We start from the raw sequence: 72,089 nt of genomic DNA, 5'->3' as shown, positions 1-72,089 counted from the left end.
GAAATTCGTATGTCAATGCATACACAATGCTGTAAAAAAGTGTCTAACTCTTCGGGAGCATCTGTGTGAGCTAACTCATCTTTCAACATACTAGACAATCCCCTCTTAAGAATGGGTAACTGGGTGTAACTGTATCAAATTGTATCCACCACCAGCCATCTAAACTCAGTAGCGTATTCGATGACAGAACGCTTACCATGACCTAATGATAACAATGCGGTTTCAGCTGTAGTGCATCGATTAGTATCATCAAAAATCATAGACATAGCAGCAAGAAAGTCATCAAGGTTATTCAAACGAGGGTCACGAGTCTCCATAAGCGGATTTGCCTACGCGAGAGCTCGGGAACTAAGTGACATGATTATGCATAAAACCATAGATCGATTAGTAAGGAAGTGCTCTGCATGCACATCAAAATAGCAAAGGCATTGATTCACAAACCCACAAAACTTGGAGCGGTCTCCACTAAACCTAAATGGTGGTAACTTGGGAGGGCTGGTTGGCTCTGGCTGTACCGGGGGTGAAAGCACCTGTGCAACCATCAGATTAGCCACCTGATTACTTAAATCCTGAAGTGCCTGCCCAAAATGGGCCTCCCAGTTACCAACCTTGTCTTGCAGAGCCTCTATATCCCCCTGTAATGAGTGAATCATAGAGAACAACTGATCCAACTTTGTCTCGGTCGACATTATCCTAGCTGATTCCTTTATGGCCTGAGTATCCTGTAAAAACTATAAGGTACTATGGAATCTAATTGCGTGAGATAATATGAGACTGAGACCAAAGTTGATGCAAATAAGTATATTTAACAAGGGTAACACAACTAACAGAGTTCTTCCTGCAATGGTAACGAAAACACAGCACAATATAGAGTGAAGCAAGTAAAGTAAAACTAGCAGAGCACTTCTTGCAATAGTAACGAAAACAAAGCACAATATAGAATGATGCAGAATAACTGAAGAGCGGGGCGCGACCACTAATATGAACCAGTCCAACAGTAATATGTTGCAGGTGTGCACAAGGCTCTAATTGTAGGAGTCCAGCAGGAAGTATGAAAATAAGCACACTACATTTAGTGAGGCAGTCCTGCAATGTTATGAATGAGCACACGCACAACACTACAGTGTAGAAGTCCAGCAATCATAAGGATGGAATTGCACACTGCACTTAAACATAGAAGTCCAGTGTGATACAGGAGCGGAATAAACAGGAGAAGGTCACTATATATACCTTTAGAGCTGAAAGTCCTGCACAAGTCCAGCAACGCAGCCCAAACAAACACAGACCTAGAGGAACTGGAGATGCCAGGATTCCTTACTAGCCACAGCAGTTCCAGAGATGAATAGCTCCACACTAGAAGTCCAGAAAGTAGTTATGCACAGACAGCATCAAGGAGATGCACAGAGAACTGTAGGTGGCAGAATGTGGAAAGGCAGAGCACCGAGTAATGAGAAGCAGCAGCAGGTAGTCCACGAGCAGACAGGCAGGAGCTCTGGAGCCAACATCAGCAAAATACTCAGGCACAGAGGACTTAAATAATCAGGACAGGAAGTTCTATGACAGGGCAAAATACGAGACTCCATCTTGGATCAGGGCAAACAGGCACAAAGGAAAGTCTGGAATCCTAGTGTGGTGCCCTGCGTCTTAATCACCACAAAAGGGTTAAATATGTACTTTTCTGTATGTGTTTTGTGAGCAATGGGAGCTATGCTTTCTCTGCTAGACACACACACAATTTTCCTCCTTCCCTGACATGTCTGAAGCTGAGAGCTTTGCAGACATCCCCTAACTGTAAAGCGCTGCGGAATTTGTTAGCGCTATATAAAGATTATTATTATTATTATTATCTGGGAGGGGGAGAGGCTGAGCTCTTGTTCTCAGTGTGAAGAAGGAGGAAGTATGCCTGGATGCCATGATGACATGTGGCTGGTCCAGGAGTGAGAGCTAAAAGGCAGGGAACTAGCCCCTAGATCATCCATGCTTTCAGAGCTGGGTGGTAAGCTGAGAGACTGCATGGGATTACACAACCAGCAGAAAAGTGTTTTCCCTCAGAAAAGGCAATACTGGGAAGTTCTAAATTCCAGAAAACCTTGTTCCCAAAAGAGATTAGAATAGCGGGAGGTCACACTGAGTCACACTAGAGAGCAGAGCAGAGAGCATTCTCCAGAGCAGACTGTAATCTGGTGAGAGTTGTAATATCTCCTCTGAACTGCACCTGAACTACAGTAAATGATAAAGTGACTTTTCTTGTCTCCTGCCTTATTACTCCATGCCTTCTACTTGCATCACAATCTTTGGGGGTCCTGCCCTGGTTGGAGAGGGTTTTATATCTGCACTGCCATCACCATCTACACCTCCAGGGATCATCTGCAGTGCCGGCTATACTACAGTCGAACACTCCAACTGGCATCACGAATCACTATACAAACTTTATGCCCATTCAGTTCTACCCCTTTTACATGACCGCCTGGGGCCACGGACTGGGTCACCGCCACTGTGACATCTCCTAGTGAAGTTAACGGGCTCGGTACTGAGTATCCCACGGCCCCTCGGGTGTGTCAATTTTTGGCGTCACCAACAGAATTTGAACAGGATTCCGTGCGTGCCTAAAGTCCTACAGGAGCAACGACATGCAGCAACTTATATGGTGAGTCGCACCCCTGCAAAGGTTAACTAAGGGGGGAAGATGTTTAATCCCAGCGACTCAGGGTGCAGCAGCTGCAGCTCCCATATTGCCTCTCACCATGCCTTGTATACTGGGTGTGACATGGCTGCCACAGTACAATGGCGAATCTCACACCTTAAGTGACATCAAAGGGAAGCTGCGCAGCATGTTTGAAATTTACCCTATGTCAGAGGACCTAGAAAGTCAGTATACTGATAAGTCAGCTCAGTGGCGCTGCTCAGAGAGAAGTTAAATCTTGGCCAGCTACTGATAAAAAGACTGTAAAAGACATTTTTGCTCAGCTAAAGTATACGTTTGACACCCGTACTGCTTCAGAAATAAAGATGCGATTTTTCAGCTGCAGACAGAAACCACAGGACACTGTCAGAGACTATGCCCTTAACCTGCAGAAGGCGCTGCAAGCCATTAAACAAATTGATCCAGACAGTGTAAGGCTGTAGCGCAGAAAAGAAACAGCCAACAGCACACGAATTAAATAGGATGCACGTGCAAAGGGTCCCAGGACCCAAAGGGACCAACGTATAGCCAAAAATCAAAAGGGGAATAGCATCCACTCCAGGTGAAGAGGTAAATATCTTTTTATTCTGCCAAAAATAGATACGACGTTTCGACCAAAAGGTCTTTATCAAGTACAACAAATGACAACATGGGCGGCCATATATGGTGTGGGCGAAGCAATCACCATTTTGGAAACGCCCCCACATCAAAATACATACACAACAATTTAAACAATACATCAAGTGTATAAAATAAATAATACAATATAAAAGACTCAATATGCAGTTGTATGGATCCAAGTAATCCTATAAATGGAGGAAAGAAGGCAAGGATAAACAGAGAGACCAGAGCGATCACCCAATCAGCTCCCAGCATCATTGTTACCATGATAACAACGATCAAATCGCTATGATCCTAACATGGCCCACCTGTATCAACCAATCATGGTGCTCCAAACCCATAGCGCCAAAATTGTGACCAACCATTGCAATCCTTATAAAGTACATAACAGAGACGCTGTCATAGATACCTGTGCATAGAATAGCCAATAACTGGCTGTAGCGCCGCGCCGTCGCAGGAGTGACCCAGACAAGGCGAGGTCTCGCGATAAGTCAGCGTCAGGAGTGTCGCACAAAGGTGATCTCACAGACGAGACGTCATCATCGAGAGCCCGCCCAACCAAGTTCGCCCGCAGCCGCGCATGCGCCTAAACAACCGCCGTATCAAAGTGCCATATCCACAGCACTAATATAGTGATCCAGTTAAAGATGCCACCCAGGCAGAGGCGTCACATGACCGATCACATGTAAAATCACATGGACAATCATGTAAACAATCCACCGCCACCGGAGCATACAAAAACCAAAACACAATGACCAAAAAATTATAAATTTAAAAAAAATATCAAATTACCCAAGGTATCTAGGAAAGCCAATCATAGATAAATTTTGTAACAAACTTTATTCATATAGATGCAACACAGTCACATAGGCAAATTCAGCAATGGCGCATGAGAGAATAGAGGTCACAGGGACCGGACATCAGGCCCTCATAAATCCAATTCAATGCCTTCAGGACTGTTCAGTCCCTATGTCCTCCAATCGCTACCACGGCTCCCCTGCAATAAAAAATACAAAAATTAAAAAAGGAATTAAAAAATTCCTTCATAGAAAAAACTTGATAAAAAGAAGATGTCAATATTCTAGGCGAGTCGGTGAATATTTATCGGGTACATATATGCAAATTATAATCCACATTCAGGCCCCTCGGTTGTAGAGTGTCTACAGTGGATATCCATCTTAATTCTTTTTTCTTTAAAAGTTTAACCCTATCACCACCACGTCTCAACAATGGAACCCCATCAATCACTCTGAATCTTAATTGGTTGACTGAATGTTTGCATTCAACAAAATGCTTCAGTACCGGAAAATCAACAAGTTTAGTCCTAATAGTGCTTTTGTGTTTACTGATCCTCGCCCTGATCTCCATGGATGTCTCATCAACGTACATAAGCCCACAAGGGCAAGTAATTAAATAGATTACGAAACTGGAGGAACATGTGTACCTCTCTCTAATATAGAACTTTTTACCTGATCTTGGGTGACTAAAACTATCACCTTTAATCATGTTCCCACAACTCACACATCCCAGACACGGGAAATTGCCAAACTTTGGTGGACAGAATGTCAACTGTAATGACTCTTTTTTAACAGATCCTATATCCGCCTTTACTAGCTTGTCTTTCAAATTACGGCCTCGTCTGTAAGACAAAATCGGTTTGCTAATGAACTCACTAACATGTGATAGACCTTTCTGCAAGAGACTCCAGTGTCTATTCAAAATCACCCCTAATCTACCACTCATTGGGCAAAAGGTGGATACAAATGGGATCCATTTATGAGTCCCCACATTCCGTTTATGTCCAATTTCATCAGGGGCCAAGATCAATGCTTTTTTTCTTTATAACGTTCAACCTCTTTGATCGGATAGCCCCTTCTAACAAATTTGTCACACATTTCCTCCAATCTAGTGTCAACCAAGTTCTCATCTTTCACAATTCTCCTATCCCATAGCATCTGACTCCACGGTAATGCCTTAACCATTCTCTTTGGGTGATTACCGTTAGCTAACATCTATATGGCGGTATTTGAGGACCAGCATGTGTATTGTTCCACCTACTGGCGCCATGTCCGGGCCTGGTGGCGCTACATCGATGACATTTTTTGCATATGGGAGGGTAGCTGTGATGATTTGTTGAAGTTTCAGGAGGAACTTAATGGTGCTATTCCTGAATTGAAAGTTACCTTGACATACTCCAGCGATCGAGTTCAATTTCTTGATACTATGGTGTATAAACAAGACGATGTTTTATGTACGGATCTTTATATCAAGGAGACGGACAGGAACAGTCTTCTTTTGTATAACAGTAATCACCCAAGGAGAATGGTTAAGCCATTACCGTGGAGTCAGATGCTATGGGTTAGGAGAATTGTGAAAGATGAGAACTTGGTTGACTCTAGATTGGAGGAAATGTGTGACAAATTTGTTAGAAGGGGCTATCCGATCAAAGAGGTTGAACGTTATAAAGAAAAAGCATTGATCTTGGCCCCTGATGAAATTGGACATAAACGGAATATGGGGACTCACAAACGGATCCCATTTGTATCCACCTTTTGCCCAATGAGTGGTAGATTAGGGGGGATTTTGAATAGACACTGGAGTCTCTTGCAGAAAGGTCTACCACATGTTAGTGAGTTCATTAGCAAACCGATTTTGTCTTACAGACGAGGCCGTAATTTGAAAGACAAAATAGTAAAGGCGGATATAGGATCTGTTAAAAAAGAGTCATTACAGTTGACATTCTGTCCACCAAAGTTTGGCAATTTCCCATGTCTGGGATGTGCGCGTTGTGGGAACATGATTAAACGTGATAGTTTTAGTCACCCAAGATCAGGTAAAAAGTTCTATATTAGAGAGAGGTACACATGTTCCTGCAGTTTCGTAATCTATTTAATTACTTGCCCTTGTGGGCTTATGTATGTTGGTGAGACATCCATGGAGATCAGGGCGAGGATCAGTAAACACAAAAGTACTATTAGGACTAAACTTGTTGATTTACTGCTACTGAAGCATTTTGTTGATTGCAAACATTCAGTCAACGAATTAAGATTCAGAGTGATTGATGGGGTTCCATTGTTGAGACGTGGTGGTCAGCGTCGGACTGGCCCACCGGAGAACCGGTGGATTCTCCGGTGGGCCCTGGCATCTGGTGGGCCCTGGCACCTGCTGGCATACAGGGCCAGCAGTTGCCTAGGGCCCCCGCTGCTCCAGGGGCCCCCAGCCAGTGGTGTGTCGCACACCATGCAGCTGCTATGGGGCCCCCTGCCAGCGGAGCAGCAGCGGGTGTCAGGAGGCAGGAGCCCCTGTCCCCGCTGCTAAAGAGAAATGAATATTCACTGCGAAGCAGTGAATATCATTTCAGGTCTCCACCCCCCAGAGGCCCCGCCCCCAGCCCAGTAAGCCGCTCTGCAGACTACAGCGGTAAATCAGGGCCGGCGCCGCCCTCAGTCCTCTCTGCTCCTGGCTCACAGCCAGTGCGCGATGACGTCACTACATCGCGCACCCGCTGTGTGTCTGGCAGAGAGGGCAGCTCCTGACACTGAAGCCGGGATCAGTGTGGGAGCGAGGAGGAGAGGTGAGTATTGTGGTTTTTTTTTTGGTTTTTTTTATATATCTCTATCTATCTATCTATCTCTATATATATCTCTCTCTCTATCTCTCTTATATCTATCTATCTTTCTATCTCTATCTATTATCTATATCTATCTATCTCTATCTATCTCTATCTATTATCTATATCTATCTATTTCTATATCTATCTTTATATCTATCTTTCTATCTCTATATCTATCTCTATATCTATCTATCTATCTCTATATCTTTCTATATATATCTCTATATCTATCTATTATGTCTATCTATCTCTATATCTATCTATCTTACTCTATCTATCTCTATATCTATTATCTCTATATTTATTATCTATCTAGCTACCATCTATATCTATCTATCTTTATCTATATATATATCTCTATCTAATATCTATATCTATCTATCTCTATACCTATCTATCTATTTATCTATCCGTTATCTATCTCTATATCTTTTCTCTGTATCTATCTATCTCTATATCTCTCGCTCTATCTCTATATCTATCTCTATATCTATATCTATATATCTATCTCTATATCTATTTCTCTCTATATCTATCTCTATATCTCTCTCTATAGCTATCTATCTATATATCTCTATCTATCTCTATATCTATCTCTCTGTATATCTATCTATCGCTCTATCTATCTTTCTATCTCTATATCTATATATATCTATCTATCTCTATCTATTTATCTCTATATCTTTTCTCTGTAGCTATCTCTCTCTATATCTATATCTATCTCTATATATATCTATTATCTCTATATCTATATCTATTTCTCTCTATATCTCTCTCTATATCTATCTATCTATTTATCTCTATATCTATCTGTATATCTATCTATCTATCTTTCTATCTCTATATCTATCTTTCTCTATCTATCTATCTCTATCTATTATCTATATCTATCTCTATCTATCTATCGCTCTCTCTATCTTTCTATCTCTACATCTATCTTTCTATCTATCTCTATATCTATCTATCTATATCTATCTATTATGTCTATCTATCTAGCTATCTCTATTATCTATATCTACCTATCTCTATATCTTTCTATCTTACTCTATCTTTATATCTATCTGTTATCTCTATATTTATTATCTATCTTTATCTATCTATCTCTATCTATTATCTATATCTATATCTATCTCTCTATCTATCGATCTCTGTATCTATCTCTCTCTATATCTATCTCTCTATCTACCGCTCTCTCTATCTCTATCTATCTTTATATATCTCTATATCTATCTATTATCTCTATATCTATCTATCTCTATATCTATATCTGTTTCTCTCAATATCTATCTCTATATCTCTCTCTATAGCTATCTATATATTATCTCTATATCTATCTATATATTATCTCTATATCTATCTATCTCTATATCTACCTATCTCTATATCTACCTATCTATCTGTTATCTCTATATCCATATCTATCTCTATATCTATCTATCTCTATATCTATCTTTCTATCTAACACTATATCTATCTCTATATCTCATTATCTATCTCTATCTCTCTCTTTATCTATCTATTGATCTATCCATCTATCTCTATATCTATCTCTATATCTATCTATTACATCTATCTATTATCTCTATTATCTATATCTATCTATCCATCTATCTATCTATCTCTATATCTCTCTCTATATCTATCTATCTTTCTAACTCTATCTGTCTATCTCTATACATATCTCTATATCTAGCTATTATCTCTATATCTATCTCTATATCTATCTTTCTATATCTATCTGTCTCTATATCTATCTATCTCTATCTATTATCTCTCTATCTCTATATATATCTCTATATCTATTTTTATTTATAGCCATCTATCTATATATATTTATCTCTATATCTATCTATATATGTCTATATTATTATTTATTATTATTATTATTATTATTATTATTATTATTATATCTGTATATCTCTATATATTATCTATCTCTATCTATATATCTATCTCTCTATATCTTTCTATCTATAGCTATGTATCTCTATATCTATCTATCTATCTATCCATTATCTATTTTCTATCTATCTCTATATCTATCTACCTATCGATCTATCTATCTATATTTCTTTCTATATCTATCTTTATATCTATCTCTATCTATCTCTATCTATCTCTATGAATCTTTCTATCTATATCTATCCATTATCTACTTTCTATCCATTATCTACTATCTCTATATCTATCTATTTCTACATATATCTATCTAACTCTATATCTATATATCTATATAGCATTATACCCTATGAGGGGGTGCATTATTCCCTATGAGGGGGGCAGTATTATACCCTATGAGGAGGCAGCATTATACGCTATGAGGAGGGCAGCATTATTCCCTATGATGGGGGTAGTATTATACCCTATGAGGAGGCAGCATTATACCTTATGAGGAGGGCAGCATTATTCCCTATGAGGGGGGCAGTATTATACCCTATGAGGAGGCAGCATTATACCCTATGAGGGGGTGCATTATTCCCTATGAGGGGGGCAGTATTATACCCTATGAGGGGGCAGCATTATACCCTATGAGGAGGCAGCATTATTCCCTATGAGGGGGGCAGTATTATACCCTACGAGGAGGGCAGCATTATTCCCTATGACGGGGTGCATTATTCCCTATGAGGGGGTGCATTATACCCTATGAAAGGGTGCATTATTCCCTATGAGGGGGGCAGTATTATACCCTATGAGGGGGCAGCATTATACCCTATGAGGAGGCAGCATTATTCCCTATGAGGGGGGCAGTATTATACCCTATGAGGAGGCAGCATTATACCCTACGAGGAGGGCAGCATTATTCCCTATGACGGGGTGCATTATTCCCTATGAGGGGGGCAGTATTATACCCTATGAGGGGGGCAGTATTATACCCTATGAGGGGGGCAGTATTATACCCTATGAGGGGGGCAGTATTATACCCTATGAGGGGGGCAGCATTATACCCTATGAGGGGGGCAGTATTATACCCTATGAGGGGGTGCATTATAACCTATGAGGGGGTGCATTAAACCCTATGAGGGGGTGCATTATTCCCTATGAGGGGGGCAGTATTATACCCTATGAGGGGGTGCATTATACCCTATGAGGGGGTGCATTATACCCTATGAGGGGGTGCATTATACCCTATGAGGGGGGCAGTATTATATTCTATGAGGGGTCTACATTATATTCTATGAGGGGGCTGCTTTATATTCTATGAGGGGGCAACCCCAACTCCTGCTACATAATTAAGACATGTACAACCTTATATTATACCCGGATATTAGCGTGTTTTACCGCACAATTGGTGGTCTGGTATTTAACTCTATGCAGCTACATAGTGGGCCCCAAGAATGATTTTCTCTGGTGGGCCCAAGGTGTTCCAGTCCGACGCTGGTGGTGGTGATAGGGTTAAACTTAAAAGAATTAAGATGGATATCCACTTTAGACACTCTACAACCGAGGGGCCTGAATGTGGATTATAATTTGCATATATGTACCCGATAAATATTCACCGACTCTCCTAGAATATTGACATCTTCTTTTTATCAAGTTTTTTCTATGAAGGAATTTTTTAATTCCTTTTTTAATTTTTGGATTTTTTATTGCAGTGGGAGCCATGGTAGCGATTGGAGGACATAGGGACTGAACAGTCCTGAAGGCATTGAATTGGATTTATGAGGGCCTGATGTCCGGTCCCTGTGCCCTCTATTCTCTCATGCGCCATTGCTGAATTTGCTTATGTGACTGTGTTGCATCTATATGAATAAAGTTTGTTACAAAATTTATCTATGATTGGCTTTCCTAGATACCTTGGGTAATTTGATATTTTTTTTAAATTTATAATTTTTTGGTCATTGTGTTTTGGTTTTTGTATGCTCCGGTGGCGGTGGATTGTTTACATGATTGTCCATGTGATTTTATATGTGATCGGTCATGTGACGCCTCTTCCTGGGTGGCATCTTTAACTGGATCACTATATTAGTGCTGTGGATATGGCACTTTGATACGGCGGTTGTTTAGGCGCATGCGCGGCTGCGGGCGAACTTGGTTGGGCGGGCTCTCGATGATGACGTCTCGTCTGTGAGATCACCTTTGTGCGACACTCCTGACGCTGACTTAGGATCATAGCGATTTGATCGTTGTTATCATGGTAACAATGATGCTGGGAGCTGATTGGGTGATCGCTCTGGTCTCTCTGTTTATCCTTGCCTTCTTTCCTCCATTTATAGGATTACTTGGATCCATACAACTGCATATTGAGTCTTTTATATTGTATTATTTATTTTATACACTTGATGTATTGTTTAAATTGTTGTGTATGTATTTTAATGTGGGGGCGTTTCCAAAATGGTGATTGCTTCGCCCACACCATATATGGCCGCCCATGTTGTCATTTGTTGTACTTGATAAAGACCTTTTGGTCGAAACGTTGTATCTATTTTTGGCAGAATAAAAAGATATTTACCTCTTCACCTGGAGTGGATGCTGTTCCCCTTTTGATTTTTAGTGTAAGGCTGGAGTCCCACATAGCGACTCACCAGCGATCCTGACAACGATATCAATGTGTCAGGATCGCTGGTGAATCGCTATGTGATCGCTGGTGAGCTGTCAAACAGACAGCTGCATAAGTGATCAGCACAGCGATGCCGAGCACCCGGCGTCGCTGTGCACGTTAGTTACCAGCGCGCTGATGCAAGGAGCTGGTAACTATCGTACACATCGGGTAACTAAGGGACGTGCGTCCCTAGATAACCAATGTGTACATTAGTTACCAGCTCCCTGCATCAGCGCGCTGGTAACTAACGTACACATTGGGTATCTAAGGGACGCACGTCCCTTGGATACCCGATGTGTACATTAGTTACCAGCTGATCGCTGGTCTCCCGCCTGTCACACGCAGCGATGTGGAGTGGCCAGCGGGAGACCAGCGACCAAAAAAAGTCCTGGCCTTTCCTGCAGCGATCAGCGATACCAGTGTGGGGGCCCGTCGCTGATCGCTGTCACACACAGCGATCTCGCTGGTGAGATCGCCGTTGTGTCACAAAAATTGTGACTCAGCAGCAATCTCGCTAGCGGGATTGCTATGTGTGACGGGGCCTTAAGAGATGAGAATAAAATGCTGAAAGAACAGTTTACTGAAGGTCTTCTGTCTGATTCTAGTAAGGCACAACTGCACATGATGTCATTGCAGAACCCTGACATGGACTTTGTTCAGTTTAAGGACAGATCCATCTGTATCTTAAGAGAATCTACCTATGTCTGCACTGAGCCAGAAAAATATCCAGCAGTTTCATACCACCAGGGGGCAGTATCCTCACCTAAGGTGCCTGCAGTGCAGCACATGCAGACTCCAGTTGATGATTCTTTTGCAGATTTACGGCTGCAAGTACAGGAACTGACTAAAAATATGGCTGGTCAATGTAAAAATGTTCAGACTCTCCAGACTTGTCCCCCCACAGAGAGGATCCAACTAGCATCCAGCCTGGATGATCTCCCATGGCGATGGCCAAAGAGGATGCCACAACATCAGCGACGACTGACTTGCACCGGCAGGAGAACAACGGACCGATTTGACTCTTCTGGAAGACCCATCTGCAGACGGTGCAATAAGGTGGATCACATCGAAAGAGAATGCCCTTTAAATGGGCAACCCCTGGCGCCAAGGACCACCCCCCAGGAGTAAGACAATCTGGTCCAACTAACTGGAGAAACAGGTATGTTGGAGGACGTCCACTTATACCTGTGGTAGTGGATGGTATCCCCTTCACCGCCCTCGTGGACACTGGATCACAGGTAACCACAATGCTGTCTTTAATAGCAAGTAATGGTCAACTTCTGACACAGGTGGGGTACAAAGAGGTTGTCATTAAAGTGGGGAAGGTGGAGCTCAAAGCTCAAGGTATTGTGGTGGTAGAGGTGGAAAGAGGAGAGTGTCCACCTATCATAACATTGGGCACAAATGTGATTGAAAATTGTTTAAGTGAGGTCATCACCATTCTGAAAGACATAGCTGAGTTGGCTCCGTACAATGAACAGCTTGACCTCAATAAAGATATCAAGGCCCTTGTGCAGAAACAGCATGTGGTATTAACTGGTGGAGAGATTGGTAGTGTAAGGGTGAGTGATCCCTACTCCATTATGCTTCCCCTAGGAGTGAGACCCTCATCTGGTGCAGAGCAGCTATAGGCATCAGAGGACGGGACTACGAAGCTCTCCTTGAACCAGTCTATTCAGATAGCAGACTTACTGTGCTGATGGCCAGGGGAATTGTTGATGTTAAAAGGGGCAGGGTTCCGGTACGTGTTCTGAACTGTGGAGAGGAGGAAGCTTGCTTGCCCTGTTATGCAACCATAGCCAAACTGTTCACAGTCAGTGACAATGATATTCAGGCTGTAGAACCCTTGACTCCGTCAGAAGCAACGGATGGCAATGGCTCTTCTGTTCAGATGGAGGAATGGTTCCAAAAGATACATGTTGGCACCAACTCCACTACTGTACATCAGAAAAAGGGAGTGCAGTGGGTGGTGCAAGAATACGAGAGGGTTTTCATTGAGCATCCTTTGGATTTTGGGCAGGTGAAAGGGTTTCAACATAACATCCCCACAGGAGACCACCCACCTATCAAAGAAAGGTATCGTCCTGTACCTCCAGCTCATTATCAGTGTGCAAAACGTATGCTAAAAGAAATGAAAAATTCAGGGGTAATCATGGATAGCTACAGTCCTTTGGCAGCTCCCCTCGTGTTAGTCAAAAAGAAAGATGGTACAATGCGCATGGGTGTAGATTACAGACAACTTAACAAAATTACTCACAAAGATGCATATCCCTTACAGCGCATAGAGGAGTCTCTAGCAGCATTAAAATCAGCTAGATACTTCTCCACTTTGGACTTAACCAGCAGGTACTGGCAGGTTCCTATTGCTGAGGCAGACAAAGAAAAAACTGCGTTCACTACCCCAATGGGGCTATGTGAGTTTAATTACATGATATTCGGAATGAGTAGTGCTCCTGGAACCTTTCAGAGAATTATGGAATGTTGCCTGGGGCACATGAACTTTGAGACTGTGCTGTTGTACTTGGATGAAGTGATTGTATATTCCAGGACCTATGAGGAACATCTGCAACACCTGGCAGAGGTCTTGGAGGCGTTGTCCAACTTCGGCTTAAAGGTAAAACCATCTAAGTGTCATCTCCTAAAGCCCAAAGTGCAGTATTTAGGCCATGTCGTGAGTTCAGAAGGAGTAGCACCCGGCCCAGACAAAGTGACTGTCATCAGGGACTGGCGTAGTACCCACCAACATCCAAGAGGTCAGACAATTCCTAGGCCTAGTGGGGTACTACAGATGCTTTATCAAAGACTTTACTAAATTGGCAGCCCCTCTTCAAGATCTTCTAGTTGGCCAATCCAAAAAGGCCAGAGGCAAAAGTCCCCTGATTGAGTGGAATGCTAGGATGGATGAGTCATTCAACAGCTTTAAACAAGCACTTACTGGAGAACAGTTCTTAGCATATCCAGACTATGATCAACCATTTATCCTGCACACCGATGCCAGCAATGTTGGGTTAGGAGATGTCGTATCTCAAGTGCAACAGGGTAAGGAGAAAGTCATTTCTTATGCAAGTCGGAAGCGTCGCCCTACTGAGAGGAACCCTACCAACTATAGCTCCTTCAAGCTAGAATTCTTGGATATCGTTTGGGCAGTGACCGAGAGGTTCAAGCACTATTTGGCCTCTAAATTTACCATCTATACAGACAACAATCCGTTAACCCATCTGGAGATTTGTTCTAGCGGTGCCTTGGAACAAAGATGGATGGCTCGGTTGTTCAATTATCAATTCATCATTAAATACAGAGCTGGCACTAGAAGACTTGGAAGAAATAGAGATGCCAGCATTCCACCACTACCGTGCCTCCCAAGACTCTAACCACGTGACCGGAAGAAGTGTTGCCGTTCATGAAGTTTCCCTTAATCCACTACCTCACCATGGTTGGGCAGAGACGCAGAACAGTGACCTGGCTATATGTATGGTCAAAGAACTCCTAGGAGAAGCAGATTCATCTCCAGCTCCTGATGCGCCTGCAGAGGTCCAACAGTTGTGGAAAGAGAGAAAGAAGCTATTCCTTTATGAAGCAAATTGATCCGAAGAGCTATTAACCCCTGTACGCATGAACTGGTATGGCAGATCATGGTCCCTAAAAAGGACGTGCGCCATGGTCTTGGAAGCTTACCACAATCAAGCGGGACACTTTGGTTGGAAAAAGCTGGAAGAAGTCATCCGCGACCGCTTCCTCGGGACAGGTATGAGACGGTCTATTGAACAGTGGTGTAGGGAATGCGGCCCATGCAATCTCAGAAGAAAGAATTCTGCCAATCAAAGGGCCCCCTTGAAGCCCATCATCATAGTTAGTAAAGCCGAAAAAATACATTAGTCCATCCAGTTCAGCCTATAAAATTCTGTCAGAATAAAGCCCCAGATCTACGTCCTTCTAAAGAACCTAACAATAACTGTAAGATACAATATTGTTACGCTCCAGGAAGACATCCAGGCCTCTCTTGAACCCTTCGACTGTGTTCGCCATCACCACCTCCTCAGGCAGGGAATTCCAGATTCTCACTGCCCTAACTATAAAGAATCCTCTTCTATGTTGGTGGAAAAACCTTTTCTCCTCCAGACTCAGAGAATGCCCCCTTCTGACCGGCACCTTCCTTGGTATAAACAGATCCAAGGAGAGATATTTGCATTGTCCCCTTATATACTTATACATGGTTATTAGATCGCCCCTCAGTCGTCTTTTTTCTTGACTAAATAATCCTAATTTTGCTAATCTCTCTGGGTATTGTAGTTCCCCCATCTCCTATATTAATTTTGTTGCCCTCTTTTGTACCCGCTCTAGTTCCATTACATCCTTCCTGAGCACCGGTGCCCAAGACTGTACACAGTACTCCATGTGCGGTCAAACCAGAGATTTGTACAGAGGCAGTATAATGCTCTCATCATGTGTATCCAGACCTCTTTTAATGCACCCCATAATCCTGTTTGCCTTGGCAGCCGCTGCCTGGCACTGGCTGCTCCAGGTAAGTTTATCATTAACTAGGATCCCCAAGTCCTTCTCCATGTCAGATTTACCCAGTGGTTTACCGTTCAGTGTGTAATGGTAATATTGATTCCTTCTTCCCATGTGTATAACCTTACATTTATCATTGTTACAAACCAGACAGGCCTAAATGCATCTGCACTAATACAAGGTGCAGCGGACCCAAGTAAAATGGCAACTGCACAGGTGCATAAATACCAAATGAAACAGCCAGCCTACAATCAGGGATTGGCCGTGTGGTACATCAGTGCAGAAGAAATAATCCGCATGTGGCAGTGTTCACACAGGGAATGCAGGGCTTCTGGTTCACAACCTCTTAGTAACACCATATAGGGGGGCTGCCCAGTGCCAACTAGAATGCATCCCGTGTGAACAGAGGCCACAAGTTTGCAGAACCATTTGGGCCCAACTGCACCCTGAAAGAAATATAAAAAGTGCACAAAAAACATATCAATATATGTAAGGTATTGGTTGATATTAAGGCCTTAATACGGAAGCTGGCAAACTGCGTCAAAGTTCCTTACACTTGCCAGTGCTACTCTAACATGAAAACCTCAAAAAGAGGAAAAAATCCTCCCAAAAAAATTCAGATACATGAATTGGTGCATAAATACCAGATGAAACAGCCAGCCTACCATCAAGGATTGGCCGTTTCTTCTGCACTGGTGTACCACACGGCCAATCCCTGATTGTAGGCTGGTTGTTTCATTTGGTATTTATGCACCTGTGCAGTTGCCATTTTACTTGAGTCCACTGCACCTTTTATTAGTGCAGATGCATTTAGGCCTGTCTGGTTTGTATCTGAAGTTTTTTTGGAGGATTTTTCCTCTTTTTGAGGTTTCATGTTAGAGTAGGACTGGCAAGTGTAAGGAACTTTGACGCAGTTTGCCAGCTTCCGTATTAAGGCCTTAATATCAACCAATACCTTACATATATTGATATGTTTTTTGTGCACTTTTTATATTTCTTTCAGGGTGCAGTTGGGCCCAAATAGTTCTGCAAGCTTGTGGCCTCTGTTCACACGAGATGCATTCTAGTTGGCAATGGGCAGCCCCCTATATGTTGTTGCTAAGAGGTTGTGAACCAGGAGCCCTGCATTCCCTGTGAGAACACTGCCACATGCAGATTATTTCTTTTGCACTGGAGTACCACACGGTCAATCCCTGATGGTAGGCTGGCTGTTTCATTTGGTATTTATGCACCTATGCAGTTGCCATTTTACTTGGGTCCACTGCACCTTGTATGAGTGCAGGTGCATTTAGGCCTGTCTGGTTTGTATCTGAATTTTTTTTGGAGGATTTTTTCCTCTTTTTGAGGTTTTCATGTTAGAGTAGGACTGGCAAGTGCAAGGAACTTTGACGCAGTTTGCCAGCTTCCGTATTAAGGCCTTAATATCAACCAATACCTTACATATATTGATATGTTTTTTGTGCACTTTTTCTATTTCTTTCAGGGTGCAGTTGGGCCCAAATAGTTCTGCAAACTTGTGGCCTCTGTTCACACGAGATGCATTCTAGTTGGCACTGGGCAGCCCCCCTATATGGTGTTTCTAAGAGGTTGTGAACCAGAAGCCCTGCATTCCCTGTGTGAACACTGCCACATGCGGATTATTTCTTCTGCACTGGTGTACCACACGGCCAATCCGATTGTAGGCTGGCTGTTTCATTTGGTATTTATGCACCTGTGCAGTTGCCATTTTACTTGGGTCCGCTGCACCTTGTATTAGTGCAGATGCATTTAGGCCTGTCTGGTTTGTATCTGAATTTTTTTTTTGAGGATTTATTCCTCTTTTTGAGGTTTTCATTTATCATTGTTAAACTGCATTTGCCACCTTTCAGCCCAAGTTCCCAACTTATCCAGATCCATCTGTAGCAGAATACTATCTTCTCTTGTTTTGACTGCTTTACATAGTTTTGTATCATCTGCAAATATCATTACTTTACTGTGCAAACCTTCTACCAGATCGTTAATAAATATGTTGAAGAAAATAGGTCCCAACACCAACCCCTGCGGTACCCCACTTGTCAGAGCGACCCAGTTAGAGAATATACCATTTATAACCACCCTCTGCTTTCTATCACTAAGCCAGTTACTTACCCATTTACACACATTTTCCCCCAGACCCAGCATTCTCATTTTGTGTACCAACCTCTTGTGTGGCACGGTATCAAACGCCTTGGAAAAATCAAGATATACCACATCCAATGACTCACCTTGGTCCAGTCTATAGCTTACCTCTTCATAAAAACGTATTAGATTGGTTTGACAGGAGCGATTCCTCATAAACCCATGCTGATATGGCATTAAACAGTTATTCTATTGAGATAATCCAGAATAACATCCCTCAGAAACCCTTCAAATATTTTACCAACAATAGAGGTTAGACTTACTGGTCTATAATTTTCAGGTTCACTTTTAGAGCCCTTTTTGAATATTGGTACCACATTTGCTATGCGCCAATCCTGTGGAACAGACCCCGTCGCTATAGAGTCTCTAAATATAAGAAATAATGGTTTGTCTATTACATTACTTAGTTCTCTTAGTACTCGTGGGTGTATGCCATCCCGACCCATAGATTTATCTATTTTAATCTTATTTAGTTGGATTTGCACCTCTTCTTTGTTAAATTGGTGACCCTTAATATAGGGTTTTCTTTGTCTCTCGGCATTTCATCACTAAACAACCTTTGGAACTGGTGGCCCTGGACCACGTGCAGCTAACCCCAAGCCAATCAGGGTACACCTATGCCTTAACAATAGTGGATAACTATTCTCGTTTCCTAGTGGTCGTTCCGGTGAAAGACCAAACAGTAAGAACAGCTGCAAAGGCATTCCAAGAATAATTTTGCAGACCCCATGGCTACCTGATCAAGTGCTGACAGACAGAGGTCCAGCCTTAGAATCAGAAGTCTTTCAAGAATTTTGCTCCCTCTATGGATGTAAAAAGATCAGAACTACACCATACCATCCACAAGGCAATGGTCTTTGCGGAAATCTAAATCATCTGGTGATCAATTTATTGCAGAGTCTACCACTGGAAGAAAGGAACCAATGGCCTGAGAAATTGCCTGATTTGATTGAAATGTACAACCATATACCAACCACTGCAACAGGATATGCCCCAGCATACTTGATGCGTGCACGTCCAGGTAAACTCCCCATCGACCTGGAAATGGGAGTCTTAACTCCTGAAACCATATCCAGCCAAATGGACACTGATTGGAATACTGAAATACAACTGCAGTATCAGAAAGTTCAACAATGTGTGGAGGAAAGTCTTGAGCAAGCTAGGCAAAAACAGGAAGGGAACTTTAATAGACATGCTGTAGCAACCCCCCTACCAACAGGTGAACAAGTGCTGAAGAAAAAGAGAAGAAACCACAAGTTATATGACCAATGGGAGGCTCAGCCTTACACTATTCAACCATCTAGCTCTGACAACAGCAAAGTGTGTACCATCTCCAAAGACGGCAGAAAAATATGTACCACCGTGTCCAGAGACAATCTGAAAGTATGTTCAGCACAATTGCGTGAAAGAGTTGAGAATAAGGAAGACTCTCAGCAAACAGAAAAGACTGATATCAAGATTCACACTGTTCTAGGTGAATTCCCTAGTTTTTGGCTGCAAGATAGCAATGCAATGGTCGTTCCAGTGATGGTGTTCCCACAAAGGTCTTTACCAGAGACACCAAATTGTTCTGGGAGCGATGAGTCCCTAATGCCAATCACTAATGCTGAGCATGAGGAAGAATCAGGAAACTTGCCCACAGTCAGCAGTGAACCTGTTGTACCCATGTTAGGTTCAAAGATTCGTAGGAAGCTGCCTAGTATTCCTATCATGCGCAAATCCCTGCGTAGCTCACAGGGCCAAACCCCTTTTTGCTATAGAAATGATTTATAGAAATGATTTGTGAAAATATTAAGATTAATAATTAAGTTTTGAGTTGTACTAACATTGACCTTTGCCTTAGGTAATGTTATAACAAAAAATGTTAAAGAAATTGTGCCCACATCGACTAATGTGAGATTTCACTAGTTATTATGCCTTTTTCTACTACAAGAATCCTTGTAAAGACTCATCAAATTGAGAAGAAAAACTTAATCATGCCTTGGCAGGAAGACATCTAAAACAGCCAGTTCAGTGAATTTCTATTATGGTCTGTGTGCTCTGCAGCTGCTCTCAGGGATGATCCAAACAATCAGAACTGGTTTTGGGCTGTAATCCACAAATCAACTCAGCTAATGTGACTGTTTACTTACACTCAAGTTAACTGTTATGTCATTTGTTATATGCTTATGTGTTGTGAGTTCATTTTCCCCTTCACAATTGAGGTCTGATGAACTCCCTCTTCTGGTGAAGGAAGGTAGTGAGGCTGATTACCAAGCACCTGGGCAGGATGATGATGACTGGGTGACGGGAATTGCTGACTGGATATAAGGCAGCCGACGCCCTTCTGCCTTGCTGGTGATCTCTCTGAGGGATTCTAGGAGACCAGTCTGTTTCCTGCTCCTCAAAAGCTAAGTTTTCTGCTCTGCTTTTTGCATTTGTGTTTTGGTTTTGTTTTGCCTTGTTTTTCTGGATTTCTGCCATTCCCTGCTGGGGTGAGCTGAATTCCTTTTTGCTCTGTCTTCAGAAAATACCTGAGTACTGATATAGTCTTTTTGAAGCTTAGCGTCTTCAGGGCTTTTTTCCCTATCAGCCTGTTGGCCCTTGTTTTGATAGGGTTTTGGCGGATGGCAGACCGCAGCTTTTCTATCCTGTCCTATTTAGTTAGCTTGGGCCGCATCATTTGCTCAGCCTATCTTTCTATCTGAGTGAGTGTTTTTTCATCTTGCTTCACCATCCTTATATGTTGGGGCTGCCTATTGCTTTGGGGTCTGCTCTGGGGCAGTTTAGATTTCCCCTTCTGTCTTTAGGCTATTTAGTTCTCCGGCTGTGATCGAGGGGTCTAGGGCACCGTAGGAACCCCCCACGGCTACTGCTAGTTGTTGATAGGTTCAGGGGTCTGCAATCCGTTAGCTGCCAACTTCTCTGGTTTTCTAGACTTAGCTAGTATTTCTGCTTTTGCCTCCTACGGTGACTCATTCATAACAGAATCACCAGCCATACCGCAGATCCTAGGGTACTCAATAGCAGGCAAGAATTGTAAAAAAAAAAAAAAAAAGTGTGTATATTTTTTCCTCTATATCTCTGAGGCCGTAGGGGGAATTTTTTTTCTCTCAATGGAGATAAAGCAATTGTCTGATCGTGTGGAGCAGCTCGCTGCGGAAGTGCGGGGAATTTCCGCCTACCTTGCTCATTCACATGCTGCTGAACCAAAGATCCCTACTCCTGATGTGTTTTTTGGGAATCGGTCTAGATTTTTGAATTTCAAAAATAATTGTAAATTATTTTTTGCCTTGAAGCCTAACTCGTCAGGGAGCTCCGCGCAGCAGGTTAAAATTGTCATCTCTTTGCTGCGTGGCAATCCCCAGGATTGGGCGTTTTCTTTGAAACCAGATGATCCTATTCTGAGTAATGTGAACGCATTTTTTCAAGCCTTGGGGTTGTTGTATGACGAACCTAATGCTATTGATCAGGCTGAAAAGACCCTGTTGGCATTGAGCCAGGGTCGAGATCCTGCAGAATTGTACTGTCAAAAATTCCGAAAGTGGGCGGTCCTTACTACCTGGAATGATAATGCCTTGGCAGCTCTCTTTCGGAAGGGTTTGTCAGAAGCCGTAAAAGATACTATGGTGGGATTTCCTGTTCCCTCTGGTCTTGACGATTCTATGTCATTAGCCATTCAGGTTGATCGGCGTTTACGTGAATGCAGGACTGCACGAGAGGTGTTGCCACCTGTTGAACAAATGTCTGAACCTATGCAATGTGATAGAGTTTTGTCCAAGGAGCAACATCAGGAGTTCAGAAGGCGTAATAAGCTGTGGTTTTTTTGTGGAGATGCCTCGCATATTATTTCTGTCTGTCCTAAACGAGAGAAACGTTTTGCACACACGTTTTCTGTGGGTGGTGTTCAACCTAAGTTTCTTCTGGCAATTACTCTGATCTGCTCCCTGTCCACATTTTCCGCCAAGACTTTTGTGGATTCGGGAGCAGCCCTGAACCTAATGGACTTGGATTTTGCTAAACGTTGTGGATTTCCGATGACACCTCTGCGGACGCCTATCCCTTTGAGGGGGATTGATGCCACTCCTTTGGCGAAAAATAAACCTCAGTTTAGGACCCAGGTGGTAATGCGGCTCACCCCAGACCATCAAGAAAATTGCAGATTTTTGGTGTTGCATAATTTGCATGATACCATTGTTCTGGGGTTTCCCTGGTTGCAAATTCATAATCCAGTTTTGGATTGGAAATCTGTGTCTGTGGTGAGTTGGGGTTGTCAGTGTGACCTTAGTGAGGCTCCAGTTTTTTCCACCTCTCCTCAGTCGCATGATGTTCCTGACTATGTGGCGGACTTTTATGATGTATTTAGTGAGAATGAGATCTGCGTCTTTGCCTCGTCATAGGAGTTATGACTGTGCAATTGAACTGAGCCCGGGGTGTAAATTTCCCAAGGGTCAGCTCTTCAATTTATCTGTACCCGAGCACGAGGCTATGCGATCCTATATTAAGGAGGCGTTGGAGAAGGGTCAGATTAGACCATCCTCTTCACCCTTAGGTGCTGTTTTTTTTTTCGTTGCCATAAAGGATGGTTCATTAAGGCCTTGTATTGATTATCGTGCCCTCAACAAAATTACTATTAAATATCAGTATCCGTTACCCCTGATTTCGGATCTATTCTCCAGCATTAAAGGTGCTTGCTGGTTTACCAAGCTTGACCTCAGGGGGGCGTATAATCTTATCCGCATTAAGCATGGGGATTAATGGAAGACGACATTTAATACTCCGGAGGGACATTTTGAGTACCTGGTGATGCCCTTTGGGCTCACTAATGCCCCTTCTGTCTTCCAGTGCTTCATGAATGACATTTTCCGAGACTTTGTGGATAAATTTTTGATTATCTATCTGGATGATATTTTGATCATCTCCAAGGATTGGGATTCTCATGTGGAACATGTTCGGACTGTGTTCCGGATCTTGAGGGAGAATTCCCTTTATGTCAAAGGATCGAAATGCCTTTTTGGGGTACAGAGGATTTCTTTTTTGGGATTTATTTTGTCTCCGTCAACTATTGAAATGGACCCGGCCAAGGTACAGGCCATTTATGATTGGGTTCAGCCCACTTCTTTGAAGGCCCTCCAGAAGTTTTTGGGTTTTGCTAATTTTTATCGGAAATTTATAGCAAAATTTTCTAGTATTGCCAAGCCATTGACTGATTTGACTAAGAAGGGTGCTGATGTGTTAAATTGGTCTCCGGAGGCTGTTTCTTCCTTTCAGGAGCTGAAGCGAAAATTCACCTCCGCCCCGGTTTTGCGGCAACCTGATGTCTCACTTCCGTTCCAGGTAGCGGTGGATGCTTCTGAGATTGGTGCAGGAGCTGTTTTGTCCCAAAAGGATCCTGTAGCATCTAAAACGAATCCCTGTGCTTTCTTCTCCCAAAAGTTCTCTCCATCTGAACATAACTATGATGTGGGGAATCGGGAACTGTTGGCCATGAAATGGGCATTTGAGGAGTGGAGACATTGGTTGGAGGGAGCTAAGCATCAAGTCGTGGTCCTCACTGACCACAAGAATTTGATTTACCTAGAGTCGGCTAAGCGCTTGAACCCTAGACAGGCTAGGTGGGCCTTGTTTTTTACACATTTTGATTTTGTGGTTTCTTTTCTTCCTGGAACTAAGAATGTCAAGGCAGACGCCCTCTCTAGGAGCTTCTTTGCTGATTCTCCTGTGGTGACCAAGCCTGCTACCGTCTTAGGCGAAAGAGTAGTTCTTTCTGCCATCTCGCCCGATTTGAGACGTGCTCTGGAAGAGTTCCAGGAGGACAAACCTGAACATTGTCCCAGTGGAAAGTTGTATGTTCCTGACCAGTGGAAGAAGAGAGTGATGTCTGAAGTTCATTGCTCTGCTTTGGCTGGTCATCCAGGTATTTTTGGTACTAGAGATCTGGTGAGTCGGTCTTTTTGGTGGCCCTCCTTGTCTCGTGATGTCAGGAATTTTGTGCAGTCCTGTGGGACGTGCTCCCGGTCTAAATCGTGTTCTCGCTCTAGTGGGTTGTTGATGCCTTTGCCGGTCCCCAGGAGGCCATGGACCCATATTTCAATGGATTTCATCTCTGATATGCCGGTCTCTCAAAGAATGACTGTTATTTGGGTGATTTGTGATAGGTTCTCTAAGATGGTTCATCTTGTACCACTCCCTAAGTTGCCGTCTTCCTCTGAGTTGGTGCCCCTGTTTTTGCAACAGGTGGTTCGCTTGCATGGGATTCCTGAGAACATTGTATCTGACAGAGGAGTTCAGTTTGTGTCTAGATTTTGGAGAACTTTCTGTTCCAAGCTGGGAATTCAGTTGTCCTTCTCCTCTGCTTTTCACCCTCAGACCAATGGGCAGACAGAGAGAACAAACCAGACCTTGGAGTCATTTTTGAGATGTTTTATTTTTGCTGATCAGGATGATTGGGTTTCATTTTTGCCCTTGGCCGAATTTGCTTTAAATAATAGAGCTAGTTCTGCCACTTTGATGTCACCTTTTTTTTGCAACTTTGGGTTTCATCCTCGATTTTCTTCAGGGCAGGTGGAGCCCTCTGCCTGCCCAGGTGTTGACACTGTGGTGGAGAGAATGTACCAGATCTGGGACCAAGTGGTGGATAAGTTCTCTCTCTCCCAGGAAAAGGCCCAGCAGTTTTCCAACCGACATAGGACCATTGGTCCCCAGTTTAAGGTTGGTGATATGGTGTGGTTATCATCAAAAAATATTGCTATGAAGGTGGCTTCTCCTAAGTTTAAGCCTAGATTTATTGGACCTTACAAGATTTTGGAGATTATTAATCCGGTCTCTTTTCGTTTGGCTCTTCCTGTCACATTTAAAATCCATAATGTGTTCCATAAATCTTTGTTGAAAAGGTTTGTTGAACCTGTTGTTCCGGGGGTGGCACCTCCAGACCCTGTATTGGTTGAAGGTAACATGGAATATGAAGTAGAGAAAGTACTGGATTCCCGTCTGGCTAGACGGAGACTCCAGTATTTGGTTAAGTGGAAGGGTTATGGTCAGGAGGATAATTCCTGGGTCTCTGCCTCTGATATTCATGCCAAAAGATTGGTGCCTGCCTTTCATCGGGCTCACCCGGATCGCCCTGGTGGCATGGATGAGGGTTCGGTGACCCCTCCTCAAGGGGGAGGTACTGTTGTGAGCTCATTTTCCCCTTCACTACTGAGGCCCGAGGAACTCCCTCTTCTGGTGAAGAAAGGTAGTGAGCCTGATTATCAAACACCTGAGCCTGATGATGATGACTGGCTGAGTGGAGTTACTGACTGGATATAAGGCTGCCGACGCCCTTCTGCCCTGCGGGTGATTTCTCTGTGGGATCCTTGGAGACCAGTCTGAATTCCTGCTCTTCTAAAGCTAAGTTTTCTGCTCGGCTTTTTGCATTTGTGCTTTGACTTTGTTTTGCTTTGCTTTTCTGGATTTCTGCCATTCCCTTCTGGGGTGAGCTGAATTCCTTTAGCTCTGTCTTCTGAAAATACCTGAGTGCTGATTTAGTTTTTGAAGCCTAGCTGCTTCAGGGTCTTTTTCCATATCAGCTTGTTGGCTTATGTCTTTGATAGGGTTTTGGCAGATTGCAGACAGCAACCTTCCTTTCCTGTTCTGCTTAGTTAGCTTGGGCCCCATCATTTGCTCAGCCTATCTTTCTATCTGTGTGAGTGTTTTTTCATCTTGCTTCACCGTCATTATATGTTGGGGGCTGCCTTTTACTTTGGGGTCTGCTCTGGGGCAGTTTAGATTTCCTTTTCTGTCTTTAGGCTATTTAGCTCTCCGGCTCTGATCGACGGGTCTAGGGCACCGTAGGAACCCCCCACGGCTACTGCTAGTTGTGTTGATAGGTTCAGGGGTCTGCAATCTGATAGTTGCCAACTTCTCTGGTTTTCTGGACGTAGCTTCTATTTTTGTGTCTGCCTCCTACGGTGACTCAATCATAACACACCTGGGCAGGATGATGATGACTGGGTGACGGGAATTGCTGACTGGATATAAGGCAGCCGATGCCCTTCTGCCTTGCTGGTGATCTCTCTGAGGGATTCTAGGAGACCAGTCTGTTTCCTGCTCCTCAAAAGCTAAGTTTTCTGCTCTGCTTTTTGCATTTGTGTTTTGGATTTTGTTTTGCCTTGTTTTTCTGGATTTCTGCCATTCCCTGCTGGTGTGAGCTGAATTCCTTTTTGCTCTGTCTTCAGAAAATACCTGAGTACTGATATAGTCTTTTTGAAGCCTAGCGTCTTCAGGGCTTTTTTACCTATCAGCCTGTTGGCCCTTGTTTTGATAGGGTTTTGGTGGATGGCAGACAGCAGCTTTTCTATCCTGTCCTATTTAGTTAGCTTGGACCCCATCATTTGCTCAGCCTATCTTTCTATCTGTGTGAGTGTTTTTTCATCTTGCTTCACCGTCATTATATGTTGGGGGCTGCCTATTGCTTTGGGGTCTGCTCTGGGGCAGTTTAGATTTCCCTTTCTGTCTTTAGCCTATTTAGTTCTCCGGCTGTGATCAAGGGGTTTAGGGCACCATAGGAACCCCCCATGGCTACTGCTGGTTGTTGTTGATAGGTTCAGGGGTCTGCAATCCGTTAGCTGCCAACTTCTCTGGTTTTCTGGACTTAGCTAGTATTTCTGTTTTTGCCTCCTACATGTCTCATTCGTAACACTTATGTTCTTTGTGCAGCCCGAGGATGTGCTACCTTTAACTAGGGGGGGATGTGGCACCCTGCATCTTAGTTGCCACAAAAGGGTTAAATATGTACTGTTCTGTATTTGTTTTGTGAGCAATGGGGGTTATGCTTTCTCTGCTAGACACACACATAATTTGCCTCCCTCCCTGACATGTCTGAAGCTCAGAGCTTTGCAGACATGCCCTAACAGGGAGGGGGAGAGGCCGAGCAGTTGTTCTTAGTGTGAAGAAGGAGGAAGTACGCCTGGACGCCATGATGACATGTGGCTGATCCAGGAATGAGAGCTAAAAAGCAGGGAACCAGCCCATGGATCATCCATGCTTTCAGAGCTGGGTGTTAAGCTGAGAGTGCATGGGATAACACAACCAGCAGAAAAGTGTTTTCCCTCAGAAATACGGCAATAACCTGGAATCAGTGAAGGACAGTGCAAATGGGAACTTGCGCTGCGCCACAAAGGATTCAAACTGCAAGTTGCTGAAGGTGAAATACACAGTGAGTAAAGGCAATACTGGGAAGTTCTAAACTCTAGAAAGCCTTGGTCCCAAAATGGATTAGAATTGCAGGACGTTACACCGAGTCACAGCAGAGAGAAGGATAACTCCCATTCTCCAGAGCAGACTGTAATCTGGTGAGAGTTGTAATGTCTCCTCTGAACTGCACCTGAACTACAGTAAATGATAAAGTGACTTTTCTTGTCTCCTGCCTTATTAGTCCATGCATTCTACTTGCATCACAATCTCTGGGGGTCCTGCCCTGGTTGGAGAGGGCTTTACATCTGCACTGCCATCACCATCTACTCCCCCAGGGATCATCTGCAGTGCCGGTTATACTACAGTCGAACACTCCAACTGGTGTCATGAATCACTACATAAACTTAATCCCCATTCAGTTCTACCCCTTTTACATGACCCTCCGAGGAAGCTATCGCGAAATGCGTGTAGGGGTACGCGCTTGCCAATGGACACTAGCATGGGTAATGGCTAAAATCCCTCTCCCTTTCCACTCCCCTTTACCTTTTCGGTACTAGATATGGCCGCACTTCTGCAGGATACATTCAGGGCTATTCCTAATTGTATGTATGGGGACACTGATTAAGTGAGACGGTTTGGATCCCACGAGATTCCTCCCATGTGTTGCGGTTACTAAGTGACTTACTAAGTGACTGTCATTTTTGAGACACGAAAATACTTTTGGATTCATATGTGGGGCCCTTTAGGGCAATTTTAGTCTTATTCCAAAGCTGGGTGACCAGATTTTGGCAGCACGTTGTATTCCAACTTTGGTGCATTCTGATCTGTGTCTTATGGCTCTGTCTCAGTTTGTAATATTGTGTGAAGATGTCTTTTTAACACTTTTTTGTATGAATAAAGCAAGATTTATACCTAGTTCTTGTTATATTTATGGATTCTTTGCTCCATTTTTTCTTGTGTGTTCCCTTTCACATGACCGCCTTGGGCCACGGACCGGGTCACCACCACTATGACATCTCCCATTGAAGTTAACAGGCTCGGTACTGAGTATCCCATGGCCCCTCGGCCGCATCACTTACACCCTGCACCAAAGCAACACGCACCCCAATAATTTTTCAACAGACAAAAATATGACAAAAATATTCCTATTAGAAGAAAATGTTTCTCCCATAGTGTTTGCCTATGCATTGAATGCAAGGCCTGCCCTGCACCAAAGAATAAATCCTCAAGAGCTCCATCTTTTTCATTGGTGCCTGTGATCAAAATCTTCTTGAATTGGTCAAACAAGACATATCTTTTATGTCCCCCCAGGTGGGTACCTCACCTAACTTGACTCTGGCAGAAAAACGAGCTTTGACAGATCTTAGGAACAGCAAAGAACTGGTTATTAAGGAGGCTGACAAAGTTGGAAATGCCGTCTTGTGGCCCATCCATTTATATCTGAGGAGGCTAATAGGCAGTTAAATAGCTCCCACTTTTACCAAAGATTACCTTCAGACCCCACACCAGTATTTCTCTCCAAATTTCAAGCACTTTTGTGCAGAGCTCATCAATATGGTATCATTACCAGCAATGAGAAAAAATACATGGGGGTGGACAATCCTGTTATTGCAACATTTTATATGTTGCCAAAAATACACAAAGACGAAATAAAAACCTGGTAGGCCGATTATTTACAGTATAGGAGGCTTATGTGAGTACCTTGATTTTTTCTTACAACCTCTCTTTGTGCTCTCCTTGCCCTCATTCACTAGAGACTCTGCCCATTGCATTGAAATCTATCGACACATCTCCCTGCCATCTGCATTTTTTTTAGTGACTTGCGACGTGGAGTCACTTTACTATATTAGTCACAGTGATGGGACTGATACTGTCACTTTCTTTTTGAACAAAGCTAATAATAAAATTATTATTATTTCTATAGTGCCGACATATTCTGCAGCACTTTACATTTCAGAGTGGACTTCTACAGACGATAGACATTACAGCATAACAATAATCACATAGTAACATAGTAATTAAGGTTGAAGGGAGACTTTAAGTCCATCTAGTTCAACCCATCCTATCCTAACTTGCCCTAACATGTTGATCCAGTCTAAGAGTAAAAAGATCATTAGATAGGTCTTGGTATTGTCCCCTCATATATTTATACATTGTAATAAGATCACCCCTAAGCCTTCGATTCTCTAAACTAAATAACCCCAAGTGTAATAACCTGCCTTGGTATTGCAGATCCCCCAGTTCCCTAATAACCTTGGTCGCTCTTCTCTGCACCCGCTCCAGTTCAGCTATGTCTTTCTTATACACCGGAGACCAGAACTGTACACAGTATTCTAAGTGTGGTCGCACTAGTGACTTATATAGAGGTAAAATTATGTTCTCCTCCTGAGCATCTATGCCTCTTTTAATGAATCCCATTATTTTATTTGCCTTTGCAGCAGCTGCCTGACACTGGCCACTAAATGAGAGTTTGTTGTCCACCCATACACCCAGGTCTTTTTCAGTGACAGTTTTGCCCAGTGTTTTACAATTAAGCACATAATTATGCATCTTGTTCGTTCTACCCAAGTGCATGACCTTACATTTATCCCCATTAAAGCTCATTTGCCATTTATCAGCCCAAGTTTCTAGTTTACATAAATCCTCCTGTAATATAAAATTGTCCTCCTCTGAATTGATTACCCTGCAGAGTTTAGTGTCATCTGCAAATATTAAAATTCTACTCTCTATGCCCCTTACAAGGTCATTAATAAATATGTTAAAAAGAAGCGGGCCCAAAACAGACCCCTGTGGTACCCCACTGCTAACCGTGACCCAGTCCAAGTGTGCTCCATTAATAACCACCCTTTGTTTCCTATCCCTGAGCCAGCTCTTAACCCACCTACACATTTTCCCCTATCCCCATTGTTCTCATTTTATGTATCAACCTTTTGTGTGGCACCGTATCAAAAGCTTTTGAAAAGTCCATATACACCACGTCCACTGCATTCCCTTGGTCCAGTCCGGAACTTACCTCTTCATAAAAGCTTATCAGATTAGTCTGACAGGAACAGTCCCTTGTAAACCCATGTTGATATTGGGTCATAAGTCTATTCTTCTCCAGATCCTCCAGTATAGTAACTGTATCTCTTAGAAAACCCTCCAGGATTTTATCCACAGTTGAGGTTAAACTTACTGGCCTATAATTTCCAAGTTCAGTTTTTGTCCCCTTTTTGAATATTGGCACCACATTTGCTATACGCCAGTCCTGTGGTACAGACCCTGTTATTATGGAATCTTTAAAGATTAAAAATAATGGTCTATCTATGATTGTGCTTAATTCCTGCAGTACTCGGGGGTGTATCCCATCCGGGCCCGGGGATTTGTCAATTTTAGTGATTTGTAGACGCCGCCGTACTTCCTGCTGGGTTAAGCAGGTGACATTTAATGGACAATTTTTATCCCTGATCATGTTATCCGTCATGGGATTTTCTTGTGTAAACACTGTTGAAAAAAAGTCATTTAGCATATTGGCTTTTTCCTCATCCTCCTCCACCATTTCACCCAGACTATTTTTAAGGGGGCCAATATTATCATTTTTTAGCTTCTTACTATTTATGTAGTTAAAGAATATTTTGGGATTATTTTTACTTTCTCTGGCAATGAGTCTCTCTGTCTCAATCTTTGCTGTTTTGATTTGCTTTTTACAGAATTTATTTAATCTTCTTTATTTAGTTAATGCCTCATCACTACCTACTTGCTTTAATTCTCTAAATGCTTTATTTTTATCTCTTATTGCTCCCCTTACAGCACTATTTAGCCATAGTGGTTTCCTCCTATTTCTCACATGTTTATTCCCATATGGTATATATTGTGCACAGGACCTATTCAGAATGCTAATAAACGTCTCCCATTTTCTTTGTGTATTTTTATGTCTCAGGATATCGTCCCAGTTAATTGCACCAAGATCATCTCTCATCCGTTGGAAATTTGCTTTCCTGAAGTTTAGTGTCCTTGTAACCCCTCTACTACACATCTTATTAAAGGATACATGAAAACTTATTAATTTGTGATCACTATTACCCAAGTGACCCCCAACCCTTACATTTGATATGCGGTCTGGCCTGTTGGTTAATATTAGGTCTAGCAGTGCCCCCCCCCCTCTTGTTGGGTCCTGAACCAGTTGTGAAAGGTAATTGTCTCTCATAGTTGTCAAAAACCTATTACCTTTGCTGGAACTGCAGGTTTCGGTTCCCCAATGTATTTCAGGGTAGTTGAAGTCCCCCATAATAATGACTTCTCCTTGAGTCGCTGCTTCATCTATTTGCTTTATGAGGATATTCTCTATTGCTTCCATTATTTTTGGAGACTTATAACAAACCCCTATCAGTAATTTATTATTTTTCCCTCCTCCCCTTATCTCTACCCACAGGGACTCTACATTTTCATTAGATTCATATATATTATCATGAAGGATGGGTTTGAAGGATGATTTTACATATAAACACACGCCTCCCCCTCGTTTATTAGTACGGTCATTTCTGAACAGACTATAGCCCTGTAAATTAACCGCCCAGTCATGGCTCTCTTCCAGCCATGTCTCAGATATCCCCACCATGTCATAATTATGCTCCAACAACATTAACTCAAATTCCTCCATCTTGTTGGCAAGGCTTCTGGCATTAGTATACATGCACTTTATGTATCTCTCTGTACCTCTATTCTTTCTTAAATTATTAACTGTTCTAACCCCACCCCCAATCTCATTATTTGTGCCCAGGTCTCTACCTGCACTGTCTTCCCCTCCTATAAAAGGAATACCCCCCCGTCCCTAGTTTAAACACTCATCCAACCTTCTAGCCATTTTCTCCCCCAGCACAGCTGCACTTTCCCCATTGAGGTGCAGCCTGTCCCTAGCGTAGAGCCTGTAGCCAACTGAGAAGTCGGCCCAGTTCTACAGGAACCAAAACCCTCCTTCCTACACCAATTCCTGAGCCACTTATTAACCTCCCTAATCTCCCGTTGCTTCTCTAGCGTGGCACGTGGTACAGAAAGTATTTCCGAAAATACCACCTTGGAGGTCCTTGCTTTAAGCTTACAGCCTAATTCCCTGAAATCATCTTTAAGGACCTTCCACCTACCTCTAACTTTGTCATTTGTGCCAATGTGCACCATGACCACTGGATCCTCACCAGCCCCTCCCAGTAATCTGTCAAACCGATCAGCGATGTGTCGGACTCGAGCGCCAGGTAGGCAGCACACCGTTCGATGATCCCTGTCTTTGTGACAGATTGCCCTTTCTGTTCCCCTAATAATTGAGTCTCCCACTACCAGAACCTGTCTGGCCTGCCCTGCTCTCCTATTTCCCTCCTTACTGGAGCAGACACTCCTCCGGCTTTCAGAGGACATGCCTTGCTGCAGCAGTGCTACTCCTGCACTAACACTCCCCTCATCTGCCAACTTAGCAAACTTATTGGGGTGTGCCAGATCAGGACTAGCCTCCCTGGTGCTCTTCCCTCTACCCCGCCTTCTAACTGTCACCCAGCTAGCTGCTTCATTGTCCTGCAGCTCCAACCTAGCATCCCCCCCTCATCTATCCCATTGAGCGTCTGCTCAGTGAGCAGAAGACTCCTTTCTATATTGTCTATGGATCTCAGTGTTGCCAGCTGCACATTTAGATCCAGTATCTGGGCTTCCAAATGCACAACGTGCTCACATCTCGCACAGCAGTATGCACCCTCGACCGGCTGTTCAAGGATTTCATACATGCGGCAAGAGGTGCACTGGATGGCATTGGCAATAGTGGAGCACATCCTAATGGGGATTGCACCAGACAGGAAAGATAAGCAAAAATAAAATAAAAAGTATTAATAAAATATAACAGTAATTCAGTAATACCTCTCTTGGAAACTCCTTGAATCCAAAGTCGCTGAATCTCAAGTCACACACTTACCACAGTTCGCACTTACGCTCAGGTCACACTCAGCTCGTTCACACTCGCTCAGGCAGAAGATTTAAAAGATTTTTTTTTTTTTCCCCTTTTACCAGCACACCACCTTGCTGCTCAATGCACTTCCAAAAGGAGTTAAGCCCCAACTAGCTGCCCCTTATAAACCCTTAATTACTGTATGAACTCCCACCCTTAATTAACCCCTTGTGAATATAGTTACACCTCAAGATTTAAATGCAATATAGTTAGCCCTTAAAAACACAGATAGTAAAATAAGAGACTAAAGATTAGAGAGAAAAAAAAAAGGTTAAACAAGCCCCCAAGCCCCCAAAAATTGAATAGGTAGAAAGCACTCAGCAACCTACAATTCAGCAACTCACACAGGTATTTGTTATAGGTTTTCCAAACACCTCTTCACTGAATCTCAAGTCACACACTTACCACAGTTCGCACTTACACTCATGTCACAGTCAGCTCGTTCACACTCGCTCAGGCAGAAGATTTAAAAGATTTTTTTTTTTTTTTCCCCTTTTACCAGCACACCACCTTGCTGCTCAATGCACTTCCAAAAGGAGTTAAGCCCCAACCAGCTGCCCCTTATAAACCCTTAATTACTGTATGAACTCCCACCCTTAATTAACCCGTTGTGAATATAGTTACACCTCAAGATTTAAATGCAATATAGTTAACCTTTAAAAACACAGATAGTAAAATAAGAGATTAAAGATTAGAGAGAAAAAAAAAGGTTAAACAAGCCCCCCAAAAATTGAATAGGTAGAAAGCACTCCGGAACCTACAATTCAGCAACTCACACAGGTATTTGTTATAGGTTTTCCAAACACCTCTTCACTGAATCTCAAGTCACACACTTACCACAGTTCGCACTTACGCTCAGTTCACACTCGCTCAGGCAGAAGATTTAAAAGATTTTTTTTTTTCCCCTTTTACCAGCACACCACCTTGCTGCTCAATGCACTTCCAAAAGGAGTTGAGCCCCAACCAGCTGCCCCTTATAAACCCTTAATTACTGTATGAACTCCCACCCTTAATTAACCCCTTGTGAATATAGTTACACCTCAAGATTTAAATGCAATATAGTTAACCCTTAAAAACACAGATAGTAAAATAAGAGATTAAAGATTAGAGAGAAAAAAAAAAAAGGTTAAACAAGCCCCAAGCCCCCTCCAAAAAATTGAATAGGTAGAAAGCACTCAGCAACCTACAATTCAGCAACTCACACAGGTATTTGTTATAGGTTTTCCAAAGACCTCTTCACTGAATCTCAAGTCACACACTTACCACAGTTCGCACTTACGCTCAGGTCACACTCAGCTCCTTCACACTTGCTCAGGCAGAAGATTTAAAAGATTTTTTTTTCCCCTTTTACCAGCACACCACCTTGCTGCTCAATGCACTTCCAAAAGGATCATAACAAATACCAATAGGAATGAGGGCCCTGCTCGCAAGCTTACAATCTATGAGGAAAAAAGGTAGACACAAAAGGTGGGTGGTAACAGTTGCCTTCACTGTTTGGACCAGCCATAATGTTAAGTGTGTAACAGTACAGACACAGAGGGCTAATAGGTGCACAAAGCATGTGGGAACATGATGCGGGGAACCTGGTTATGTTAAAACTATTGACTGTGCCACACAGGGATAGTGTCGCGTCCGTCTGCAAGTCTGGGCTGCAGACAGGCAGCGCCCCGAGTAGCACCGACACCCTTTACCCCTATACAGGGATCTGGATTTACTGCAGAGCCCAGGAAGCGCTGTCTGAACAGGAGCAGCTTGCCAGAGCAGAACGGTCGCAATAGAAAAGCAGGAAGGGAGCCAAAAATGGAGTCGGAAACCAGGCGAGCAGTGGAGGTACAGAAACGGCAGGCAGAGGCAGAGTCGAGAGTCCAGGCAGAGGTAAAAAAACTGGGAGAGTAGTGGAGGTACAAAATCGTCAGGCAGTAGAGGGGGTCAGGAATCCAGGCCAAGGTCAGTGTCAGTAATCAGAAGAAATGCAAGGTACAAAAACGGCAGGCAACAGAGTAGTCAGAAGTTCAGGCTGAGGTTGGAGTTAACGATAGGCAATCACAAGTAACACGTAGGGGAACCAAGAATATATCCGGCGGCTTGCAAGCCCAGTCCCAAGGTATTTGAGGGATCAGGTCGTCCCTCACAGGCTCCCGGGCTGGTGATGTCATCAGGACCGCCCCCAGGACCAGACCTGATGATGATGCACCAGCCCCTTCATGACTGACAGAGGAGCGGAGTCTGCGTCCAGTAGACACCTGCGCAGAAGCCCTTTCATTGTTGCCGCCCTCACTCGGGCGTGAGCCACGGCGCCTCCTAGTGGTTGAGGGCGGAACAGCAGGCCCCGAGATCGACGACGACATGTCAGTCCGGCGTCTCCTGGTGGCCGAGGCCTGGACAGCAGGCCCCGAGCCCGAGGGCGGTGTGACAGTCCATCGCCTCCTAGTGGCTGAGGGTGGAACAGCCAACCCCGAGTCTGACGGCGATGTGACAGTACCCCCCTCTCCAGGAGGGGCCTCCGGACCCTCAAAACCCGGTTTGTCAGCGTGAAGGAGATGAAATCTCCTAATTAATGCCTTGGCATGGATGTTCCTTGCGGGGACCCAGGACCTCTCCTCCGGACCGTAGCCCTTCCAGTATACAAGATACTGTATGGAGTCTCTCACAAGGCGGGAGTCAAGGATACCCTGGACTTCATACTCCAAGGACCCTCCGACCGAAACAGGAGGAGGAGGGGACTGGACAGGGTGAATTGGGGAGTGATACAGTTTGAGGAGAGACTTGTTGAAACACGTTAGGTAACTTAAATGACTGTGGAAGTTTCAAACGGAAGGCTACCGGGTTGACCACTTCTATAATTTCATATGGGCCGATAAATCTGGGACCCAGTTTGGCAGACGGTACTTTCAGTTTGATGTTTTTAGTAGAAAGCCAAACCTTGTCCCCAACCCCTAAGTGTGGCCCCTTGGACCGTCGTTTCTTTGCAGCTGAAGCCTGCCTAACCTGAGCCCCTTTCAAATTCGTATTTACTTCAGACCATATTGTTTTCAAGCGATGTATGTTTTTCTCTACCCCAGGGAGCTCCGACATCCTAGCCGAGAACGACCCAAAGCGCGGATGCAATCCAAGGTTACAAAAAAAGGGGTAGTTTTAATGGAGTCCTGGTAGCGATTATTTAAGGCAAACTCAGCCAATGGTAGATGTTCTACCCAATCGGACTGGTGTCCTGACACGTAACAACGGAGGTATTGCTCCAGAGCTTGATTAGCACGTTCGGTTTGCCCATTGGTTTCGGGGTGGTAGGCCGAGGAGAAGGATAACTCAACACCGATGCGTTTACAGAACGCCCTCCAGAATTTTGAGATGAACTGGGTACCTCTGTCGGACACAATATTTGACGGAACACCATGAAGACGTACAATGTGCACAAGGAACAATTTGCTCAAGGTTTCGGAGTTAGGTAAGCCAGACAGGGGAATAAAATGGCACTGTTTGCTGAACCTGTCTACCACCACCCAGATACATGTTTTCCCATCTGAGGTCGGCAGGTCTGTAATGAAGTCCATGGAGATGTGGGTCCATGGACTCTCAGGGGTGGGCAAGGACTGAAGCCAGCCAGCAGGGCGAGTATGGGGGGATTTGGCGCGGGCACAGACTTCACATGCTGAAACATAGTTCTTACAGTCCTTGACCACCGTCGGCCACCAAAAGTTCCTAGTTACCAACCTGGTGGTATTATTGAGCCCAGGATGGCCTGCCAGAACAGAGTCATGTGACTCTTTAAGAACTTGAAGGCGAAAGGTATTCGGAACGAACAATTTTTTGGGGGGTGTAGTGTCAGGAGCTCGTTCCGGAGACCTACGGATCTCCTCCAGAAGGTCCAAGGAAACTGCCGACACGACGATCCCATTGGCTAATATCGGAACGGGTTCACAGTCTTCGGCTTGTGTGGGGCAAAAACTGCGAGAGAGAGCATCGGCCCTCACATTTTTCGTACCAGGGCGAAAGGTGATTAAAAAATCGAACCTTGAAAAGAACAAGGCCCACCTGGCCTGCCTGGAATTCAGTCTTTTAGCTGACTCCAGGTAGGTCAGGTTTTTGTGGTCTGTAATGACGGTGACCTTGTGTTTGGCGCCTTCGAGAAAGTGACGCCATTCCTCGAAGGCCCATTTGATTGCTAGTAGTTCCCGATTACCAATATCATAGTTCTTCTCTGTGGCAGAGAACTTTCGGGGAAAAAAAACACATGGGCGCAGCTGAGTGAGGGCTGCAGTGCCTTGCGATAGCACTGCTCCCACTCCGACTTCGGAGGCATCCACCTCCACAATAAATGGGCGGTCTAAGTCAGGTTGTACTAAAACCGGGTTGGCCACAAAGCACTCTTTTAACGTAGAAAATGCTTGAATGGCCTCGGGATTCCAGTTGGCCACGTCCGCCCCCTTCCGGGTTAGATCCGTGAGTGGCTTGGCAATCTCAGAGAAACTCTTGATAAACTTATGGTAGTAATTGGCAAATCCCAAAAATCGCTGCAGTGCTTTCAGCGATTTGGGTTGCACCCACGCCTTAATAGGTTGGATCTTGGCAGGATCCATGCGGAACCCCCTGCCTGAGACCATGTAACCCAAAAATTGTACCTCCTCAGCGAAAAAGACACATTTCTCCAACTTAGCAAACAAGGAGTTCTCCCGCAGTCTCTGCAGTACTGAACGGACGTGTTGAGCATGTGTCACAGGGTCAGTGGAGTAAATCAAAATGTCATCCAAGTACACAACGACATACACACCACAGATGTCCCTGAAAATATCGTTAACAAAGTGCTGAAACACTGCAGGAGCATTACTGAGTCCGAAAGGCATTACTAGGTACTCAAAGTGACCAAGAGGTGTATTAAACGCTGTCTTCCACTCATCGCCGTCTCTTATGCGGATTAGATTGTATGCCCCCCGGAGGTCAAGTTTAGTAAACCAACGGGCTCCAATTAGCTGATTAAAAAGATCAGGGATGAGTGGAAGCGGGTACTGGTTCTTTATAGTGATTGCGTTTAATTCCCGAGAGTCAATGCAGGGTCTGAGACCACCATCTTTCTTCTCTACAAAGAAGAACCCAGCTCCAACTGGTGAAATAGATAGTCTAATGAACCCCTTTCTTAAGCTATCCGCTATGTACTCATTCATGGCCTGACGCTCTGGACCAGAGAGATTAAATATTCTCCTTTTTGGAAGACGGGCATCTGGAATTAGGTTTATAGGACAATCATACTCTCTGTGGGGTGGTAGTTTCTCAGACTCTATAACGGAAAAGACATCTCCATAATCCCTGAGAGCAAACGGTATGAAGGGGTGTTTTTTTAGCTTGGTTTGATTTACTGCTACAGACATGCAATTATCCTGGCATTGCGAACTCCAGCGCACCACATCACCCAGGTGCCAGTCAATGACAGGGTTATGTTGACGTAGCCACGGCATCCCCAAAATGACTGCAGAAGATAGATTGTCCAACACAAAAAAGGAAATAAGCTCAGTATGTAGTGCTCCTACTGACAAAGTTATCTTAGCAGTAACAAACTTAACCCCCTCCTGAATAATGGATGTGCCATTAATAGCCTTGGTTTTAATTGGAATATTAAGTTTCAGTAGTGGAACACCAAGTTTTTTAGCAGCAAAAGAGTCCATAAAATTCCCTTCAGACCCGCTATCGACATAGGCTTTTAAACACAGAGAATCCTGCCCAAAATACAACAAAATAGGTAGTAAAACTTTGGCCGCATCTGCGGGCAATACCTGAGCCTCTGCGCAACCATAGCCAGAGCTGCTCAGAGGCTGATGTTCCCGGGGTACGGATCTCTGACGTTCAGCTTTGTCCCTGGAGTCTCCTAACTGCAGCATGCTCGAGCAGGAAGGTGAGACTGATCCTCCAGGCTGTATACTGAGGCTTAGTAACAGGTGTTTTAGGCCAACAATCAGCTCAGGCAAGAGAGGAAAGAAAAAAAAATTCAGAGAAACTGTCTTTATATAGGTGTGATATATATATATACACACAAGAGACAGTTTTATTTGGGCCGGATATAATGTCGCGTCCGTCTGCAAGTCTGGGCTGCAGTCAGGCAGCGCCCCGAGTAGCACCGACACCCTTTACCCCTATACAGGGATCTGGATTTACTGCAGAGCCCAGGAAGCGCTGTCTGAACAGGAGCAGAGTGCGAGAGCAGAACGGTCGCAATAGAAAAGCAGGAAGGGAGCCAAAAATGGAGTCGGAAACCAGGCGAGCAGTGGAGGTACAGAAACGGCAGGCAGAGGCAGAGTCGAGAGTCCAGACAGAGGTAAAAAACTGGGAGAGTAGTGGAGGTACAAAATCGTCAGGCAGTAGAGGGGGTCAGGAATCCAGGCCAAGGTCAGCGTCAGTAATCGGGAGAAATGCAAGGTACAAAAACGGCAGGCAACAGAGTAGTCAGAAGTTCAGGCTGAGGTCGGAGTTAGCGATAGGCAATCACAAGTAACACGTAGGGGAACCAAGAATATATCCGGTGGCTTGCAAGCCCAGTCCCAAGGTATTTGAGGGATCAGGTCGTCCCTCACAGGCTCCCGGGCTGGTGATGTCATCAGGACCGCCCCCAGGACCAGACCTGATGATGATGCACCAGCCCCTTCATGACTGACAGGGGAGCGGAGTCTGCGTCCAGTAGACGCCTGCGCAGAAGCCCTTTCATTGTTGCCGCCCTCACTCGGCGCGAGCCACGACGCCTCCTAGTGGTTGAGGGCGGAACAGCAGGCCCCGAGATCGACGACGACATGTCAGTCCAGCGTCTCCTGGTGGCCGAGGCCTGGACAGCAGGCCCCGAGCCCGAGGGCGGCGTGACAGTCCGTCGCCTCCTAGTGGCTGAGGGCGGAACAGCCGGCCCCGAGTCTGACGGCGACGTGACAGATAGTTAGATTAATGTGTTGAGGCAGTAAGCTAGTCTGAATAAATGCGTTTTTAGGGCACGCTTAAAATTGTAGGGATCGGGGACTAGTCATATTGACCTAGGAAGTGCATTCCAAAGAATTGGCACAGCACGTGTATAGTCTTGGAGATGGGAGTGGGAGGTTCTGATTATTGAGGATGCTAACCTCAGCAGAATGGAGGGCACGGGTAGGGTGGTAGACTGAGATGAGGGAGGAGATGTAGGGTGGTGCTGAGCCGTGGAGTGCTTTGTGGGTGAGGGTAATAAGTTTGTAGTGGATTCTGGAATGGATCGGTAACCAGGGTAAGGACTTGCACAAGGTAGAGGCTTCGGTGTAACGACTGGCAAGGAATATGATCCTTGCTGCAACATTCAAGACAGACTGGAGGGAGGAGAGTTTGGTAACAGGGAAACAGATTATAAGGGAGTTACAATAGTCCAGACGAGAGTGAATAAGAGAAACAGTAAGAGTTTTTGCGCAGTCAAAAGTAAGAAAAGGTCAAATTCTAGAAATGTTTTTGAGGTGCAGATAACAAGAGCTAGCCAGTGATCGGTGTTGGGGTGCAAACGAAAACTCGGAGTCAATTATGACCCCAAGACAGCGGGCATGTTGCTGGGGAGTAATAGTGGAACCACACACAGAAATGGCAATGTCGGGCATAGGTACATTAGTAGAGGGAGGAAACACAAAGAGTTCAGTCTTTGACAGGTTCAGTTTCAGATATAGTGAGGACATGATAGATAATTGCTGGTGTTTTCTAAAAAGGCAGGCATGATATCAGGAGAAGTGTATAATTGGGTGTCATCAGCATAGAGATGGTACTGGAACCCAAATCTACTGATTGTTTGACCAATAGGGGCAGTGTACACAGAGAAGAGGAGGGGGCCTAGAACTGATCCTTGAGGAACCCCAAAAGTAAGTGGAAGATGTGGGGAGGAGGAGCCAGCAAAGGATACAGTAAAGGAGCGGTCAGAGAGATAGGAGGAAAACCAGGAGAGATCGGTGTCCTTGATGCCGATGGAGCAGAGCATTGTGAGGAAGAGCTGGTGATCGACAGTGTTGAATGCTGCAGAGAGATCCAAGAGAATTAGCATGGAGTAATGAACATTAGATTTAGAAGTTAGTAGATCATTAGTGACTTTAGTGAGGGCAGTTTCAGTAGAGTGTAAAGAGTGGAAACTGGATTGGAGAGGGTCGAGAAGAGAGTTATTAGAGAGATAGCAGATAAGACGAGAGTGGACAAGGCGTTCCAGGAGTTTAGAGATGAAGGAAAGATTAGAGACAGGTCTATAGTTATCGGCACAGCTTTGGTCGAGGGATGGCATGCTTAAATGAGGAGGGAAAGATATCAGGAGAGAGCGAGAGGTTAAATATTTTTGTCAGATGGGCGGTGACAGCAGGGGAAAGGGACTGGAGGAGATGTGACGGAATTGGGTCACTGGTGCAAGTGGTTGGGTGAGGAGATGCATGGAGCCTGCTTTCTTTTTCTTCTGTGACTGGTTCAAAATCAGAGAGTGAGCTAAATGCAGTGGGGGAGGGAAGTCAGTGCATGGTATGAGGGGAATGGGAGATAATTTCCTGTCGGATCTGGTCAATTTTTTCTTTGAAGTAATTGGAAAGATCCTCAGCTTGAAGCTCCATGGCTGGGGCCTGCACTCTTGGGTTGAGTAGGGAATGAAAAGTGTCAAAGAGACGTTTAGGGTTATTGGACATTGAGGTGATGAGGGTGTTGAAATAGGTTTGTTTAGAGAGGTGAGGGGCAGTGTTGTAGGTTGAGAGCATAAACTTATAATGAATGAAACCTTCGTGTAGATTGGATTTTCTCCACAGACGTCCGGCGCACCTGGAGCACCCCTGCAGGAAACGTGTTTGCATGGTGTGCCAGGGTTGTCACCGTCTGTGTCGTGTTGTTCTATATATAGGAGGTAAAATTTCATCCAAGGCACTTTGAAGTGTTTCATTGTAATGCTTCAGTGCAGTATCAGGACAAGAGAGGGAGGAGATAGGGGCCAATGATGACTGCAAGTTCTTCATAAGTTTCTAGGTGTTAATGGCCTGTATGTTTCTATAAGTATGGACGGTGGGGGTGACCTGAGTGGGATGGCAGTTCTTGATAGAGAATGAAAGAAGGTTGTGGTCAGAGAGCGGGAGAGGGGAGTTTGCGAAATCATCCACTGCACAAAGCGAAGAGAAGAACAAGTCGAGGGAGTTTCCGTCTTCATGCGTTGGAGAGTTAGGCCGAACGAGGAGGTTAGAGATTAAAGGTGAGTAGCAGATGGGGAGAGGGGAAGAGCAATGGGGATGTTGAAATTGCCCATGATGAGGGTGGGGATGTCACAGGAGAGAAAATGTGGAAGCCAGGTGGCAAAATGATCCAGGAACTAATGGGAAGGGCCGGGAGAATGATATACCACCGCCACTCACATGGAGAGGGGGGTGTAGAGTTTGACGGCATGGTCATCTAAAGAAGGGAAGACAAATGAGGCTACTTGAGGAATAACCTGAAAAGTACATTTGGGTGATAGCAGCAGATCAACGCCTCCATCTGCTCTGTTGTCTGATCTTGGGGTATGAGAAAAGTGTAGTCCCCCATATGAAAGAGCAGCAGCAGCAGTAGTGTCTGATTGCTGGATCCAGGTTTCAGTAAGAGCCAGAAGGTTAAGAGAATTGGAAAGGAAGAAGTCATGGATGAAGGAGAGTTATTACACACTGAGTGAGAATTCCAAAGCTCACAATTAAGAGAGACAGAAGGCATATGTGGCACCCCCAGGAGTATGGTCACCACAATGGCATTACCCTCCTCCTAGGGAGTGTGATGTCATGCTTGGAAGCAGTAAAGGGTCTCTCTATCAGTTAAACACAGCACACAGCACAGTTCCCACTCCAGGCAAGCAGAGGGAGCTCTGAACCAAAACTGGGGTAGGAGCTGCTCTCTGGGGGCCAGGAAGGGGAAATTAGTTAGTTCGTGTGAGGAGGGAAACATGTGTGGATGTGAGGAGACGAGCTGGAGGATTGAGCAGAGATCAGGCTCGCTTCTAGCTGTAGCGCATGGTCTGGAGTCAGGTCTCCAAGGTTGTACAGATACTGATGTCCCTGCAGCAGAAATCGGAGGAATAGGAAGCTGTAAATGCTCTGTTCCCACATAAGACGCGGAGGCACAACAGCAACGTGTGAACCAGAAGAAGGAGTCTACAGCTGTCTGCCATACGAAGGAGTTCTAAAAGAGAACAAGCAAGTGGAACTTGTAACACAGTACTGAAAGTACCTCAGAAAGCGCTAGAAAGGAGACTACACAACCAATCTGCATAGAGAGATTCCTAAGTTGCTTCCAAGCTGGCCAGCCTCTGTTCCATCTGTAATCTGGACCCTGGACTGCATTTACAAAGCACAGTAAACGTAATGGAAACTGCACCCTGTTGTGTCATTGCATTCTTCCTGCAAACCCTCTAGCACTGCTATATCTCTGTGCCAGACACTACACCCTCTTCCTCAACACCTATTCTCACTGCCCTGGGACTACAGCTCTACCTGTGGGGAGCTATTACATATTGCTGCCTTATACCATCTGTCCCAGAGGATCTGCCTGCAGCGTCGGCTTATCCCCTTCGTTGCCAAGCACCACAAGTGGCGTCACGTATCATCCACTTATAAACTTTAACCAGCCACTCTTAACCCCTTTTACACGGACCGGGTTACCGCTACTGACACTTCCCTCTGAGATACCGGCCCGGTACCGAGTACCCCGCTGCCCTGGTGGGCGATCCATTTTGGCATCACGAACAGGATTTACGGAGCTCGGTGTCCCTGGGTCCTGTGTGCCAGAGACTGTGTTGTGTGCCATAGACTATCTGCGCAGTTGCCGTCATTACCCCACCGCTTGGCGCACGCAGGAAGCCAAAGGGGCTGGCCGTTTTGGGCGGAGCCAGCAGAAAAGCGTGAGAAAGTGAAGTGCTGCATGGGAAGAGGCCAGCGGGCGGGAAGTGAGAAGCCGAGGCCTGCAGTCCCGGCGTCCCCCCGATCATCCAGCCTGCAAAGTGGCAACCGGTAAGCCAGCGCAACCCAGGACCTGGCCAACGTTAACTAGGGGGAGGAGAATGTCTGAGGAAAGAGCAGATGCAGCGGTGGACGCCACCACACCCCCCACAGCGCCGCAAGATGCAGGGGCCAGCGCAGCTGCGGCTCCAATGGAACCGAAGAATCAAGCAGCCAGCGCTGCCTCCAGAGCACTGCAAGAATCAGCGCCCACTGCAGCAGTCCCCATAATGCCATTGTCCATGCTCTATATACCGAGAGCGGCCTGGTTACCGCAGTATTCAGGGGAGTCACATACCCTGCGTGAATTCAAAGAGAGACTGTGCAGTTTGTTTGAGGTGTATCCTCTGTCTGAAAACCAAAAAGTAACATAGTAACATAACATAGTAACATTGAAGGCTGAAGAAAGACCTTATGTCCATCTAGTTCAGCCTATTTTTAGTGCAGCTGTTCTGCATTGTTGATCCTGGGGAAGGCAAAAAAAACCCACAGAGTAGAAGCCAATTTTCTCCATAGGAAAAAAATTCCTTCCCCTAAGCTGGGTCAACCACCTACCTATAATATTATGTTATTCGGAACCTTCTATACTGTTACTCACAAGAAAAGCATCCATTCCTTTCTTAAATTCATTCAGTGAGTTGGCCATCACCACTTCCTCAGGAAGAGAATTCCAGAGCCTCACTGCTCTTACCGTGAAGAACCCTCTTCTATGCTGGTGCAGAAATTGTCTTTCCTCCAAACGAAGAGAATGCCCCCTTGTTCTTGTCACAGTCCTTGGTACAAACAGTTCATTGGAGAGATCTCTGTATTGCCCTCTGATATACTTGTACATATATATTAAGTCTCCCCTAAGTCTTCTCTTTTCTAAAGTAAATAAACCTAATTTTGATAACCTTTTTGGGTATTGTAGTGAATTAACTCCATTTATCATTTTAGTAGCCCGCCTTTGAACCCTTTCAAGTTCAGTAATGTCTTTCTTGAGCACCGGCATCCAAAATTGCACACAATACTCCCAGTGTGGTCTGACGAGTGATTTGTACAGAGGGAGAATTATGTTTTCATCTCGTGTCCCCAGTGAACATCTTTATTGGGCAGCTAACTGGTGCAGCGCAAAGGGAAGTAAAAGCCTGGCAGAACACTGATAAAGAGACTGATAAAAAGATTCTGGCTAAGCTAAGAAGCACCTGTGACACCCGCACTGCAGCTGAAATAAAAATGAGATTCTTTGGGTGTAAGCAGAGAGCACAGGACAGTATACGAGACTATGCACTAAACCTGCAGGAGGCGTTGCGAGCCATAAAGCAGATTGATCCAGACAGTGTGAAAGATGGAGACAGACAGTTAAAGGAGCAATTTATTGAGGGACTCCTATCCAGTACCCACAGAACACAGCTGCGCATCATAGCCCTACAAAACCCTGACCTAGACTTTGCAGACTTCAAAGACAGGGCTATTCAGGTGCTGCATGAACCAAATGTCAGCCGTCCAGCACCCCCTAGGCGCCCAGCGATCGCATACCACCAAGAAGCAGCATCTTTCCCTCTCAGCCCTGTGGGGGCTGATGCACAGACTCTGGATAATGACACATCTACAGAATTGCGTCTTCAGGTCCAAGAACTGACCAAAAGTATGGCTGCACTTGCTAAAACTGTGCAGTCCATGCAGGTGTCCTCGAAGGAGAAGATCCAGCTGGCCTCCAGTCCAGAGGATGTCCCATGGCTATGGAAGAAGAGGATCCCGCCACTCCGAGGGAGAAACAACGATCGCTATGACCAGAACGGACGTCCCATCTGCTGCCGCTGCAGCAAAGCAGGCCACATCGCAAGATTCTGCTATCCTGGGGAAGAGGGCCAACCCCCAGGAGTAGGACCACAAAGCCCAAAGAACTGGCGAGCCAAGTATGTTGGAGGGCGACCAGTCCTCCTAGTGGTGATTGACGGCATCCCCATGAACGCTTTGCTGGACACTGGCTCTCAGATGGCAACTATGCCATATATCCTTTACAAGTGGTATTGGGCTGACTCTGAACTTACTCACGGCCCAAGTGATGAACTGACAGTAGTTGCCAGCAATGGTCAGTCTTTGCCGCAAGAAGGATGTAAAGAGATTACCATTAAAGTGGGGCGAGTAGAGTTAAAATCTCAAGGTCTGATAGTTGTAGACATTGATCGACAAGAATGTAGCCCAATGATGACTTTAGGTACTAATGTGATTGAAAATTGTCATGCCGAGGTTATTGTTTTGTTGCAACAGGTAGCCGAGACTGCTGGTTCCAGTGAACAACGAGTCCTGCAGAAGGAGATCAAGGCCCTGATGCAAAGACAACAGGTAGAACTGTCTGGCGGAGAAATTGGCAGCGTCAGAGTGAGTGATTCTTTCCCCATTGCGATACCCCGCAGATGTGAAATGTTAATTTGGTGTCGGGCAGCCATAGGCCTCAGAGGAAAAGATTACCAAGCCTTGGTAGAGCCAGTGTACTCTGATAGCCGGCCCACTGTCCTGACAGCCAGAGGGGTAGTTGATGTTCGCAAAGAGAGAGTACTTGTAGGCCTCTTGAATTGTGGGGAGGAGGAGGCCACTATACCTCGGTATGCCACAGTTGCTAAGCTGTTTACTGTCAGTAACAATGCAATACGGGCAGCAGAGCCCTTGGTCTCATCCGACCAGGTGGAGGACAATGGCTCTGTAAAGCAGCTAGAGGAGTGGTGTCAGCAGTTGCAGGTGGGAACTGACTCCACCCCTTCATACCCAAAGAGTGGGGTTTACTGAGTGACTCAGGAGTATGAGCGGGTATTCAGTAAACACCCCCCAGACTTTGAGAAGGCAAAAGGTGTTAAACACCATATCCCCTCTGGAGATCATCCACCCATTAAAGAAAGGTACCGGCCTATACCCCCAACACTATATCAATGTGCCAAAAGTATGTTGCGGTAAATGAAGGAAGCTGGGGTGATCAGAGACAGTTGTAGCCCCTGGGCAGCCCCAATAGTCTTTGTGAAAAAGAAAGATGGCACCATGAGAATGTGTGTTGATTACAGAAAAATTAACAGCATTACACATAAGGATGCCTACCCATTACCCAGAATTGAAGAGTCATTGGCTGCACTTAAAACTGCTATTTTTCCACCTTAGATCTCACTAGTGGGTATTGGCAGGTACCCGTGGCAGAGGCAAACAAGGAGAAAACAGCATTTACTACACCAATGGGTCTCTGCGAGTTCAACTACATGCCGTTTGGGCTTTGCACAGCCCCAGGGACATTTCAACGGTTAATGGAGTGCTGTCTGGGACATAAGAACTTCGAGACAGTCCTGTTGTACCTTAATGATGTCATTGTTTTCTCCAAGACTTATGAAGACCATCTGAAGCACCTGGCTGAGGTGTTTGAAGCCTTGTCCATCTTTGACCTGAAAGCGAAGCCATCCAAATGCCACCTCCTGAAGCCCAAGGTACAGTACCTCGGTCATGTAGTGAGTGCAGAAGGTATGGCACCGGATCCTGACAAAGTCACTGTCATCCGGGACTGGCAGAAGCCCAGCAACCTCCATGAGGTACGTCAATTCCTTGGGTTGGTAGGCTACTACCGAAGGTTCATCAAAGGCTTCAATGAGATAGCCACACCTATGCAAAATCTTCAGGTGGGCCAGCCCAAGAAAGCCAGGAAGAAGAGTCCTACATTTGAATGGAATGAGGAACTGGAGAGGTCCTTCACTCGACTGAAAATGGCACAGGAGATGAAGTTCTGGCCTACCCAGATTATGACCAACCATTTGTTCTGTATACTGATGCCAGCAATGTGGGACTGGGAGCAGTACTGTCACAGGTACAGAATGGCAAAGAAAGAGTGATCTCCTATGCCAGCAGGAAGGTTCATCCCACTGAAAGGAACCCTGACAACTACAGTTCCTTCATACTGGAGTTCCTCGCCATAGTCTGGGCTGTGACTGAACGATTCAAGCATTACCTAGCTTCAGCCAAGTTTACCATCTTCACGGACAACAACCCGTTGACTCACTTGGAAACTGCCAAACTAGGTGCACTGGAGCAGCGATGGATGGCCCGGCTGTCTAACTATGAATTCACCATCAAGTCCCGAGCGGGGTACAAGAATGCCAATGCGGATGCGCTGTCCAGAATGCCCAATCTGCCAGATGCAGGAGAAGACCCTGAGGCACTCGAAGAAATAGAGTTACGTGCCTTCCACCGGCCAATTGCAGCCCAACGTTCCCAAGGAGTGAGAAACAGATGATCTATCGTGAAGGAGGCCACCCTAAATCCATTGCCTCATCATGACTGGGCAGAAACCCAGGATAGCAATCCCGCAAGTCCACCTGGTAAAGGAGCTACTGTCACAAGCTGACTCACGCCCAGATCCAGATGCTCCTGAGAATCCCAGCAGTTCTGGAAGGAAAGTGGCCGGCTGTTCATCTATGAGGGAAAGCTGTGTCTACTGGGCTGGTATGAGAAAGGCTATAGAAAATTGGTGCTGGGAGTGTGGACCATGCAACCTGCGCAGGAAGGACCGTAACAGCCAGCGAGCTCCATTGCAGCCAATAATAACCAAACAGCCACTCGAGTTGGTAACCCTGGACCATGTGAAGCTGGTTCCAAGCCGTTCAGGCTACGTTTATGCTCTTACCACCACTGACCACTACTCAAGATTCCTGGTAGTCGTGCCTGTCAAGGATCAAACAGCCAGGACAGCAGCCAGAGCATTCCAACAGCACTTTTGTCGACCACACTGATATCCCGAGCGAGTGCTTACAGATCAAGGTCCAGATTTTGAGGCAGAAATGTTCCAGGAATTCTGTAATTTGTACACTTTGCAAGAAGATCAGGACAACACCGTACCATCGACAGACCAATGGCATGTGTGAAAAGATGAATCAAGAGGTGATCGATCTACTGAAGACCTTGCCTTTGGAAGAGAGGAATCTGTGGCCAGAAAAGTTGCCAGATCTGGTAGACCTCTACAATCACATTCCTGTGAATTCCACCAACTGCACTCCGGCCTACCTAATGAGAACTAGGCCTGGCAAGCTGCCTATTGATTTGGATATGGGAGTCCTTACACCTGAGGTGACATCACCAGATGCTGACTGGGATACAGAGTGGCAGCAGCAGCATCGAAGAGTACAAGAGTGCGTAGAAAAGAGTCTAGCTCAGACGAGACAAAAACAGGAAAAGAACTACAATCAACATGCACCTGCAGTTCCCTTGTCACAAGGAGAACAAGTCCTAAAGAGGAAAAGGAGGATACATAAATTGGATGACGAATGGGAAGCTGAACCCTACACCGTCCTACCATCAAACTTTGCCAACACCATAGTGTGCTTTATCAGTAAGGATGGAGGAGAAACCTCATCAGCAGTGTCGAGGGATCATCTGAAACTGTGCCCTGACCAACTAAAGGACAGAATGGAAGCGCAAAACAACCTTCATCCCATAGAGGAAGAAGAGGAAAAGGTCAACACTGTACTCAGAGAATTCCCTGCAAATTGGACTAAAGTGAGTCAAGCCATAGTGGTGCCAGTTTTGATTTTTCCCCAACTGGTAGTGCAAGAAGAAGTGACTCAAGACCACCCTGAAAACCAGCAAGTACAAGCAGCGGATGCTACACCAGCAGTGGAACAAGAGAATTCTCACCCTGCCAGTGGTGAACCTGTCATGCCCACAGTGAGTAGAAGTGGTCCTAGGAAATCTAGTATTCCTGTGCTACGCAGAACCACCAGTAGTGTAGCCAGTACAACACACACTACACCAGTAGTTAACACAAGGCATCCAGTAAGGTCCTCAACAACACCAGTGCTACGTAGGTCTGTCCGTAGTACCCAAGGTATACCACCCCTAAGGTTTCGTATATAAATAACTAATGTAAATGGTAAATTCTAAATATGCATCATTTCAAGCTTATGTGCCTACTGAGACTCTGTAAGAATTTTTTGAGCAATCTCAGGTTGTTTTTGATGGACAATTGGGCCACAGGACTATGTGTGGTCAAAACTATCATGTACATAGTTACCAGCTGCTCAGGAAATGGACCATGGACATTGACGCACGGACAAATCGTCATCAGGACTATTTTTGAGCTTTGGTTTTTGTAATTTTTCATTTTTGAAATCTTGTTACATTTACAATTGTTCATTTGTTATATGTTTTTGCATGTTTTCTTTAGTCCGGGAGTGCTGAATTGCACTAGGGGGAATGTGGCGCCCCCAGGAGTATGGTCGCCACAATGGCATTACCTTCCTCCTAGGGAGTGTGATGTCATGCTTGGAAGCAGTAAAGGGTCTCTCTATCAGTTAAACACAGCACACAGCACTGTTCCCACTCCAGGCCAGCAGAGGGAGCTCTGAGCCAAAACTGGGGGAGGAGCTGCTCTCTGGGGGCCTGGAAGGGGAAATTAGTTAGTTTGTGTGAGGAGGGAAACGTGTGTTGATGTGAGGAGACGAGCTGGAGGATTGAGCAGAGTTCAGGCTCACTTCTGGCTGTAGCGCATGGTATGGAGTCCGGTCTCCAAGGTTGTACGGATACTGATGTTCCTGCAGCAGAAATCGGAGGAATAGGAAGCTGTAAATGCTCTGTTCCCACATAAGACTCGGAAGCACAACAGCAACGTGTAAGCCAGAAGAAGGAGGCTACAGCTGTCTGCCATACGAGGGAGTTCTAAAAGAGAACAAGCAAGTGGAACTTCAGTGTAACACAATACTGCAAGTACCTCAGAAAGCGCTAGAAAGGAGACTACACAACCCATCTGCATAGAGAGATTCTTAAGTTGCTTCCAAGCTGGCCAGCCTCTGTTCCATCTGTAATCTGGACCCTGGAGTGCATTTACAAAGCACAGTAAACATAACGGAAACTACACCCTGTTGTGTCATTGCATTCTTCCTGCAAACCCTCCAGCATTGCAACATCTCTGTGCCAGACACTGCACCCTCTTCATCAACACCTTTTCTCACTGCCCTGGGACTACAGCTCTGCCTGTGGGGAGCTATTACATCTTGCTGCCTTATACCTTCTGTCCCAGAGGATCTTAACCCCTTCATTGCTGAGCACCACAGGTGGCATCACATATCATCCACTTATAAACTTTAACCAGCCACTCTTAACCCCTTTTACATGGGCGCCCAGGGCCATGGACCGGGTCACCGCTACTGTGACACTTCCCTCTGAGATACTGGCCTTGTACCGAGTACCCCACTGCCCTGGCGGGCGATCCACATACAGAGAACATTAATAAGATTAGAGGGGTTTCTGAGTGTAGCAGTTGGGGGGTTTGACTTTCTGTAACATGGGGGACCAGGGTTGGGAGCAATGTCTCCTGCGACTAGGAGAAGGAGGATAGAAAGAGTGAGCAGATGGTTAAGTGATTTGTGAGAGCGTCTCTGATGTTGAATGGTGGGACTAAATGGATCTGTGCTGTTTAGCAATGTGAAAAGAGAGTAAGTGCTTTACATAGGAGAGGAAAGGACAGAGGGGCCGATATGGATGGAGTGTAAAGAGTTAATGCCATGGCGGTGGATGTGAATGATTGCAGCGGCCAGGATATAAATTATACAAATGCATATGGTAAAAATGTGTTTTAATCCAAATGTACATGGATTAGATGTATATAAATGTCTTACCTGTCTAACTGCCATGTTATAACTGCTGTTGTGAGTTCATTCTCTGGTTCACCAGTTGTGAGTTCCCCTTCTGGACTCCCTCTGGTGGTGATGGGAGGTGCTGTGGCTGGTTTGATGGGTGGAGATCTGCCACCTGAGAATGAGGATGACGATTGGATCTCACGATTCTCAGATTAGATTGAAGACAGCCGACGCCCTATTCAGTTGCTGGTAATTCCTTCTGGCTTGTCAGCTCTTGGTTTTCAGCTCTCTTCCAGTCATCAGCAGCAAAAAAGGCAAATGCAATTCTAGGATTTATTAACAGAAGCATACAGTCTAGATCACGTGAAGTCATTATTTCCCTCCACTCCTCTTTGGTCAGACCTCATCTGGAATATTGTGTCCAGTTTTGGGCACCACATTTTAAAAAAGACATCAACAAACTGGAGCAAGTTCAGAAAAGAGCGACCAGAATGGTGACCGGTCTGCAAACCCTGTCTTATGAGGAAAGGTTGCAGGATTTGGGAATGTTTAGTTTGCAAAAGAGAAGACTGAGAGGAGACTTAATAGCTGTCTACAAATATCTAAAGGGCTGTCACATTGTAGAAGGATCAACTTTATTCTCAATTGCACAAGGAAAGACTAGAAGCAATGGGATGAAACTGAATGGGAGGAGACACAGATTAGATATTAGAAAAAACTTTTTGACAGTTAGAGTGATCAATGAGTGGAACAGGATGCCACGAGAAGTGGTGAGTTCTCCTTCAATGGAAGTCTTCAAACAGAGGCTGGACAGACATCTGACTGGGATGAATTAGCGAATCCTGCTTTGAGCAGGGGGTTGGACCAGATGGCCCAGGAGGTCCCTTCCAACTCTACGATTCTATGATTCTAAGTTTTTCTGCTAATATTCACACTTGATTTTATTGGTCTATTCAGTTTTTTTATGTGGTCTGCCAGCCCCGGCTGGGGGCTGAGCTGAATTTCCACTCTTATTTATCAGTATTTTGCCAATTGGCTTTTTGTCCCTTACTAATTTGTTCTCTTTTTGCTCTGTCTCAGAATATTTCAGAGTGCTGATATAGTGGGAGAAGTCTAGTGACTTCAGGGTTAATTTTGCTATCAGAAGTGTTGGACATTATTTTTGTAGGGTTTTTTGCAGGTTGCAGACAGTGTCTTCTCTTTCCTTTCCTGTCTAGTTAGTTTGGGCCCCATCATTTGCTCAGCCTATTCTCCTGCCTTTGTTTGTGCCTTCATCTTGTTTCACTGTCAATACATGTGTGGGGGCTATCTATTCCTTTGGGGTTTGCTCTGGGGCAGTTAGTTTTCCCTTTTCTTGCTTTAGGCTTATGTAGTCCTCCGGCCGTGACGAGGCGTCTAGGTTCATCGTAGGCACGCTTCATGGCTACTGCTAGTTGTGTGGTAAGATGAGGGATCTGCAACCTGCATAGTTACCAACCACTCTGGTTTTCTGTGGCTTAGCTTGTTTTGCTTTTTCCTCCTCGGTGACCCATTCATAAGAGAATCACCAGCCATACTGCAGATTCTAGGGTACTCAAAAGCAGGAAAGAATTGTATAAAGAAAAAAAAAAGTGTCAGAATTTTTTTTTTTATATGTATATTTTTTCCTCTTTCTCTGGGGCCATAGGAGGATTTTTTTTTTTTTTAATGGAGATTAAGCAATTGTCTGATCGTGTGGAGCAGCTCACTGCTGAAGTGCGGGGAATTTCTGCGTATCTTGCTCATTCACATGCTGCTGAACCAAGGATCCCTTCTCCTCGTGTTTTTTGGGGATCGGTCTAAATTTTTGAATTTTAAGAATAATTGTAAATTATTTCTTGCCTTGAAGCATAATTCATTGAGGAGCTCTGCACAGCAGGTTAAAATTGTCATCTCTTTGCTGCGCGGTGATCCCCAGGATTGGGCATTTTCTTTGACACCTGAAGATCCTATTCTGACTAGTGTGGATGCATTTTTTCAAGCCTTGGGGTTGTTTTATGATGAACCTAATGCTAATGATCAAGCTGAAAAAGCCCTATTGGCATTGAACCAGGGTCAGGATTCTGCAGAGTTATACTGTCACAAATTCCGAAAGTGGGCGGTCCTTACTACCTGGAATGATGGTGCCTTGGCAGCTCTCTTTCGGAAGGGTTTGTCAGAAACCGTAAAAGATACTATGGTGGGATTTCCTGTTCCCTCTGGTCTTGACAATTCTATGTCATTAGCCATTCAAATTGATCGGCGTTTACGTGAACGCAAAACTACACGAGAGGAGTTGCCACCTTTTGGACAAATGTCTGAACCTTTGCAATGTGATAGAGTTTTGTCTAGGGCGCAACGTCAGGAGTTTAGAAGGCGTAATAAGCTGTGTTTTTTCTGTGGAGATGTCTCTCATACTATTTCTGTCTGCCCAAAATGAGAGAAACGTTTTTCACACACATTTGCTGTGGGCAGTATACAACCTAAGTTTCTTTTGGCAATTACTCTGATCTGCTCCTTATCCACATTTTCCACGAAGGCTTTTGTGGATTCAGGAGCAGCGTTGAATCTGATGGATTTGGTCTTTGCTAAACGTTGTGGTTTTTCCATGGCGCCTCTGCGGACGCCTATTCCTTTGAGGGGTATTGATGCTACTCCTTTGGCGGAGAATAAACCTCAGTTTTGGACCCAGGTGACGATGCGGGTTGCCCCAGACCACCAAGAAAATTGTAAATTTTTGGTGCAGCATAATTTGCATGATACTATTGTTCTGGGTTTTCCTTGGTTGCAAACTCATAATCCAGTTTTGGATTGGAAATCTGGGTCTGTGGTGAGTTGGGGTTGTCAGTGTGTTCTTAGGGACGCTCCTGTTTTCTCCACCTCTCCTCAGTCTCATGATATTCCTGATTATCTAGCCGATTTTTCTGATGTATTTAGTGAGAGCAAGTCTGCGTCTTTGCCTCCTCATAGGAGTTATGACTGTGCAATTGAGTTGATACCTGGGTGTAAATTTCCCAAGGGTCGGCTTTTCAACTTATCAGTACCCGAACATGATGCTATGCGATCCTATATTAAGGAGTCATTGGAGAAGGGTCATATTAGACCATCCTCGTCACCTTTAGGTGCTGGGTTTTTTTTTGTGGCCAAGAAAGATGGTTCATTAAGACCGTGTATTGATTATCGTTCCCTTAACAAGATGACGGTTAAATATCAGTACCCGTTACCTCTGATGTCTGATTAATTCTCCAGAGTTAAGAGTGCCTGCTGGTTTACTAAGCTTGACCTTAGGGGGGCGTATAATCTTATTCGCATCAAGCACAGGCATGAATGGAAGACGGCGTTTAATACTCCGGAGGGACATTTTGAGTACCTGGTGATGCCTTTTGGGCTCACTAATGCCCCTTCTGTCTTCCAGTCCTTTATGAATGATATTTTCCGTGACTTTGTGGATAAGATTTTGATCATCTATCTGGATGATATTTTGATCTTTTCTAGTGATTGGGATTCTCATGTGGAACACGTCCGGACTGTGTTCCGGATTTTGAGGGAGAATTCCCTATTAAGGGATTGAAATGCCTCTTTGGTGTACAGAGGATTTCATTTTTGGGATTTATCTTATCTCCATCGACTATTGAAATGGACCCGGCCAAGGTATAGGCCATTTATGATTGGGTTCAGCCTACTTCTTTGAAGGCCCTCCAGAAGTTTTTGGGTTTTGCTAATTTCTATCGTAAATTTATAGGTAATTTTTCTGGTATTGTCAAACCACTGACTGATCTGACCAAGAAGGGTGCTGATGTGCTGAATTGGTCTCCTGAGCCTATCTCAGCATTTCAGGAGCTTAAGCAGAGATTTAGTTCAGCTCCAGTTTTACGGCAACCTGATGTCTCACTTTCATTTCAGGTGGAGGTAGATGCTTCTGAGATTGGTGCAGGAGCTGTTTTGTCCCAAAAAGACCATGTGACTTCTAAGATGAATCCCTGTGCCTTCTTTTCTCGAAAGTTCTCCCCATCTGAACGCAACTATGATGTGGGGAATTGGGAATTGCTGGTCATGAAGTGGGCATTTGAGGAGTGGAGACATTGGTTGGAGGGAGCTAGGCATCAAGTTGTGGTCCTCACCGATCACAAGAATTTGATTTATCTGGAGTTGGCCAAACGCTTGAATCCTAGACAGGCTAGATGGGCCTTGTTTTTCACGCATTTTAATTTTGTGGTCTCTTTTCTTGCGGGCACTAAGAATGTTAAGGCAGACGCCCTTTCTAGGAGTTTCTTTGCCGATTCTCTTAGTGTGACCGAGCCTACTACCATCCTAGGTGAGGAGGTAGTTCTTTCTGCCGTTTCGCCCGATTTGATACACGCCCTGGAGGAATTTCAGGAGGATAAACCTGAGCATTGCCCTATGGGAAAATTGTGTGTTCCTGACCAGTGGAGAAAGAGAGTGATGTCTGAAATTCATTGCTCCGCATTGGCTGGTCATCCAGGTATTTTTGGTACCAGAGATTTGGTGAGTCGGTCCTTTTGGTGGCCTGCCTTATCTCGTGACGTCAGGAATTTTGTACAGTCCTGTGGGACTTGTTCTCGGTCTAAACCCTGCTCTCGTTCTAGTGGGTTGCTGATGCACTTGCCGATGCCCAAGAGGCCATGGACCCATATCTCAATGGATTTTATTTCTGATCTTCCTGTCTCTCAGAGAATGACTGTTATCTGGATGATTTGTGATAGATTTTCGAAGATGGTCCATCTTCTACCACACCCAAAGTTGCCATCTTCTGCTAAGTTGGTGCCCTTGTTTTTACAACAGGTGGTTCAATTACATGGAATTCCTGAGAACATTGTGTCAGACAGAGGAGTCCAGTTTGTTTCCAGATTCTGGAAAGCCTTTTGTTCCAATCTGGGAATTCAGTTATCCTTCTCCTCCGCGTTTCATCCCCAGACCAATGGACAGACTGAGAGAGCAAACCAGACCTTGGAGTCTTATTTGAGATGTTTTATATCTGCTGATCAGGATGATTGGGTCTCATTTTTGCCCTTGGCCGAATTCACACTGAACAATAGAGCTAGTTCTGCCACTTTGATGTCACCCTTTTTCTGTAATTTTGGGTTTCATCCTCGATTCTATTCAGGGAAAGTGGAATCTTCGTCCTGCCCAGGTGTGGACACTGTGGTTAAGAGAATGCAGCAGATATGTGACCAAGTGGTGGATAAATTGTCACTCTCTCAGGAAAAGGCCCAGCGATTTTCCAACCGGCATAGGACCATTGGTCAACGGTTTAAAGTGGGTGATATGGTTTGGTTGTCGTCTAAGAATATTCCTATGAAGGTTGCATCTCCTAAATTTAAGCCAAGATTTATTGGTCCTTATAAGATTTTGGAAATTCTTAATCCTGTTTCGTTTCGATTGGCTCTTCCAGTTACGTTCAAGATCCATAACGTATTTCACAAATCTCTGTTGAAGAGGTTTGTTGAGCCAGTGGTTCCTATGGCAGCACCTCCTGACCCTGTGTTGGTCGAAAGCAATGTGGAATATGAGGTAGAGAAAATATTGGATTCTCGTTTGGTTAGACGGAGACTCCAGTATTTGGTCAAATGGAAGGGTCATGGTCAGGAGGATAATTCTTGGGTCTCTGCCTCCGATATTCATGCTAATAGATTGGTTCGTGCTTTTCACCGGGCCCATCCTGATCGGCCTGGTGGCGTGGATGAGGGTTCGGTGACCCCTCCTCAAGGGGGGGTACTGTTGTGAGTTCATTCTCTGGTTCACCAGTTGTGAGTTCCCCTTCTGGACTCACTCTGGTGGTGACAGGAGGTGGTGCAGCTGGTTTGATCGGTGGAGATCTGCCACCTGAGAATGAGGATGACGATTGGATCTCACGATTCTCAGATTGGATTGAAGACAGCCGACGCCCTATTCAGTTGCTGGTAATTTCTTCTGGCTTGTCAGCTCTTGGTTTTCAGCTCTCTTCCAGTCATCTAAAGCTAAGTTTTTCTGCTAATGTTCACACTTGATTTTGTTGGTCTATTCAGTTTTTTTTGTGGTCTGCCAGCCCCGGCTGGGGGCTGAGCTGAATTTCCACTCTTATTTATCAGTATTTTGCCAATTGGCTTTTTGTCCCTTACTAGTTCGGTTTCTTTTTGCTCTGTCTCAGAATATTTCAGAGTGCTGATATAGTGGGAGAAGTCTAGTGACTTCAGGGTTAATTTTGCTATCAGAAGTGTTGGACATTATTTTTGTAGGGTTTTTTGCAGGTTGCAGACAGTGTCTTCTCTTTCCTTTCCTGTCTAGTTAGCTTGGGCCCCATCATTTGCTCAACCTATTTTCCTGCCTGTGTTTGTGCCTTCATCATGTTTCACCGTCAATACATGTGAGGGGGCTATCTATTCCTTTGGAGTCTGCTCTGGGGCAGTTAGTTTTCCTTTTTCTTGCTTTAGGCTTATGTAGTCCTCCGGCCGTGACGAGGTGTCTAGGTTCATCGTAGGCACGCTCCACGGCTACTGCTAGTTGTGTGGTAAGATCAGGGATCTGCAATCTGCATAGTTACCAACCACTCTGGTTTTCTGTGGCTTAGCTTGTTTTGCTTTTTCCTCCTCGGTGACCCATTCATAACAAACTGCCTCATACTTTGATCAAAAGTACTTTGATTAAATGTACATAAATGCCCCCCTGCATAAATGCCTCCCCCAAGATGGGACTGAATATATAGGAGCCTAAAGGTCCCGTTTCACTTAGCGACGCACCAGCGATCTCGACAATGATACGACCTGTAGGGATCGCTGGTGCGTTGCTAAATGATCGCTAGTAAGCTGCCAAACAGGCAGATCTCTTCAATGATGCAGCAATGATCCAGCGATTAAACACAGCGATGTGCGCTGGCCAGCGGGACGCCGGTGACAAAAAAATGGTCCAGGACATTCCTGCACGATCAGCGATATCCAGCAGGGGGGCCGGTCGCTGCTGCATGTCACATGTAGCGAGATCGCAGGTGAGATCACTGTTGCGTCACAAAATCGGTGACGCATTAGCGATCTCGCTAGTGATAAATAAGCTCTATCTATGCTTTGTGGGCTCTATGTGGACATTTTTGCATCCATTTTTGGCTCCACTTTATCTCTGTTCCAGGGATTTACCTTATTATATATCCCTGGCTTCTCATATATTTTGTATGAAGTGGACGGCTACTACAGCCAGATTTAATCTGAGTCCACGAATTTGCATCTAATAGATATCACACAGAGCTATCTTGATGCTCTCGATATAATGTATATATGCTTTTTGCATTATACATTGTTATATGCACTCACTATACATCTCAGCTTTGTACAAGCTATAAGATAAAATCATGTACTTGCTATTGACAGCAAAATTAATAAAAAAAAAGCAAAACTTTGGTCACACATTTTTGTTCAAACTTTTTTTTCCCCATGTATATGTTTCTTGTATTTTTGATTGAGATGTGTCTCGAATCATATAGTGTTTTGATTGATCCACATGTTCACATATGTCTCCATTTTTCATCTATCTCTCTTTGGGTAAAATGTGCACTCTATTAGTCAAACGTACTCGCCTCTGGGTTTTCATTAATCGCGCAACCACGTTGCTTGTATCCTGATGGATCCTATGTGGATCTGCTTACAGCTGGTACCAGCGCATGCGCCTTGCAACACTTGGCTATTATGGATATTGCGCCTGCGTGACATACGTCATGCTCAGATCATGACTAGCAGTCATTTGTTCGGATGCGTGAGCGTCCTTTCATCAATGGCACCAACATTCGGCCTCAGAGAGTGTATCTCTGCACATCAATTATTTTCAGGTGGATAGTTTTTGACTCCGCCTATCCACATTATGTCTATGTCACGGATCAGAGGGTGTGACCTTTGGCCGCACACGGCTATCACAGACACAGGGGGGCTTATCTGAGTAATCCCAACGCTGGCACCATGTGATAAAAACAGCAAGCTAGTCTTGCCCTCACAATTTATAGCAGGGGGGTTTATTTTGGTTCTCCCACCGCTGCCACAATAGGTTACAAGCTGCCGGGATTTTATGTATATCCCACTTTTCAGTTCCATGCTGGAACTCGCAGCTCTCCAGCACCCCCCTTACCCTTAGGTCAGTCAGGGAACTACACCTAGGATAATTAGTCACCGGATGGCTACTTGTTGTGCACTGGTTATTAGGCCGCTGCAGTGAGGGAATTACAACTAGTCCTGGCCACAGCCAGACAAGTCAGCTTATAAAACCCGTTCCGTCACTGCCAGCAGGTCCACCTGCCCAGAGCACGCTTCGCTGCCACCAGCTTCAGATTTCTCTTATTAATATTTAAAATTAATAGAGGGGTTCGAAACTCACCAAAATTATTAGCGTAATTAGCTTATAGGCACATGAATTTGTCACCGAGCAAAGAGACTGAATTAATACATTTTATAGTTTATTCCCAAAAGATGGGCAGTGTTTACAGCGATATAAAAAGAGTTTACAATGGGAGACAATTACAGTATGTACAATACAATTACAAATGAAAGGGATTTAAAAAGCAGAATTGAAACTTACATACTGCTTAGATCATTTCAGGCAGAACCATGCAGGGAGGTGGAGCCAGACATCATAATTCATGGATGAGGTCTTGTTGCAACAACTCCCAGGCAGCAACTAACTGGGGGGGCTCAGTTGCAGACTTATAAGTCTGGGCTTGTGACATCACTAAAGGGGCTGGCTTGTGACAATACTCCCCCTGCTCTCACAGTTACAATCTGGCTAAAAAACTTATCATAATCATAACTTGCAGAGGGTACCTCGTATAGAAACACACATAGTATCATCTATTCCTGCTTGTCACAGGCATTCATCCAAAACCAAACTCAAACTAGTTATTCCACATCGGTCAGGAGAAATTAATTTCTCTGGTTCTGTTGACGCTGGAACCGTGAAAACATGGGCTATGAAGCTTAGTCGACGCACAACACAGAAATGTAACTTTCATATTTTTATCATAAACTCACAGCGTTTTATGACCCAATGATTAGATTCTCATTATTGTCTATGAGAGTAACTGCACATGTTGGAGACAAAGAGACCCCCTGCTGGGAGGCAGGAAGCCAGGGACTAGTAATTCAGGTTACACTGGTCGTGTGTGTGAGCTGTGGGGGAGGAGCAAGGATGTGAGTGGCTGCTGTCTCAGGTTACAGGCTGCCAGTGAGCTGAAATATGCAAGCAAAGGGAAAAGAACAGGGGGGTTAAGCCCGCACACTGACATAGCAGAGTTCTGCATGGGAATAGAAGATTCTGCAATGTGACAATCAGGGGAATCTTACGTCATATTTTACATTATCGTTACACCTCCCCCTTTTAGAGTGCGCTAAGGAGGTAGGACCTGTAGGTACACGTCCAGGCACACCTCAGCAGGTTCGTCCCGGTGGGACAACCCATCGGCATTTCCATGCTCACTGCCTTTTTTGTGTTGTACAGTAAAGTTGTACTGCTGGAGGGCAAGGCTCCAGTGTAGCAACCTTCCGTTGGTTCTGGACACTATATGCAGCCAACTCAGAGGGTTGTGGTTGATTACCACTGTGAAGGTGCACCCATACAGGTAGGGCTGCAAACGTTGCAGCACCCAGACCATGGCCAGGCACTCCTTCTCGATGGTAGAGTATGCCACTTCCCTAGGCAGAAGTTTCCGACTCAGGTACAACACAGGGTGCTCTTGTTTCCCTGAGTCGACCTGGCTGAGCACAGCACCAAGGCCAAACTCGCTGGCGTCGATCTGTACCAGGAATGGGTGACTGCTGTCGACTGCTTTCAACACTGGAGAGTTGCACAGGGCTGTTTTCAAAGCTTGGAAGGCTGCCTCACAGCCGTCTGTCCAGCTGACTGTTTGGGGTAGATTCCGCTTGGTGAGGTCCATCAAGGGCTTTGCAAAGGCGTTATAGTCCTGTACGAACCACCTATAGTACCCTGCAGTGCCCAAGAAGGACATCACCTGTTTCTTCGTCCTGAGGGTGGGCCAGGACATGATTGCATCCACTTTCTCTGGTTCTGGACTCATGGAACCCCCTTGCTCATGCCCATTTGGCACTTTCCAGGCTTGATGGTCAGACCTGCCTGGTGAATACGCTTGAGCACCTCCTGGAGATGCTGAAGGTGTTCCTCCCAGGTGGAACTGAAGATGACAATGTCATCCAGGTATGCTACGGCGTACTTCTCCAGTCCCCGAAGCAGGTGGTTGACCATCCGCTGGAATGTGGCAGAGGCATTTTTCATGCCAAAGGACATGATCGTGGACTCATACAGTCCAAATAGGGTGATAAAGGTGGATCTCTGCTGCTCCGCAGGGCTCAGGGAAATCTGCCGGTATCCCCGACTCAAATCCATGATGGATATGTATTTTGCATTCACCAACCGCTCAAGCAGATCCTCGATGCGTGGCATCGGGTGCGCATCAGAGGTTGTGATGGCGTTGAGCCCCCTGTAGTCCACACAGAACTGGGTGGTCCGATCCTTTTCAGGCACGAGAACTACAGGTGAGGCCCACACGCTTTTGGACCGTTGAATCACCACTAGCTGTAACATCTCATCGAACTCTTGGCGCATAACCTGCTGCACCTCCTCAGAGATCCGATAAGGTGTTCACCGTAGTGGGGCATGATTCCCGGTGTCCATCTCGTGTACCACTAACTCAGGTCATCCGGGTCGGTTGGAGAACACAGCCCGGAAGAGTTCCAGGGAGGCCAACAACGACGACCGCTGGGGTATGGTTAGTGAGGCACTTACCTCATGTCCTCAATGGACCCATTGGCCTTGGCTTGGGCCAGCATGTCCAGGAGGGGGTCTTCCTCCCTGTCCTCGGGCAGGTTGCAGATCGGTAGGATGGAAGCTTCACGCTCATGATGAGCCTTCATCATGTTGACGTAAAAGACCCTGCGCCTACCCCGAGCGTGGTCAAGCATGGCCACGTAGGTGACCGGGTTGAGCTGTTGGTGGACGATGTATGGGCCTTCCCAGGCTGCCTGAAACCTATCCTTTGGTACAGGGACCAGCACCCACACCTTTTGACCCACCTGGTAGGTCTGCTCCCAGGCATTCTGGTTGTACCAGTGCTTCTGGTCAGCCTGAGCCTGCACCATGTTGTCATGCACCAACTGCATCAAGGTCTGCATCTTGACACGGAAGTGCATGACATAATCCACGATGGACACTTCCGTGAGATTTGGCTCATCTTCCCAGGATTCTCGTACCAAACCAAGGGGTCCCCGGACTCACCTGTCATACAGGAGCTCGAAGGAGAACCCCATCGAGGCCTGCGGAACTTCTCTGTAAGCGAATAGCAGGTGTGGGAGGTACCACTCCCAGTTGCGCCCTTGGGTCTCAACCAGAATGCAGAGAATCTGTTTGAGGGTACCATTGAAGCATTCACACAAGCCATTGGTCTGTGGGTGAGACACACTGTATACCAGCTGCATCACCTGCATTTTCTTACCGAGAGCCTCCATTAGGTAAGAAATGAATTAGGTCCCTTGATTGGTAAGCATTTCCCTGGGAAATCCTACCCTTGAAAAGATGGTCACCAGTGCATCCGCCACCTTATCCACCCTGGTTGAGGACAGAGCTACTGCCTCTGGGTACCGGGTAGCGAAGTCTACCACGGTGAGAATGTATTGCTTTCCAGAGCTGCTGGGGATGGCCAGCGGGCCTACAATGTCCACTGCAATTCTCTGGAAAGGCTCCTCTGTCTCTGGCAAAGGGATCAGGGGAGCCTTAAGAGCAGGCCCTGCCTTCCCCACTCTTTGACAGGTGGCACAGGAGCGGCAGTATTGGGTCACGTCTGTCCCGATCTTGGGCCAATAGAAGTGTTGAGATAGCAGGGCCTTAGTTTTGCTGATCCCCAAGTGTCTAGCGAGTGGAATCTCATGGGCAATCCGTAACAACTCAGCCCTAAATTGATAGGGGACGACCAGCTGTCTTTCCTTCAACCACTCCTTTTGGGATTCTCTGGGTACTGTCTCCTGATACAACCTTCCTCACTCCCAGAACACCCTCCCCTTATCAGTCATGGAGGTGGGCATCTTGGCGAGGTCCTTCAATTTCTCCAGGCTCGCATCTGAGCACTTAGTGGCCTGGAACTTCTGGCTGGAGGCAGCCAGAAGTAACGTAAGGGTCCCTTCCTCACTGGGTCCCTCTGGAACCTGATCTGGGTTCACATCTGGCTCAGTCTCTCCTGTAGCGGAGGAGGGTCCAGAAGGCAGAGCGCTACCTGCGATCCGGGCACTCTGACTGCGGGTGAAAGTGGCTACGTATGTTGTCTCCCCGGGGATTTCTACAGACCCAGCAGCCGGCGCGGCTATGGGCGCTACCTTCCCATCCACCCCCAACATTTCAGGAGCAGTGCTACTTATGGGCCAGTTACTTTTCTCGGTGGCACTAGTCAGTGGCATGGCATCACTTTCCTCATGGCTCCCATAGACCTCCCCATTTCATGTAGCACCGACGCTTGCCCCTGCTAGGGGTCCCTCAGCTGTCTCACTCTGCAGAGCGACGGGGCTGAGCAGTCCTGTACCTGTGGACACATCAACCTTCTCATAAAAATGGTTATCAGGTTCAGTTGGCACATTTACATCACTATCAGCATCATTCCTAGGGAGAGAATGGTTATCAGCTGCATCATTACTCATCAAAGCATTGGCAGGTAACACATTCAGTTTCACCTCATCATCATCATCAGGGTTAACGTTACCCTTATTATCAGATTGGGGAGGGGCATCAGGGACATAGTATGCAACCATCCTCCCCAAATCAGTCCCCAATAAAATATCAATGGGCAGGTTTTCGGACACCCCCACTTCCCTCACTCTGCTCCCGGCACCCCAATCAAGAAAAACCTGGGCCATTAGCAGGGGACAGCGGGTACCCCCAATCCCGGAGACTGTTAGGGTTTTCCCCTCAATAAACTCTTCACGGGTGGCCAATTCGGGTTGGATGAGGGTTCGGTCAGCCCCGGTGCCTTTGAGGCCTGTAGCAAGATGGGCCCCCACCCGGATGGGCTGCACATTGTCATCAATCCTCCCAATCACACCACCCACCAAAAGAACAGAGGCGTTGGGCCCAGAGGCCTTGGCTGGCGGGTTTGTTATGAATGGGTCACTGAGGAGGATGGCAGTAACAGGCTAAGCCACCAGAAAACCAGAGAGGTTGGTAACTAAGCGGATTGCAGACCCCTGATCCTATCTACACAACTAGCAGTAGCCGTGGAGCGTTCCTACAATGCACTAGATGCCTCGGCTCAGCCGGAGAACTAACTAAGCCTAAAGCCAGAAAGGTGAAATCTCCCCGAAGCAGATCCTCAAAGGAATAGACAGCCCCCAAACATATATTGTCAGTGAGACAAGATGAGACACAAACACAGGCAGAGAACAGACTGAGCAAACGGTGGGGCCCAAGCAGTCTAGATAGGACAGGACAGAAAAGATACTGTCTGCAATCACGCACAAAACCCTAAAAAAATCTAACACATCTGATATACAAAAAACCTGATGCCAAACGACCTCAACCCCGCTAGATCAGCACTCTGGTATGAACTGGAAGCAAAGCAAAAGATAATAACATAACAGGGGACTGAACAAACTGACACAAGCTGTAACATATGAGCGGGGCTCAGTGTTGCCCCCAGCAGGGAGTACGCTGAACCCTAGCAACAAAGCAGAAAGCAAAAAAAGGCACAACCAGATTAGATGCAAAGGATTAGTAAAAGAATCACTTAACTGAACCATGCAGATCAGGCAGGAGACAGAAGAACTCCAAATGCACAAGGAGACAATCACCAGCAACCACCAAGGGAAGCCCCAATTATCGTCGGCTCAGAAGTCCAAGCAAGTAAATTCACAACAGTACCCCCCCTTGAGGAGGGGTCACCGCACCCTCATCCATGCCAACAGGCCGATCAGGGTGGGCCTGGTGAAAGGCACGAATCAATCTCTTGGCATGGATGTCAGAATCAGAGACCCAAGAATTATCCTCCTGGCCATAACCCTTCCACTTGACCAAGTACTGAAGTCTCAGTCTAGCCAGATGAGAGTCCAATATCTTCTCTACCTCATACTCCAAATTACCCTTAACCAGTACAGGGTCAGGGGAGCTGCCATGGGAACTACGGGCTCCACAAACCTTTTCAACAAAGATTTATGAAAAACTTTATGAATCTTAAACGTAACTGGAAAAGCCAAACGTAAAGAAACAGGGTTAAGGATTTCCAAAATCTTGTAAGGTTCAATAAACCTTGACTTGAATTTTGGAGATGCAACCTTCATGGGAATATTTTTGGAGGACAACCAAACCATATCACCCACTTTAAACCGGGGACCAATGGTCCTATGCCGGTTGGAAAACCGTTGGGCCTTTTCTTGAGAGTGGGACAACTTATCCACTACTTGGTCCCAAATCTGCTGCATTCTCTCTACCACAGAATCCACACTTGGGCAGGCAGAAGCTTTCACCTGCCCCGAAGAAAATCGAGGATGAAACCCAAAGTTACAAAAGAAAGGAGACATCAAAGTGGCAGAACTAGCCCTATTGTTTAGCGTGAATTTGGTCAAGGGCAAAAATGAGACCCAGTCATCCTGATCAGCAGATATGAAACATCTCAAATAGGACTCCAAAGTCTGGTTTCTTCTCTCAGTCTGCCCATTGGTCTGAGGATGAAATGCAGAGGAGAAAGACAACTGAATTCCCAGTTTGGAACAAAAAGCTCTCCAAAATCTGGAAACAAACTGGACCCCTCTGTCCGACACAATGTTCTCAGGAATCCCATGCAAACGAACCACATGTTGTAAAAACAAGGGCACCAACTCTGAAGAAGATGGCATCTTTGAGAGTAGTACAAGATGGACCATCTTAGAAAATCTATCACAGTTCACCCAAATAACAGTCATTCTCTGAGAGACAGGGAGGTCAGAGATAAAATCCATTGAGATATGGGTCCATGGCCTCCTGGGCACTGGCAGGGGCATCAACAAACCACTAGCATGAGAACAGGGCTTTGACCAAGAACAAGTCCCAAAGGACTGCACAAAATTCCTGACATCATGAGATAAGGTAGGCCACCAAAAAGACCGATTCACCAAATCTGTGGTACCAAAGATACCTGGATGACCAGCCAACGCGGAGCAATGAATTTCTGAGATGACTCTTTTCCTCAACTGGTCAGGGACATACAATTTTCCCATAGGGCATTGTTCAGGTTTATCCTCCTGAAATTCCTCCAGGGCACGTCTCAAATCGGGAGACATGGCGTAAAGAACTACACCCTCATTTAGAATGGTAGTAGGCTCGGTCACATCAAGAGAATCCGCAAAGACACTCCTAGAAAGGGCATTCGCCTTAACATTCTTAGTGCCTGGAAGAAAGGAGACAACAAAATTAAAACGCAAGAAAAACAAGGCCCACCTAGTCTGTCTAGGATTTAAGCGCTTGGCTGATTCAAATTCTTGTGATCGGTGAGGATCACAACTTGATGTCTAGTTCCCTGCAACCAATGTCTCCACTCTTCAAATGCCCACTTCATGGCCAACAATTCCTAATTCCCCATGTCATAGTTATGTTCAGATAGAGAAAATTTTCGAGAAAAGAAGGCAAAGGGATTCATCTTAGAGGTTACCGGATCTCTTTGAGACAAAACGGCTCCTGCACCAATCTCAGAAGCAACTATTTCCACCTGAAATAGAAGTGAAACATCAGGTTGCCATAGAACTGGAGCAGAAGTGAATCTCTGCTTAAGCTCCTGAATTGCCGAGACTGTCTCTGGAGACCAATTCACCACATCAGCGCCCTTTTTGGTCAAATCCGTCAGAGGTTTAACAATACCAGAAAAATTACTTATAAATTTACGGTAGAAATTAGCAAAACCCAAAAACTTCTGAAGAGCCTTCAGAGAAGTGGGCTAAACCCAATCATAAATGGCCTGTACCTTGGCCGGGTCCATTTCAATAGCAGACGGGGACAAAATGAATCCCAAAAACAAAATCCTCTGTACACCAAAAAGATATTTCGATCCCTTAATATACAGAGTATTTTCCCTCAAAATCCGGAACCCAGTCTGGACATGTGCCACATGAGAATCCCAATCACTTGGAAAAAAATCAAAATATCATCCAGATAAATGATCAAAAACTTATCCACAAGGTCCCAGAAAATATCGTTCATAATAGATTGGAAGACGGAATTGGCATTAGAGAGCCCAAAAGATATCACCAGGTTCTCATTATGTCCCTCTGGAGTATTAAACGCCGCATTCCATTCATCCCAGGGCTTGATGAGAATAAGATTATATACCCCCCTGAGGTCAAGTTTGGTAAACCAACAGGCACTTTTAACTCTGTAAAATAAATCAGAAATCAGGGGTAACTGATTTTGTTAATGAAAAGTTAGTCAAAACATGGCCTTAATGAGCCATCTTTTTTGGCCACAAAAAAAAAAAAACAGCACCCATAGACGAAGAGGATGGTCTGATATGACTCTTCTCCAATGATTCCTTGATATAAGATCGCATAGCATCATGTTTAGGTACCGATAAGTTGAAAAGCCGACCCTTGGGAAATTAACAACTGGGCATTAACTCAATTGCGCAGTCATAACTCCTATGAGGTGGCAAAGACACAGACTTACTTTCACTAAATACATCAGAAAAATCATCCAAATAGTCAGGAACATCTTGAGACTGGGGAGAGGTGGAGAAAACAGGAGTGTCACTAAGAACACATTGACATCCCCAACTCACCACAGACACAGATTTCCAATCCAAAACAGGATTATGGGTTTGCAACCAAGGAAAACCCAGTACAATAATATCATGTAAATTGTACAACACCAAAAATTTACAATTCTCTTGATGGTCCGGGGTGAATGGCATTATTACTTGGGTCCAAAACTGGGGTTTATTCTCTGCCAAAGGGGTAGCATCAATCCCCCTCAAGGGAATAGGGGTCCACAAGGGCATCCTGGGGAAACCACAACGTTTGACAAAGTCAAGATCCATAAGATTCAAGGCTACTCCTGAATCAGCAAAGGCCTTAGCAGAAAATGTAGACAAGGAGCAGATCAAGGTTACTGCCAACAGGAACTTGGTGTTAGGCGTCGGATTTCTGGCACTGCACAGCGGGAATCCAGAGCCAGACATCCTGCGGTCTCCCATTCTCCTCCGACTGCTCAGACTCCTGCTCAGCAATCACGGCGAGCCAGGTATTCCCCTCAGACTCGTTCTGTGAGCCTGGATGTTGCTGCCACCTCTGGTGCAGCAATGGTAGCGCAACCTGCTTTGCAGGGAACTGCTCCAGAGGCTAAGTCCTCGTGCCGTGCTACTGGGCATGCCCGCAACTTGTCCTCTCAGTGGAGAACAGGGGTCACATGTGCAGGTCCTATGTCGGTTCTGATTGGTCCTTCCCAAAGTACTGGAAGGTCCCGGAAGTGCATGGCTATAAAAAGCCTGCATGGCGGCTCGGCCATGCGCTAGTGTAGCATATTATTCTGTGTGTGTATGGTGATGGATGTATGGACTGGTGTCTGACTCATTTGAAACCCCTACCCTCTGATATTACGAGTGGTGACCGAGTGTGAAGAGTCAGCTCCAGGGTTGTGGCAAGCTACACGCCACTTGCTCCACACCTACACTAGCGTCCGTCGGCGCCCGGTCCTCGGCCCCGACGCTTGCGGCTTTTCTCTGCCGCTGCGCTGTAGCAACAGCAACTATTGGTGTTCGCGGCTGCGACTCCACACGCAGATCTCTGTGACGCTAACAGGGCCTGTGCCTTTGCTTTAGCGTTCGGGTGACGTTAACCCGAGCGCAGTCCCGCACCTACTAGGTGCATCTGCCATTGTTCAGCAGCGGTCTTGTCATCTACCGCACGGTGGACCCCGGGCGGCGAACACACATACTATTATTTATATTTGGTGCGTTCCGCCGACCCTAACATTACACTAGCACCAGGGTCTGGCTGGCAATGGCAGATGTGCAGCAGCTGCAGCGCTACATTCGGCAGCTGGAGAGCGGGTTGGCGGCTATTGAGAGCACCAACTCAGCTGCGAATGCTGCGCTAGCTGCTGCTCAGACAGTCGCTGAGGCTGTCTCACGTGCGCCCACACTTTTGCCCTCGCCGACAATGTCTCGCCTCCCGCTCCCCGATAAGTTTTCGGGTGATAGTACCTCCTGTAGGGGATTCGTTAGTCAGTGCTCCATTCAGCTGGAGTTGCTGGCTGCATGGTTTCCTACAGAGCGGGCTAAGGTGGGATTTATTTTCTCCCTGTTGTCTGGCCGGGCATTACAGTGGGCCACGCCATTGTGGGAACTTGATGATCCCGTGGTACAGGGAGCTGCTCAGTTCCTCGCGGCTCTGAAGCAAGTCTTCTTGGGACCATGGGTCACACATGATACGGCTCTCCAACTGTTATCCTTAACACAAGGGTCACTTTCGGTTAGCCATCATGCTGTCCAGTTTCGGACACTGGCTTCCGAGTTAGAGTGGCCGGACAAAGTGTTGGTCCCGGTGTTTTGGAGAGGCCTGGCTGAGCACGTAAAAGATACTCTAGCTACTAGGGAAATTCCCACAAGTCTGGAGGAGTTGATCGCCGTTTCCACCCGCATTGATCTCCGCTTCACGGAGCGCGGGTTGGAACGAGCGCAATCCAGACGTAGGGTTAATTTGGCTCCCACCTTTACCGAGCCGCTGATATATCCCGCACAGGAGCTCCCTTCCTCTGAGCCTATGGAGGTGTCTCGCACCGGCACTAAGTCGCGTCCGATGCGAAGCTCTGTGCGCTGTTATCAGTGCCGACAGTTTGGCCACTCGGCTGGCACATGCCCTCAGCGGCCGAAAAGACGACCACGATCAGTGGCCGTAGGTGGTGGTCAATCCAAGGTGGGACCCTTTTCACCCAAACCGGTGTTCCGGGGTACGTTAGAGAGTGGGTCTTCCACCTGGGAGGCAGAGGTAACCCTGGATTCCGGGGCCGAGGGGAACTTTATGTCCTCGACTTTTGCCCAGAGACACGCTATCCCTCTGGTGTTACTCTCCCAACCTCTGACCATTAGGGTGGTAAATGGAGCACCGTTACCGTCTCAGGTGACCCATCAGACAGCCCCACTCAGACTCTCTATTTCACCCTCACATCAGGAGACTCTGTCCCTGCTTATTATGCCCAATGGCATCGAGGTGCTCCTCGGAGTTCCCTGGCTTCGTTGCCACTCCCCTCATATTGACTGGGCTACGGGGAGGATACTGGGCTGGGGCAAGGACTGTGAGGGAAGGTGTCTGAGGGGCAGCGTTCAGGTGGCTTCCACTGAAGTGCCTGCGGATCTCTCCGCGCTCCCCAAACCCTACCACCAGTACGCGGACGTCTTCTCTAAGAAGTCTGCGGAGATGCTCCCGCCGCACCGTTCCTATGACTGCCCGATTGATCTCCTGCCAGGCACAGAGCCTCCCCGAGGCTGTGTTTACCCCTTATCACTCCCTGAGACGGAGGCTATGTCCCAATATATCCGGGAGAACCTGGCTAGGGGTTTCATCAGAAAATCGGTGTCACCGGCTGGTGCAGGGTTCTTCTTCGTACAGAAGAAGAACGGAGAGTTACGCCCCTGCATTGACTACCGAGGTCTCAATGCTATCACGGTTAAAAACAAATACCCCCTACCATTGATCTCGGAGTTATTTGACAGGTTGCGGGGGGCCCGGATCTTTACTAAATTAGATCTGCGGGGTGCATACAACCTGATCCGCATTCGCGAAGGAGACGAATAGAAGACAGCTTTTAATACCAGGGATGGCCATTACGAATACCTGGTTATGCCCTTTGGCCTTTTTAATGCGCCAGCTGTCTTCCAAGATTTTGTCAATGACGTGTTCCGCGACATGCTCTCTACCTCGGTGGTGGTCTATCTGGATGACATACTCATCTTTTCGCCAGATTTGACCACCCACCGGAGAGACATCTGCAGGGTCTTCGACCATCTGTGGGCGAACTCGCTATTTGCCAAGCTGGAGAAGTGCCAGTTTGAGCAGGAGTCCTTGCCGTTCCTGGGCTATATCATCTTGGCCCAGGGGCTGGCCATTGATCCTGCCAAACTACAAGCAGTAATGGACTGGCAGGAACCCCATTCCCTCAAAGCGGTGCAGCGCTTTTTGGGGTTCGTGAATTACTACCGCCAGTTCATACCACACTTTTCCACACTGGTGGCTCCTTTGGTTGCTCTCACCAAGAAGGGAGCTAACCCCAATGCTTGGTCAGAACATGTCTCCAAGGCCTTCTCGGCTATAAAATCAC

Source organism: Dendrobates tinctorius, unplaced genomic scaffold (assembly GCF_039654945.1).
Source record: "Dendrobates tinctorius isolate UK_male_01 unplaced genomic scaffold, ASM3965494v1 ptg000100l, whole genome shotgun sequence".
NCBI classification, from domain to species: Eukaryota; Metazoa; Chordata; class Amphibia; order Anura; family Dendrobatidae; genus Dendrobates; species Dendrobates tinctorius.
Note: the sequence above shows the minus strand (reverse complement) of the source record.